At 33.5% G+C, this 58,746-nt stretch overlaps 4 protein-coding genes, 1 long non-coding RNA gene and 1 pseudogene across 9 annotated transcripts; 2 read left to right on the top strand and 4 right to left on the bottom strand.

The window, feature by feature from the left end:
- Positions 1-2,321: 2,321 nt before the first annotated feature.
- On the bottom strand, positions 2,322-5,356 carry LOC145560312 (uncharacterized). Its single transcript, XM_081621567.1, has 2 exons — positions 4,829-5,356; positions 2,322-3,032 (listed from the first exon to the last, which is right to left on the bottom strand). Exons 1-2 carry the CDS (start codon positions 5,090-5,092, stop codon positions 2,754-2,756), a joined length of 543 nt encoding a protein of 180 aa, XP_081477693.1. The 5' UTR covers positions 5,093-5,356; the 3' UTR covers positions 2,322-2,753.
- Positions 5,357-24,803: 19,447 nt separating this feature from the next.
- LOC145560311 (transcription factor MYB44 pseudogene) lies at positions 24,804-25,946 on the top strand (annotated as a pseudogene).
- A 1,773-nt stretch (positions 25,947-27,719) lies between these two features.
- LOC145560310 (uncharacterized) lies at positions 27,720-35,516 on the top strand. The gene is made up of 10 exons (XM_081621566.1): positions 27,720-28,086; positions 30,552-30,619; positions 31,318-31,343; positions 32,014-32,104; positions 32,997-33,092; positions 34,121-34,189; positions 34,360-34,418; positions 34,518-34,640; positions 34,858-34,929; positions 35,026-35,516. The coding sequence occupies exons 1-10, from the start codon at positions 27,997-27,999 to the stop codon at positions 35,088-35,090; spliced, it is 759 nt and encodes a 252-aa protein (XP_081477692.1). The 5' UTR covers positions 27,720-27,996; the 3' UTR covers positions 35,091-35,516.
- Positions 35,517-36,797: 1,281 nt separating this feature from the next.
- Positions 36,798-39,559, bottom strand: LOC145560308 (uncharacterized). Its single transcript, XM_081621565.1, has 6 exons — positions 39,424-39,559; positions 39,151-39,228; positions 38,983-39,052; positions 38,076-38,185; positions 37,558-37,672; positions 36,798-37,159 (listed from the first exon to the last, which is right to left on the bottom strand). Exons 2-6 carry the CDS (start codon positions 39,209-39,211, stop codon positions 37,075-37,077), a joined length of 441 nt encoding a protein of 146 aa, XP_081477691.1. The 5' UTR covers positions 39,212-39,228; positions 39,424-39,559; the 3' UTR covers positions 36,798-37,074.
- A 2,260-nt stretch (positions 39,560-41,819) lies between these two features.
- On the bottom strand, positions 41,820-45,795 carry LOC145558926 (uncharacterized). 5 transcript variants are annotated; one of them, XR_014092625.1, is made up of 4 exons: positions 45,545-45,795; positions 44,646-44,691; positions 44,054-44,106; positions 41,820-42,234 (listed from the first exon to the last, which is right to left on the bottom strand). It is a non-coding gene; the product is annotated as an uncharacterized LOC145558926 (long non-coding RNA). The 5 variants fall into 5 exon arrangements; XR_014092626.1 differs by lacking the exon at positions 41,820-42,234 and adding an exon at positions 43,097-43,169; XR_014092624.1 differs by lacking the exon at positions 44,054-44,106.
- A 7,911-nt stretch (positions 45,796-53,706) lies between these two features.
- On the bottom strand, positions 53,707-57,717 carry LOC145558925 (putative cinnamyl alcohol dehydrogenase). The gene is made up of 5 exons (XM_081620299.1): positions 57,400-57,717; positions 56,634-56,747; positions 55,675-55,902; positions 55,065-55,504; positions 53,707-54,143 (listed from the first exon to the last, which is right to left on the bottom strand). Exons 1-5 carry the CDS (start codon positions 57,486-57,488, stop codon positions 53,941-53,943), a joined length of 1,074 nt encoding a protein of 357 aa, XP_081476425.1. The 5' UTR covers positions 57,489-57,717; the 3' UTR covers positions 53,707-53,940.
- Positions 57,718-58,746: the final 1,029 nt, after the last annotated feature.

Below are 58,746 nucleotides of genomic sequence, written 5' to 3'. Positions count from 1 at the left end.
TAGTCACCCAACATAAACTTAATCACTTTCCCAAAAACATAATCACTTATCAATATTAAATCCTGAAATGAGTTTCAAAGCTGAATATACTCCGTATAATACTAGCTGTTGGGATAAATTACAAAAGTATAAATCAGGAGTATGTTTCCACACCCCACCAAATCGAACAACAAGTGCCATTGGGATCATCTCCATCTAAAACATATAATTGGCATTCAATTAAAAACTCAATAGCTATTGTTTAACATCAACACATATTGAAAATAAAACAACTTCCATATAATTCACAAACAAATGAACACATAAATACACTTTACTTGACATTAAATACTAAATTCTTTCAATTAAGTACAATTACTCTGTTTCACACTACTCCTTCCAATTACACTAAAGTCAAGATACCCACCCAATTTAACCATGCATTAGCAAATCAAGAGTCTTACAGCAATAATCTAAAGGTAAAAATACGAAATTTTATCATCAAACACCAAGTTCGACCCTAAATTCAGGAAGAATTCCACAATTTTTGACAAAATTTAAACCCTACTTTTTTCGATTTTAAAGACAACACAACGATTGAGGCAATTATGAATAACTTAACCAAAGAGATCAAGTACAAATTTACCTTTCAAAGTGCCGAACTCCTTTAATCAAGCTTTCCAAAAGAGCAAATCACCATTATTCATTAAGAGTGAAGTTTGAAGAACTAGTAAAGAAAATTAAAAAAAAAAAACGGAAACGTGGGGAAGGGGAAGAAGTGCACCCAGTGGCGTATCCAGGAATTCCGAATTGTGGGTTCGGAATTTTAAAAAACAAACGATGCTCATATATTAATTAAATATTCAATATATAAGTTCAAATTTTTTATTACAAATGGATGGATTAAACAGTTACAAAATAATAAATAAATAATAAAAAAAAAAAAACCCTACAAAAGCATTCTTCGAGTTTTATACTTTGAAAGCGTGCTAAAACATTACTACTTCTATAAATGATAAATCTATAATTATATTGCAAAAAATGAATATTACACGAAAAACAAAAATCCGAAGTCCCCAATAAACACAATTTTGACAATGAATTTTTTTTTCTAATAATCAATTAAAAGACCAAGTAAAAATTTTAATTCTAAGTTTCTAAATTCAATTTGTACGCAACAATATATCAAAACTAATTAAACAAATCAATAATTAATCTAATTATCACTAATTTACAAACAAATAAAGATTTAATAATTAAGAGGAGTAGAGGAATAAGGAGACTGTTGAAACTAATATGTACTAAAGGATAAAAACAATAATAATATTAGATAAGTATGAAGCAAGTAAAATAAAGAACTCATAATATTTCTTCATGCTTAATTCACCAAATACAAGAGCCAAAAAAAAAAAAAAAAAAAAGCAAAAAAAATAAGGGTGGCTGGTCTCGAACCCATGATCAAGAGGAGCCTCACTACTCTATTAGTCACTCCCTTACCAATGTGCCAGAGTTACATATTTGTTTATAATAATTAAGAGGAGTAGAGGAATAAGGAGACTGTTGAAACTAATATGTACTAAAGGATAAAAACAATAATAATATTAGATAAGTATGAAGCAAGTAAAATAAAGAACTCATAATATTTCTTCATGCTTAATTCACCAAATACAAGAGCAAAAAAAAAAAAAAAAAAAACAAAGCAAAAAAAATGAGGGTGGCTGGTCTCAAACCCATGATCAAGAGGAGCCTCACTACTCTATTAGTCACTCCCTTACCAATGTGCTAGAGTTACATATTTGTTTATTTACTTCACAAAAATTTGTTTTAACCTTATTTTTTTTCCTTTTTTTTTTTAAAAAAAAATATCAAAACTTATAATTTTTTTTCAAAAAATCTGGGGGTTCAATGAACCCCCCCTAGATCCGCCCATGAGTGCACCAAAGGGGGAAATTTTGGAAAAAGTTCATAAGAGGCGTCATTTTCACAAATTTGACGTGCCTCGTGTGAATAAAAAAAAATTAAATACCTGCTTTTTTCCTATTGGTTAACCACAAGTGACCAAGTTTTTAACGATTAAGTTTTTGCTTCCTTTTTATTTATTTTTTACCAGAATTACCCCTCTAATCACCAAACGGTGAAAAAAAATAACATAATCACCAAACGGTGAAAAAATATAAAACATAATCACCAACCTTATGCTTAACTCAGATAAAACATACGAAGTTTTAAGTAGAAGTTGATATGATTCCAAACTTTTTGATCCGTAATCCCCTGCTTCACTTTATTGTGTTAGCTGAATTTCGAAATTTCATTTCGAAGTATAGTGGGGTGGCTCAGTCATATGGGGCTAAGGCACAACAGTGCACGGCCATGAAACTTTGAATTAAGCAAGTACATAGCTATTAGTCTATTACATAGCAATTAGCAACTAAATGAGGCATACAACACAGCAATCTATAAAACATACTATTATGCCCAATAACCGTACTATGCAAATACATGTAATCGTAGTTGCTCAGTCATGAGTGTCCAAAAACATGAACTGTTGAGGGTTTGTTCAATAACCAATATAACCGTACTTGGCTCAACCATGCAACTATCAATTTTTAATTTCCAATTGAATGATCTATTGAATGATCTCAGAGTTAGCAAAGCGCTGTAATTCAGGACAAATGGAGATCTCTACTTTGCTTCAGCCAATCACAATTTGAGCAATTTTGTGTTATATGGCAATTGGAGAAAAATCACTGCCGGAGAAAGTCTTCCGGAAGTGCTCAATCATCTCCTGTCTTCTCATCATTATCAGTATCCCCGCTATCATCGGAAACATCCACTTTCTGATGCTCGCCTCCAGCTGTATTGGGTTTGCTTCTCTTCTCCTTCTTTCTCTGCTTCTTTTTCTGGCGTTTTGCACGCTTTTTAGCTGCTTGTTCTTCAGCAGCTTTCAGTCTTTGTTCTCTTCTATATTCGAATTCTGCAACCTCTCTCCTTCTTTGATAGTCAACTTCCATTCTGACAAGCCTGTCTTGCTCTTTCCGCCTCATTTGCCGGTACTGCAATACAAATTTAGCATTCAAACCAGGATAACAAGAATCTGTCTTTGGGTCACAAAAAATAGGAAGGGGGAATAAACACAAGAACATAAGCGCACCTTACCTGAAATAGGCCATTGGTCAACCCATATAGATTATATATATTCAAATACACACACACACAGAGGTAAGATAAACAGGCAGAAATGTAGGAGTCGAGAATGTCAGGTGCACAACTATGCATAATTGCCATCAATTAGGTTCAACATGTTTGACCAGTTTTTTAAGGAGCTAGTAAAAGGTAATAATGAAAACTAACTTGAGCCTTGAGGTACTGTGTCTAAGATAAAGAAAATTATGTACTTCACTTGTAAGGTCCACCCTGATACCCTCATCCAGATTTTGCATTTTATTCAAATAATGCATGCCAACACAATCACAATCTTAGTTTCAGTTGTTTTGTCTTAAAACAAACAGCTAGTAATAACTCATTTCTCAATGGCTCTCCAGCAAATGCATTTTACACACCAGAGGAGCTATAGGATGGGCACGTCAAAGAAGAGAATAAAGTAACCATGGCAGTATGGCAATGCCCAAACTCAACCTCATGCTTATACAGTAACCATGACAGTAAAACTTGTAGAAGGTTGTTAATAAAACTTATAGAAAGTTGTTCATAAAACTTGTAGAAGGTTGTTCAAAGGCACCCACGGGTTCCCAGCTAAACATGACAAATTGACAAGTATACTAAAGCAAGAGAATATATGGTTCCACCATTCAGCAGCAGTCAAGGTTATTAAATTCAAGTCGAGAGTTGCAGTGAAAAGTTTGAAAACAAAAACTTTGATACCTTTAAACCTAAATGACTTATATAAGTGACAAATGAAGCTACAAGAAGAGTGTTACACAAAGCAAACAGAAGATGCATTTGTCATCAAACCAGCAAAAGAAGATTCCTCCTTTTCTCCCACCCTAGATTTTCCTATTTGCTAAAACCTTTCAGTGGATAAAGGTTGCAATTATATAAGAAGCATTGCTTATGTATTGAATTATAGTTTTCATTGACAAACTAAATGCACCCATTTCCGGTAATTCAGCCATATGCCCTACCTATTACTTCCATCTACAACATCAAGCAATAAAAAAAAACAAGATGATGAACTTGAGCTGTATCATAAACTTCCTCATCACACAAATCATCCACGTCGACCATGTGTCTCCGTTTCCTTATCACTCATGCTCCCAACTGAACCATTTCCATAAACCAAAGTATCCACTCCAACTTCCAACTAATAATTCATAACACAGAAAACCGCCCCTTTGCTCAATTTGTTTTGTGATTATAACCTCCTAAGAAATTTCAACAATTGGTCATGATCATTTCACTTACTCTAATTTTTGCAGGAGTCAAGCTCGATTTCAAAAATAAATTACAACCCGAAATACATTACACACATAACTTCTTACACAACCAACTAGCAATAACCACAGAAAAACTCATTAAACAAATAGGCAAAATCATCCTTAAATCGCATCACTTGCAAGATTCCACTGTATACCACAAGCATCAAAATTTCCCCTTTTCGCTTGTTAAACAGTAATCCCTAATTTCGACTCAAAAAGATATCATCTTCAACCACTATATTTACTCCCCCAAGTTCTCATAATCTATTGTTCTTGCAAATTAAACTGCATTTAGCTACCAAATCACAACTGAATAAATAAAATTAACAACTAAAATTTCCTAAAAACAACATAAAGAGTTATTTAAATAAATGAATGAAAATTAAGGGCTTAGGGTTTTAGAGAAAGGAAACCTGATGAAAATCGCCGGAGCCAGAACCAGCAGAACTACCAGAAGTATTACTAACACGAACAGGAACATTCTCAAGAATACGACGTAGTTTAATCTCAATATCTTCCTCTTCTTCTTTGAAAGGAGCGCGAGTGTACTCTACGATCGCGTTGCTTGTCGATGGCGGCGGTCTAGGTGGCAAAGCGGACATTGTTGTCGGCTTATCTTCTACTGCAACTATCTGTAAGTCGCCTTCTAACACCGACCTCGATTGACCCGATGACATTGTTTTGATTCGAAAAATTGAATGAAATTGGATGGTTTTGTAAGAAATTGAATGGTATTACGAGAAGATTTTGTGATTAATTGATGATTTTTGAATGATTTGGGGGTAAAATTGGGGGTAAGTTGTGAATTGAAAACCCTAGAAATTTGATAGGAAATTGCGGCTTCCCGGGGAGGAGACGAGTACGGATTATTGACGGAAAGAAAGACTAAAGAGTATAGAACAGACAAAAAATGAGAATCGATTGATCAATGGTTAAAAACGGAGTATGTAAAATAGGATGGGTATGTAAAATGTATCCTTCTTCTGTTCCTTTATTTTTGCCCGTTCTTATTTATTGGATTGGATTTTATTTTAAAAAATTTAACCATGCATTATCGTTTATTTACAAGAGATTACATACTATGTAGTAGAGATTATATACTATGTAATTGAGTGGGATTTTGTTAGGTTCCTCACATCTTATATTTTATTTATAAGACGCGTTTTGGAGACCATGTAAAGTCAAATGGGGCATAAATGTTTTTTTAGATTTTAAACTTATATAAGAATCAATGGTTAAAAACAGACAAATATGAATTTAACCTTTGAATTTGTCTAATTTAATATAGTGATGTATCCATGTATAGTCTCCAAAATATTTGATATGAAGTAATAGATAAGACTTAAAAACAAAAAAATAAAAAATAAATAAGACTTTAATTTATTAGGAATATTTCTTTTCAATGTTGTAAAAAAGTCTAGACAATGTTTTTATACAGATACGCTAATGTAACGGAAGTAGTATCTAATTAAGATTGTGTCCTTTTCAAGAAGAAAGGGGCTCATTTGATGAAAGAGATGGAAGGGGGCTCATTTGATGAAAGAGATGAAGAAAATCCCTCAAATGAGTCTCATGAGATTTAATCCCTAAACCTCGGAGATATAATGTGGGAATAATATCACTACTCCATCACCTCAACCTCAACCTCAATTACATTACTAAAATTGATTTGTACTAATAAAGCAGATAGTAAGCTAAGATTATAACATACTAGTGTATCAACACAAAAACTTTACACCAGTAACTACTTGTCTCATCCTTGTGTTTCATTTTCATTTGATATATCCCCCATTTCCTCGTCTTTTGACGTTAGTTTCTTCTACTTTTCTCCCACATACAATCTTTGATTTATTAAAATCCAAACTTTTCTTTTTCCAACATTGTCAATAATGCCAATATTATATTATTATGATTCCTTTCACCGGCCTGTTTCCTTTTTGTGATCAATTACACCATTTATTTCCATTTGAGAAACTACTAAGAAAAAGAAAGTAGGTCCATATAAACTCTTGCCAAAAGTCAACTCTGATTTATCCATTTATCTGATGGTAGCTGCTAAGCTACGGCTTTATAACATTACAAGACTATGAGTTTGTAACTTCTAGTCTTTTTTATATCTAAACAACTTTTAAATTTATAAACACTTTGATTACAATGATGATGACCATTGATGAAGACCAAAAGAATGAGGGTTTGCAAGTCTTGCGAGACTTCCTTAAGCAACACCCGTGGTCGGTATCAGACCCCGGTGTATCATCAATGAAATTCGAACGCCCGCCTCGGGAGTACCTCTCCTCGCCTCTTCTTCAAGGAAAATTCCAACTACAAGAACACGAGACTTCAACATTAATCAAACATGGATTTGAAGTAGAAGATCAACAACAAAATCGCGATCAAGGTAACTTTGATGTCTTCCTAGGTACTAATAGTGTTATGCATACACTCAAAACTATAAGGTCAAGAACTCTAGGAAACAAAAACTTTCTTAAGTGGGTGTTTACTTTGCTAAATGTGGTTGTTGAGCTATGTCAAGCAATATTTTCCCAAGAGGAAAATGAAAGAAAAATGAGTCACAACATTTACCTTAAATTAAGCATCATTACTTCCTCTATATGCTTAATGATGGCGATTTTCGAGACGTTTTATGAAGTAAAAAGAGTTGGAGTAGTATGGCAAAAGAGAGGTTATTGTTGTTGGTTTTACTATCCAGGAAATGAAGGGAGATTATTTGGCAGATTTTCTCTTTACTTCGGTCTCATTAGTTCAATGATCCAACTTGTCATAAACCTAGTAGAAAAACTTGCTAAAAAAGACATTGTAAAATTTGACTACATAGAATTGTTGCTAGCAATTTGTTATTTGGTTGCAGCAATCATTGGTACTCCAGAGAAAACGCCTTCGGCGATATCGATTAGGTGTAATGTTCATGGATTAAGTGTTGTTGAAGCTACAAATGTTGAAGGCCATGAAAACAGGGTATACCAATGTCCTCTGTGTTACACGGATGAGTATGTGGTGCTTTGAATTTGAATTGTTTATATTCCTATGATTCACTGTTAGGCATTGCAATTTTATTTTCTTTCTCGAATTTTAGAAGACTATCTAGGAAAAATTACAAAAATTCCTAATGCTAAATTATTTTTCTATGTTTCTTGTATCATCAAAGTTTATATTTTTTTTATCCTTTGTAAAAAAAAAAAAGTTCATATTTTACTCTATTGACTTGTTTATTAGTAATCTAACTTGTTTGATCATATAGTGATTAATCTTAATTAGTTCTAAACTTCTAATGATAAATATGTTAAAAGTTTTAAATAAGTGATTATTTTACGAGTATTAATTTTACCAAGGGTACCTTACTACTTTTTCCGTTCTTTTTTACTTGACCCACTTTGACTTTTGCATTATTCAATACCTCATCTTTTGGGAATAATATTTAAGAAAAAACATGCATATTCATGTGGGTTTTTTTGAATTCGTCTAAACGGATACTATCATAATATATAATTTTTACTTATAGAAAAATAAAGTTATGGATCATTAAAAATTTTATAACCAATCGGTTGTTGGTGTAGTGGTGATTGAGACTACACTTGGTAGGAAAGACTCGTGTTCGATCCCCCGCAACAACAATTGGGAGGGGACTGGAACCTAACCATCCAGAACTGATCCCCGAATCCGGATTAGCCCAAAGGGTGAAGCGGGTGGAACACCAAAAAATAAAAAATAAAAAAAAAAATTGGCAATCATGATAAAAGAAGCAAGTCAAATAAAAACGGACCAAGTATGTAATTGTCAACGTTGCAGCTCGAATGAACGATCATTTGTCAGTTGTCATCCATCAGTGTAGGACATTACTCCTATGATGATACGCGTAATATAGAAGACTAAATAGCATAACAACAATTTACTCGAAATAGTGAACGTCCAAGAATTTGCCTTTTGATCATCAGAGCTACTAGTGTGACACTGTGACTTAATTTCATGTGGTTTAGTCATTGGTGTGAAGATTTAAGGAAATTAGGACTTTATTTGACACATCAATTGTCTTGTAAGTATGCAAGTACTAGAGAGTTACGGAGTACCTTGTATAATCATGACAATAAGAGTTATGACTTGTGAGACAGTGGCCAAAGCATATTAGCTACGGAATACAACACGTGTAAAAATAAAGGCGTGCTTCATATTTGTAAGTTTTGCAAGTATGTGGAGAGATCTAATATACTTTAATTGATATATATGTCAATATACAATTTTGATCAATAATAATTTAATGATTATAAAACAAATTTAAGTTGGTCCAATAATACAAATCACACTTCAATAATGATATTAGTTTCATGATAATCAATTGGTTTTAAGGATGGATCTAAGTTTAATCTAACACTAATAATAATAGGTTTTTTGGTCAGAAATTACCTAACGAAACCCAAATTGTGAGATTTTGTGATAAACTACCTAATAAAAAAAATATTGTAAGAAACTATCTAATAAAAGATAAAATGTTATAAAATATTATCCACCATTGATCTAATTTTTCGACTTTTTTTTTTATTATTATATTAACGGAGACGTTGACTCGCCTTAAAACACCCTAAAATAAAAGTCGGTGTACGTGACTAACGCCAATACCAACAACTATAACAGCAGGTAACTCCAGTTAAGTAACGATGATTAAAATTACTATACGTAGTACACGGTCGGGTGACTCGGGTGTATGTGGCTAGAGAGACAAGTCAGTTTGTTGCATTTACAATCACAAATTCACAAGTTACTAAATACACGGAAAGACAACGCTAGTCTATTTATATGAGCATATGTTTACTTTTTGTTGTTCATTTCCAGTGAATTTCATGGAAACCAACTGGAAGGTGCTTAGCTGTTGCATTTACAATCACAAATTCACAAGTTACTAAATACACGGAAAGACAACGCTAGTCTATTTATATGAGCATATGTTTACTTTTTGTTGTTCATTTCCAGTGAATTTCATGGAAACCAACTGGAAGGTGCTTAGCTGCTGATTTCTACTCACAAATCAGTTTACACAGTTAGAAGTAGAGCTCATTATAAGTATAATAGGTAACGGTGTATAGTATAACTTGTTCAACGCTACTCAATTACTCCATAATCAAGTTAGTTAAAATCTTCCCTGCTCCTCATTCTCATTGAAATTCCCAATGGCCGAACTCGGAACCACCCTTGCTGATAAGCTCATGGAAGTCGCCAGATTTGCGACCATCAAAGAATTCGGTTGCAAATCTCAACTCGAAGACCTCATCAAAACTGTCTCCGCCATCAAGAATGTGCTCTTTGATGTTGACTCCAAGCAGGAACGACTCTCCCACGAATCACGTGGCTATATCGAGGATCTCAAGGCTGCTCTTCATGATACTTGTGTTATTTTTAATGAGTTCTTGAGATCGCAGAAGCTGTTGGATGCCAACAAGGGTGTTACTATCCAGGAAAAGATACGCCGCTTTTTTAAGTCGGATTATGTGCGTCTGGCTTATAGAAGGTTGCGTGTGGTAACGAAGATTAAGAAGAAATTGGATGCTAACCTTCACAAATTTGAGCTTAGTGTAGTAGACTGTAATCATATTTGTAGCATAAGGGAGGAAACTAGTTCCGACGTGGATGCGGAGGAAAATCAACAATATCACGATCAAGCTAATCTTCACGTCTCCCTAAGTACTACGAGTAGTACTAGTACTAATAGTTTGGTGCATATACTCAAAACTATAAGATCGAGAACTCTCGGAAACAGAGATTTTCTTAAGTGGGTGTTTGTTGTGCTTAATGTGGTTGTTGAGTTATGTCAAGCTACATTTTCCCAAGTGAAAAATCAAGGAAAAATGGGTCCAAATATATACTTTAAATTAAGCATCATTACTTCCTCTATATGCTTAATGATGGCAATTTTGGAGGCGTTTCAGGAAGTAAAGGGAGCTGGGATTGTATGGCAAAAGAGAGGTTATTGTTGCTGGTTTTACTATCCAGGCAATGATGGGAGATTATTTGGCAGATTTTCTCTTTACTTCGGTCTCATTAGTTCAATGATCCAACTTATCATCATTTTACAAGAAAAACTTACCAAAAAAGATATTGTAAAATTTGACTACATACCATTGTTGCTAGCCATTTGTTATTTGGTTGCAGCAATTATTGGTACTCAAGAGAAAGCTCCGTCGGCGATATCGATTAGGTGTAATGTCCATGGGTCTAGTGTTGTTGAAGGTACAATTGTTGAAGGTCATGCAAGCAGAGTATTCCAATGTCCTCATTGTCAAAGAGAAAGGGAAGAGGATAGGGTGCTTAATAGATGTTGATTTTTTTATATTGTGAGGTGTGTCGTAACATTATGTGACAAATTCAAGCAAGGTGTAATTTTAGTATTGAAAGTTTTTTTACTCTTGTAAGAGATTATAGTCTAAATAATGCGAATTCATTTATGAATAATATACTCCATAGTAGTTAATGAATCTATCCAGCAATCTTACTTGCTTGTACACATCACGGTTAATTTTCGAAATGCGGCAAGCCAGCAAGTAGTCTCAAATTGAATAAGAGAAGGAAAAACAATTCGGCCCAACATAATTTTGGGCCTAAGATTTTTGCTCAAATTTGAAGTCTGCCAAATGATCATAACTAATACGAAGTAGATTTTAAGGGGTATTGCCCAACTCACATAGAGCATGTTTAGTTAATACATAGTATATTTTTTAGGTTGGAAACGGATTCGGTTAAATCATTACTATTATTCAATGTTTGGTAAATAGATTTGGTAATAATTACCTTTACTTAGAGCAAGTTTAGCCGGTGACATCATCATTTTGTGTCTTAAGATTTATACTTAAGACTTTTCTCATTTTTCTTCAAAAATCTCAAGCAAGTCTCAAGTTGAGTCTTGAAATTTCAAGAGTCAACTTAAGACTTGAAATTGGGACCCACTTCACCCACTTCATTTTTATTTTTATTATCCCTTTTTTTTTTTACACTTTTCTACATATAATATGTCAAATATTTAAGTCTTAGGTCTAAAGTGATAAATTTGTGTAAGTCTTAGTGAGTCTTAACAAAAATTTGATGACGTCATTTTCAATGAGGACCACCAAAAATGATGTCACATCCAAGTCTTAAGACTTGAGGCTAAACTTGCTCTTAAGGGTAAGGGATTCCACCATTTGCTACCACTCCAAACGCCCCCATAGTCTATTCTTGTGTATTTTAAAATGTGGCGTGATCCATGAATCAGCTTGAGGTTCTTAACTAGTAAACTTAATAATGAATCATATAATGGAGGAGTATCAAGATCAAGTGCGAGTTCTAACAAAAATTTTAGCCTTAAACATTAACATTATTGAATATCAAGATCATAATAATAAGGAGATAGTTGCTCGTAATAATAATAATCTGCTAACAGACAAATAGTTCTAATTGTACACCATTACATCAAATTTTTAGTGGCAAATACAAGTTTATCTGCCAGATAAACGAATTTTTGTTAATCTGATGGTATTTTTGTAAATATATTGAAAAAACGTGGTCATTTATTCAGTACTTTTGGTGAGCTGTTCGATTACTGTTTGCAACTTGTTTTTATTGTTTAGTGAGAAATTACACATGTACCCTTCAACTAGTACATGAAAAGACACATGTGCCCTTCCATTGGTACTTAAAAAGACGATTATACCCCAGATAAAAGCTCAATTTTTAGGCTACTACGGTTTAGGTTTAGTCAATAATAATAATAAGAGTTTCATTCATTTACTCTTTTATTTTCTAAGGCCTTTGATCTGAGTAATTAACAATTTAACATAACCTAGATGGTGTTTTTTTTTTTTTTTTTTTTTTTTTTTTTTTTTTTTTGGCCACGAAATCGTTATCATCAATCTCAGCTTACATCCAAGATAAATCAAATTGTTTAATTAAGTTTCCATACTCGACAATTAACCTACACGATGATGATTCCTAGCTGCCTTAGTTGACTAATATCAATTTTAAAACTAATTCTTAATTTGGGGAACGTAATTAATTGTTATATTTTAGCAATTTTGTTTACTTTTTTAGCTGTAAAGAAGCTTAATTTAATCATTTCCGATTCTCGGGAAATTGATGTATGCATACAATCATATAATTACTTGCTAATTAGCCTGATGATGTAATGTTTATTTCTGTCTTGTTCCATTTTCAAGTATGAAAACTTACAAATAACACTTGTTCAATTCATGCGTGTATGTTTTCATGTTTTCGGAGAATAATCAATTAGTCTAAATAATATAAGAACGTGTCTTTAATATATATTTTGAATCAATTATAAATTTAGATCGTTGATTATCTCTAAGACTTGTTACAGATTCTCAATATACATCATATGAAAAAATGATGCATTATAGCAACATGGTTCTGCAAAAACTATGGGTTTAAATTTAATTATTATTTAGATTAAATATATGCTTTATAATTTGTATAGTGTTTAGTTCATAAATACCTTTTTAAGTAGCTTTTAGAGTTTTGACTTGAAAGATAAAACGTGTTATTGTGCGATTCATTGTTGTAAGTTAGCTTTTTGGCAGTTGAACTAGGGTTAAGGAAAATCTATAAGATTTAGCTTTGAGATAAAGGTAGATTTGAAGATGAATATGATAGAGAATATCCATAGAATATTGAATATTCTATGGATATTCTCTATCAGAATACTACGTAGTACATAACTCTTTATATTTGTACGTTCTATTTTCTAATCCAATGTGTAAACTCAAAACAAATAAATTATTTGAAAACTACTTTGAAAGCTAACATCAAACGCATGCAATAATAAGTAATATGATACCTAACACACAAAGAAATATCTAAAATCTATTGCAACAACTATTATTGTCGAGCATACCCCGCATAAAGATTCTCCCTTTTAAGATGAACTTTCCTATAAGTCACCTATATATCTAAACCCAACTCACAAGATAAAGCTACTAATTAAAGCGGAAAAACCTAATCTTTAAATAGTTATATAACTGCTTATCATGTTTAAATTTATTAATTAATCTGACTATTTAATTTAAATTATTAGGTTTCAATTCAATTTTATCGAACCTTAGTAACATATACCGTAACCCATTCAACTATAGCTCTCATTTTATATGGAGGTTTAAGTAGTACTATCACAAGCTAAATCCAATCTTCACAAAAAAAGACAACAAACAAACTATGAAACTATATCCAATAAAGATATTAATAGACTGCATAATATAAACACATGAACATGTTGAAAGTTTAAAACAAATCAACCCAAAGAGTATATCACAAGAAAAGATCTCCAACTTCATCATGACAAAGTTAATTAATTCGAATTACGATCCTAATAAATCCAAAAACCAGGATCATATATAATCACATAATTAAAAAGAATTATAATCCCCCCTAACTCAAATCTCAGTGCAAATCGCACTAAAGTATATATGCATGTAACTATGTGCAAAACAAAAAGGATCTCTCTTGATATGTGTTCTACATGTTCGTTGAATCATAACCTATCTCTTACACTATATCAGTATATCTTAATCTAAATTAATTAAATTAATTAACCTACTAATATTCTCATGATGATGTCATACATTCACACTGATGTTTTAAGCAATTCCTTCTGATTGGGTAAACTTTCTGCAACTAACAATATAAAATGTGTAACACATGTTACCCTCAACCTTATATTATAATATTATATCATATCATAGAATAAATATAGTTAAATAAAGTCATTGGATTCGGGCTGACAAAGGTGACAATAATGCAAAATTGTAAGGAAAAAAAAGGGTCGGATTTTTTAAATTTTTTTGTTTGTCTAGGATTTTATTTTCCCTTTTTGGAGAAAACAACTTTTGCAAGAAAAGCATGTGCTTTGCCTAGGAAAGCAAGTTTAGGTTTATTTAGCTTTCATATACTATATACTTATGGAGTATTAATTAATCAAGTTTGTTAATTGGTAGGTGGGTAATATTTAGGTCTTAATCTTGTTGTTTTTTTATTATTCTTCTTAGGCAAATCTTAGCTTGATTATTAATATTTATTGTGATAAATTCCTCAATTGTTGATAAACTAGCTTTGTGTTCCTCAATTTTATGATTTCTATGCTTAGTAAGTTACTAGGAGAATATTTTAGGTTTGTGTTTATACTCTATGTTCACACTAAAATGATTTATAGAATTATTAACGACTATTATCTATAATGCAATGGAGCGAGTTTGATCCTATGATCCTTGGCTTTGATATTTCATTAAAAATAAAAAATAATTCTTTATGCATTACTTACTACTCTGTACGTAGTATATGAGGGAGCGAGTATATTAATCACGGATTATAATGTAGTCTATGCTCATTCATCTATTTTGTGTTATTATTCATCATTTACCAACTTTCTCATTCACTTTTTTTTTTTTTTTTTTTTTTTTTTTTTGTGCTATGCTAGCTCATGTATATAAACTTAGAAATAATGTAGTAAGGGCTTTTATTTTGGAATTTGTTTATATAATAATAGTCTGATTCTTTTTAAGTACACAAGTCGATTATAAATGCCAACTTATATATATGTAATACTCCATTTAACTCTAATTAGGTATACACTTCAACGTGAATTAGCTGGTTAGAACAAATATGTACTCCATAGTACTATTTACCAAAACCTAAAGTACTTTTATTAGAGTATAATATGCCATACAAATATACAATCAACTATAGTAGTAATTAAATAAGTTAAGCTAAGAATTTTGACTTAACTGATCAGAAATAAATATGAATAAAGTTGTCCTGGACTTCCTTTAGATCTAAGGAATAAAAGTTCCTGATGAAATTGAAATAAACTCTGGCAAGATCAGAAGGAAGATAGTGGTGTTGTTCCCACTCGAGCAAACACCTAATATCTCACAACATGATGAATATATGATCTAGTAATTAATCCTATAATACGAAATATGGATGAACATTATTCCTAACTGGTAAAGCATATACTTTATGATAAAATAAATATGAAATATAGTGTAATAGTATGGAAACAAAAACGAGTGCAATGTTGGTCCATGGCACGTGATAGAAGATGGTTGTTCAGGTGCCAAAGACAATTAGGTCAATTACTACGACCACTTGGAAAAAATAAAGAGCTTATACTAATATACTACTTCCCAAATGCCAACTATCAATTACGTGTCTATGTCCAATATGACTTTATGTTAAAGATAAATAAATATAAAGTAAAATACAAATTTAGAGTACTTCAAGGATGTGTTCTATTCGGATTTTCTTTAAAAAAAAAAAAATAGGGTTAATTATGTTTAATTAGGGTAGATATGTCCAATCAAATATACAAATGATATAAATATTAGGGGCAATTTTAGGTCTAATTTGTTTATTAAGTTAAGTTTAAATAAATTCAGCTAAAATATTTCAAAAAAAATAAATAAATAAAATAATCAACTGAAAAGACAACACACACTAGCTAAATCTTTAATTTTCTTATGGGATGGTCGGAATATTACTAGTTTAAATTTTTTGTTCTTTTCAACACAAATTTGTTTAACTGCATTAGATCTCAAAGATAAATTTGAAAAAATTATAATGAGTCAAAATATATCCAATCCGATCTTCGAATTTTGAATTATCAAATTATCATATTCATTCACTTATGTAACTATTTTTTATAAGAATTATGAAATTATCGAACAACCCTTACAATAAAATTTTAACAATCATCCAAGATCCAACGGAAGCAACAAAGTAGATAAAACTTTCATTTTCATTTTCCAAAAAAAGAAACTTTAATTTGGTATTCGGTTTAGAACCGTTTTTCACTTTCATAACCTCCAAAAGACCAAAATACATACGCATTAAATAATAAGAGTATCTCTTTAATTTTGCGTACGCATGAATTTCAACGATTGGTGCCTCCCATTCATAATGCAAATATGGGTTTAACTAACTCGTTAGGTATTAGTTGGCGGTATCATTTTGACCATTTATCAACTATATAGTCATTTCATGTATCATAATTCATAAAAATTCTAAACCATCAACAAATTAAAACCACCTTTTGAAAATATCGTTCTAGCTACTTTGATGATGACATACTTTATATATGGAGGTTTAGTTTCTTTTTTTTCTTGTATTCTGTTAATTATTACGCAGTACTAGCTTAGTTAGGTATATATTTCCATCTCAAACTACGTAACTTTCGTATTTAAGTTTTTTGAAGCCATTGAATATAAAATTGATTGGTCAATTTTTTTAACAAATTAATGATGCTAGATTTTTTGTTATAACTTTACTTAATTGATTAGGTATTTACAAGACTACAAATCCTCATCAATAAACTTAAGAGTTTGAAGGTTATACTCTCTATTGTTTAATTTGTCCTTCAAATACTACTCTGTAATATGTTACATCTTCTATTTTAACGGTTGGTTTTACTAGTACTATGTCAATGCATATTATTGTTACTTGTTAGGATTGTTATATACACTTAGGTACGGCATATTTTGTCCTTCATCAAATAACTTCTTTATTACTCCGTAGTATGTTCTATCTTCTATATTAACTACTCTCTTCGTCCCTTAATTATTAGATTCCTACTTATCTCTATTATCTGAGGAATATATGCTAGAAGTAGACGGAGGGAGTATTGTTTTTATTACTCTGTATATTTGTCAAGTATTTAAATTCATCGATATCTTGCTATTTGGCCAAAGGTTGTTAATTATATACACTTATGTGCACAGTGTATTTTTTTTTTCTTGATTTGATTATTAAATTAAAGGATGGTTATTATTGCTCAATTGATTATTAAATTAACAAAAAAATTATCCTTTGTGCATCTTGTATCTGGGTGCATATAAAAAATTTCATTATTTAGCCAAATACAAAATTTGCTTTTGTGGTTTAATTTTAGTTTGGTGTACATGTCCGTTGTTTACTGTTCAATTCTACCAAAAATATTTGTTATCATGTCCAAATACTAAAATAATTTGGCAACTCGATTATTCCTTTAGATATCTTGGAAGAAAGATTACATGCATGGTAGGTATTTAACTATTCATAACACCTTAAACTAATTTCTATACAAAATCCAAAAGCAACAGATATTAAATAACCGAATGAGTAACGTATAAGTATAATAAGAATTAAGAATTAAGAATTTGAGGTAGAGTTATAAAGTTATTCTTGTATACTAAATATTAGTGTATGAAAACAAATTATCTTGGACGACCTAATTTGGACGACTTTTTATATGTTATGACTTATGAGCTGACTTTTATAAATTATAATATCCGTGTACATAATTAATTTGATGAGAATGCATGGATAGGGATGACATGTAATGGAATTAGATTTAATTTTATTCTATTTGATATGAGCACGTATACTTACGGTATCAATAATTTGGTTTTCTATCATAATCATTAGACCTTTAGACATGACTTCAACCTACCATTCGTTAATATACATACATATCATCTCATAACCTGATAACAATTAGTGGTTTTGCAATAGTCATACCAACCCTCGCTGCCCTCTCGACCACACGTACCGAAATTTCTATCCATCACCATAACGTCAAAGGGCAATGATATATATAATCGAAATTCAATATCTATCCTTAGAGTTGATTATTTATCCCTCTTTTAACATTAATCGTCAACTAAGCTATTATTATCTATATGAAGTCCATAAAATTTGTAACAAGTTGTGAGTCAATTAATAAACTGCTAAATTTATAATACTCTATCTGTCTCAATAAGATTCCTATGGGACCAGAAGTAAGTTATACTAAAACGCGCCCCAACAACATCGACAACAAAAATCTCTGCCGAAGCGGTTTATATATATGCATGCATGCCGTGAAGAAACAGCAAGGACTCCAGTAACCAAGTTATAAATATCTGGTAGTTTATCCCACATAACGGATATAATTAAAATTAAGCAAGCAAGTAGTAGAAAACTTTACCTTAAATTAACCTACTTATAATGCTTGCCTTTTCAATTAACAAAAAATAATGCAATGGCTGTCAAATCGCACAATAAATTAAATTGCAAGAGCAAATCTTTGTGTCTCAATCATAAATATAAAAAAAAATTCTCCCACGACTAAAAAGTTGTACTTGAAATTGGATCTACCTTGAGTTACATATTTAGATATTCTCTATAACAATATTTTATAGACCATAGCACGGCTGCTCCCGCTACTTTGGTGTAAGTTGAATTATATTATTAATAATACTCTCTTCGTACCTAAATAATTAATATTAATCTGTATAATGTAACAGTCGTGTAAAAATCGGGAGAGATTATATATATTTTTTTTTAGTATTAATATTAATTATTAATAAAAGAAACAAGAGTATATCTTGTAAGTTTGTTGGGCGCTGAAAAATTAAAATACATTCGAATGCTAGTGCAGGTGCTAGACAAAGACAATGTAGCAATCGAGAGATGCTTATCTTCTTTGAGAAAATGCTCTCTAACCGTTTAACAATAACAAATAATAAATAATAAATAATTTTATAGTATTATAAATTATTGTATTCCATATTTGTTGTTCAGATGTAAAAGTAAACTATTGAAAGGGAAGGATCAAGGAAAATCCCTTAAAGTTAAGGACTCTCTTTTCTTGTCTATTTGTGTATAATTTAACAATGTTTAAATGACCTTGATTCTAACCAATCCTGCAAAGTTGTAGTACTAATCTAATCTAATTTTATAATTAATTATTACTTTAGCTTTTAGTACTTGTTTTGTGCATTGTAACCTGTTAACATTGCTGATTTGTTGAAGTTGTTTATTTTATTTTATCCCACTTTTGCTAATTTTATGGTTTTTTTTATTATTATTGTTAATAAAGATAATGACAAATTATCATGATCCGAAAGTCAAATGGTTTCTATAGTTAATAGTTTAGGTTTGGAACTATATTGTATATATGTGTTTGCCTTGAAATCTAATGTCATGGCCTAGTGGCAAATTGCAAGGTTTTTACCTATGATATTATTGATATTATTGTCAGATAATATAAACTCCTTGATTAGAGTGATTTCCATTGATCAATATTTATAGGGTTACAATGAGAAACCTAATCATATTAGGTAACTATAAGATATGTACAGATATCAAAGATAATCTTATACAAAATATATCCTAAACCTAGGATGAGAATATTCTATGGATATTCTCTATCACACCCCCGCAGTCAGAGCGGGAGAAAATCGGATGCTCAGACTGGATCTGAATCACGCATCGAACGGTAAGGATAGTATAGTAACCCATGATCAAAAGAGAAGTAGTAGACGTGTGCTAGTGATGACGATGAGAAGCAACAACCACGACCTACGTATAGTAGAGATATGCGCTTTTAGGCCGAAGGAGAAGAGTCACGCATATACTTGGGCCAAGTTGCATAGCAAGAATTAATACTTCACAAAGATTATTCCAAGTGCTGCAACAATAAAAGGAGCTAACTTGATAGCAAAAGAGATGTGCAAAAGTTGACCTTATTGTGATATACCACCACCAAAACAAAATCTATGTGATTATGTGTAAAAAAAAAACCAATAAGGCAATGTAAGAATCATTGTTGGTCATGGGGAGGTGGAAATAGAGTGCGGCACATGGAGTAGGTTGGTAGATGTGGTTACTGCCAGTAGTGGGAGGCGGTAGTGTATGCGATTGCCAACAACAACGATGGAGGAGGCTTTCGCGATTGATACGTAGGAGGCGCAAGGTTACATAAAGATTCTATAAAAAAAAACTTTGAGAAAAGAAAAAATATCTATATGTGTGTTTGCGGAAGCATAAAAAACTTTGTATATCCCGCCGGTGGGTTTAATTTTCTAACCCACCGGCAGGGTGAGAATTTTTGTATATGATCCCAAGATCTAACCTAAGCTGTGATACCATGTTAGTGGACCAACTCAACCAAAACCTTAAACTGATGGTTGAGGCCCAGAAATATGTTATATACTCTATCAATTATGATATGTCACAAAGTTAAATCTCTGATCTCCAATGATAAGTTGTAACACTATTTTAATTTTGCCTCGTAAGAAAATTGATTTTTGTAAAATTTATATAGTCATACTACATTTCTTGCTACAATGCACGAGACGTGCAAGTGTGCAACATTATATGACACTCCCGTACGTTGCAGTAGGGGTGAACATGGTTTGGTTTGGTGCGGTTTGAATCCAAACCAAACCAAACCGCAAAATACGGTTTGGTAAATTTTTCAAACCAAACCAAACCATATTAGTATTGAAACCAAACCAAATCAAACCGTAATAATACGGTTTGGTGCGGTTTGGTTTGCGGTTTATGATGAGATAATATTTTTTTTTCCAAAAATTGTCAAATAATACTTCACTAATTTATAATAATGTTTAAATAAGTAGCCCTAACGGATTAAATTGTACTACAAAGTTACAATAAAAATATCAAGTGCTAACACATAATAAAAATAATACATAACAGTAAAAGATATTCATATGAGTTCTACATTATAGTCATTAATTATAGAGTATTGACGGTATAGTTTTTATCTATTTTTCATGGTTTTTTTATTTATTCTTTAATTTTTTTTTATATAATATAAAAAAAAATTATTGAAAATTTATATAAATATTAAAATACGGTTTATTGGTTTACGGTTTGGTTTGGTTTATAATTTTTGCAAAACCAAACCAAACCATAAACCATATTTACAAAAAAATCGAGACCAAACCGTAATTTTATAAACCGTAAACCAAACCAAACCGCTAAAATACGGTTTAGTCTGGTTTGGTTACGGTCCAGACCAAACTGTGTACAGCCCTACGTTGCAGTCCAACTAAGTCAAAATGTGGCAAATTGTGTAGATGTATGCTCATTTTATTCATTAGTTCCACGAGACGTGCAACATTATATGGCACTCCACAGTCCACATTATTTGTATGGTTTCGGTATTATGCATGGGTGTGGATGGATCGATTGTGGTCATGCATTATTCATTTATTCATATGGAGGAGATAGACCTTTGATTTGTAACGAATGTAAATATGAAGTGTAATGTGTATGCTTTGATTTCTATCCTAGAGTTCGAGAATTTACTGAATTAATTCCACACGAGAAGTATGCTTGCCTCGATTTGAAAGTTGGTAATGATATTAACTTTTTGACAACAAATCAAGTATTTGTTTGATTATTTGCCAACTTCATTACGAGCAAAAGTACTATCCACGCCTTTCTTCAAGTCAAGATTAAATGTGTTTGATTATTAATATGTTATTCATAATTGATTCATCCCAAATGCTCTAGAATCTCAAAAGAAGGTAATCGTAATAAATTATTACGAGTACCTTCTTTTTAAACATAGTATGAGTAACTTTAAGAAATTACATAGGTATAAATTTTGTCTGATTGGACATATAAAATTCACAAATAGCATATTTAATTTCATCCTTTCTAAAAAATCTCTATTTCTTTCAATTAAATTTTTTTGAATCAATCTCTTATATATTTTTCACAACTTACTTAACGACTCAACTAAAATTGTCAACATTTGAAACAATCAGTACAGTCTCCAACTAATCACCTATACGTTTACCTTGATTTGAAAGGTAATGATTTTAATTTTTTGTTTGAGTTTGGGAACAATTGTGATTGATTAATCAAAGTTACCTTCTATTGAGATTCTAAAGCATTTGGGATAAATCAATTATTTGAGCCAACAATATTTCATTAAACATAATAACTTTTTTTTGAAGGGAAACGTTAGCAGGATTTAATATTCCAAATCAAGTTCCGTCAAGGCTAAAGTACCTTGCGGGATAGAGTCAATACAATAACTTTATTAAAAGATACTTACAAAATCCATTTTAAACACATACAAACAGCAAGTAACATACTCCTTTCTAACAAATCTCTATTTAATTTTTTTCAAATCAATCTCTTATTCTCTTATATACTCGATGATTCTTTACACCCAACGCAACGACTCAATTAAAATGATCTGTCCCAAAAACAACTAATCACCAATAAGTCACACACCACGCATCAATCAAAATTCAAATCGAAACCCAAAGCCAATTATCTATGTGTGATGTGGTGTATTTATTAGCAATAAATTAGCCTAAAACAAAAAATAATAAGATTGATAGATAAAATGGGTGACTGGTAGGGAAAAATTGAAAAAGAGGGGGAAACCGAAAAAGGAAAGGACGGTGACCGACTGGCGTCAGTGAAGCAATAGGCCGTTAGAGTGTTGTCCAACTTTACGCAGGTTAAACAGGCTGGACTTACAACTCAGCTAAATCGTTTCCGTTTCCTGGTCCCACGCAAACCCCTCTACTTTTGTCGTTTTGTCCACCTCAGCATAAGATTCTCAACTTCCGTTTTTTTAAAATGACACTTCACTCCCTCCAGTGCCTTACAGCCTGTCTCTCAGTCAAAACCCCAACCTCCCTTGTGTTGGAGTATAATCTTATCTGCTCCTTTTTCTCTCGCACATCTCCCCTAACTTCCATAACTACTACGGCTACTATTCAATCAAATTTTTATTTTGTACGGTTCCAAAATTCTAACATTAATTCTGTTAAATAAGATAAATCGTTAATAATTTTAGATTATTTTTGTAACAAGAATTTTAGATTTTTTTTTTTTTTTGAGGAAAGAATTTTAGATCTAGAACGTATATACTTGGACAAAACATTAATTTATTAGAAGAAACAATATATTATTTATAACTGTTTCTCAAAAAAAAAAAAAAAAAAAAAAACTTGTATATATACAAATATATCGGATTGAATTAAACAATTTCTATCATGATCAACTAAACACATAGATAGTGTGTTTCATAAAAAAAAAAAAAAAAAAAAATGCTTTGACTAGCTAGTTCATTAGACCGTTGAGTTTATTTGTTTAAGAGTACGAGTAAATAATCATTTCACTGGTTCTCAAATACGGAGTAACATCTTTTTATATTTTTGTCTTTGACAGTCCGTTAAATTGTTTCATGCACAAAATAAGTTATCTTTTAGGTGATGATATTGTATGGGTAGTTTGTAATATTAACTACTTCGTGGTTTATGAATAAAATTATGTCTAACCTTAGCCGTGGGTTAGAGTTAATATTCTCGTGAATTACTTTTAGTTGTTAACCGAGTGTCATCTAAAATCATAATATTTAAGTAGGGATGCATTGATTTGTTTGTTTGTTTGTTTTTTTTTTTTTTTATAAATGCATTGATTAAAATTAATGCAATGTTAATTAGGTGATTTTTTTTAAAAAAAAACAATGGAATGGATATTCTAAGCAAATATTAAAAGAATGAAGATTTGATTATTTGTATATCCAAAGCCACATCATATACACATACACCATAGTACCATGGTTTGTTTTTAAAAGTATTTATCTCGTATTTATCCGTATACCAAATTTACATATATTTCATAACAAAACTCGCATAGCCTAAATGTACATCTCAAAACCATCAACCTTTTTAAATTAGACCAAAATATTCTCGTTTAAATTATATTTAGATTCTTTGAATAGTTATACAGATTAAAACTTTCTAAGTCATCATAACTATTTTCAGCAATAATTACAAAATACGTAATCTTTACATACATTGTGCGTAGTTTTATTATTTTCTGCTTGAATTCAAAGAATTATTTAGTACTTCCTCCGTTCTATTAATATTGCAACAATGGACTTTTTGCACTATTCATCACTCTTGTTTGACCATATAATATGAGTTATACGTTAAGCAAAATATAGTCAAGTGATATCTTGTTGGATTCGTCTCATAAAATACTTTCACAATATCAACTTATTATAATTTTTACTCTTACATAATTATAGATATTTAGCATATAAAATGTGTATTGGGATGCGTAATTTCCTCCTTATTGCAATATTAACAGAACGGAGAAAGTATATCGTAATTTTCATGTAACATAAAAATAGTCATTTAAGATTTTATCATATTCGTAATTTAGAAAAGCAAATAATATAATTAATCTCTTTTTACATGACAAGATTTTTTTTTCGAATAGCTTTTACATGACAAGATTGGTTCAATTTAATTTATTTTTTTAAAAAAAAAATCATGAATGGCAATATAATGAAATAAATTTGTAACTAAAAAAATAAGAAAGTTATTGGAGGCGATATTTTAGTTAGTTAAATCCAGTAAATTTCCAAGCAGTTACGTGGGGACGCGTGGCCCCCACTCCAGCTGTATCCCAATTAACCGCTTACCGGATAATACCCGTAACCTCCTCATCCTCCTCCTTCACATTTTTTACCTCTTCTCCCTTTTTCCCTTCCTTTATATTCTCCTCATTCTCTCTCCCCCCCACTCTCTCTCCAGAGACCACCAAATCTCAGAGGCCTCCACCTCTTCTCCCTCCCTCCCTCCCTCCCTCTTTTCCTCCTCCATTTTCTCTCTCAAAAATTAGGGTTACACTTTCATGGATAACCACCTTCAAACCTCCTCTTCAATGGCGGCGGATCGTATCAAAGGCCCTTGGAGTCCTGAAGAGGACCAACTCCTACGAAAGCTTGTTGAGAAGCACGGCGCTAGGAATTGGTCTGTTATTAGCAAGTCGATTTCTGGAAGGTCCGGGAAATCTTGTCGTCTCCGGTGGTGTAATCAGCTCTCGCCGGAGGTTGAGCACCGGGCGTTTTCCGCGGAGGAGGACGATATAATCGTCCGTGCGCACGCTAAGTTTGGTAATAAGTGGGCCACTATTTCGAGGCTGCTTAACGGTCGCACCGACAACGCTATAAAGAATCACTGGAATAGCACCTTGAAGCGGAAGTTTTCGTCGATCGTCGCCGGAGATGAGGTTTATCGGCCGGAAAAACGGCCGGAGATTTCTCACTCTTCTCCTCCGTTGAGTCCGTCGGAATCTGACGTCAGCGATTCCGGCGTTGGTTTTAGGTCGGTGGTTGCGGAGGAGAAGGAGAAGGTTGAGAATGATCCGTTGACTGCGTTGACTCTTTCGCTTCCTGGAGTGGAAGAGCAACATCAACCTCAGCAGCAGCAACAACCGACGAGTCGGATTGAGGCGACGACTCAGGAGGTGAATCAGAAGAACGAATCGGTGAAGGAAACGATGTCGTTTGGGCCTGAGTTGATGAATGTGATGCAGGAGATGATAAGGAAGGAGGTGAGGAATTATATGGCGGAGGCTGAGAAGAGTGGGGTGTATTTTGATGGAGATATTGCTCGAAACGCCGTCGTTGAGCGATTTTACAATGGACATTTCCATTGAATTCAAGGACATGAGTGAAACAAATGATAGATGATATGATGAAGGAAGAAATTATCTCCCAAAAAAAAAAAGACATTCATTTATTTTAAATCTTTTAAAATTTCGGTAGTTTCAAATCACAAATTGTATGTACAGAAATGAGGAGTAGAAAATTCAGTGAATTTAGGTTTTTAAAATGGATATGAAAAGCACATTTTTGGTAGAAATTGGTTATTGAATTTTATTTAGGTTTTTTTTTTTCAAATTATGTTTTTGGCCTTGATAAAATCTAGATTGGACTTGTTGCATTACTAGTTCAAATCATACAAGCATTTGCATCATTTTCCGTTGGACAGGAGTTAGATTTCAGTTTAGTTATCAAGCCTATTTCATATATGTAGCCAGATTGATTAAAATCAAACACAAAACACTATTAGGGCATGTTATCATGAAAATTAAGAGCGAGCTGAATTGAATTTCAATGTTTGAGAACAGACCTTTAGTGAAGTAGGCCAAATATAAAATCAAAATGTCGATCTTATCACATTATAAGTTCAAATTATAATCCGTATAGTTTTTAGATAGATGGTTGGGAGTTAAATTAGTTTGATTATCATAACATTGTATAATATGTTTGTATAAACACAGAGTAATCTAAAAATTAATTAAAAATTTAAATGTGCAAAAATGTCACATGGGTACGGAGGTTGTACGGTTTCCGCTGGTACAATCACTGGGACAGTTTTGATCTTTTTGAATAATGGGTTGGCCGGTGGGGAAGGAGGGGTATTATGGTCAATTTGATTAGGTGTGATGGGATGTTAATATTAGCTGGACAAACAAATTCTGGTTTGTCTTAATTTCATGGGCTGTAACTGTAACTTTTGTAACTGATTTTTAGGTCCAATGGGCTCTTTATTGTTAGTCCAACCGTTTCTTCTTATAAAGTGTTGACCGTTCTATTCTTGCTCTAATCAACTTGATAAGCTTTGAAAAAATACTCCAAAAACCTAACTTGAAAGGAGGAAGTTGGAAGGTTTTGTTTATTATGCTTGTAGACCATGTCAACTGAATCTAACTTATTTATTTTCAAATTTTGAATATCAACAATTGATAATTTAGTATTTGTGCATTACAATTTCAAATGTTGAAAGGTTGTTAATCAAAGCTAGATTATGAACACGTTCGTAAATGAGTAAGGATATCTATCAAAGTATTACGGATCTTTGTTTTGACCAAAGAAATCCATAAATGGATTAGGTAAATAAAACCATTCAGTTTAATGTCACGACTAACATGTGAGTAGATAGTGAGATACATGCACAAATAATGTTACAAGTTTATATTTACATTTATTACTTATGCCATAATTTATTTGTTTTTCATAACCAAATAATTTTGACTGTAAATTTAGAAACTTTAGACTTGTTGACCCATTTTTGGGTACAAACATTTATATATACCTTTTGTTCTTTTTGCTTCCGACCTCTTTGTTTTACTAACAAGCACGATGACCAAAATTTTTATTTTATTTTATTTGGTGTTTAGTAAGCTACAAGGGCGGATGTGAGAATGGATCTCAGAACCTCCTGAAATTGGGAGGGAAGCTTTAACCACTTGAACCGTCCTTCACTCTCGACCAAATCTTAAGTAACCTTAACTGAATATTCATGCATGAGCTATTAAAAACTCTAACCTTAAATTTCTATTAATCAATAGGAAAGAGATAGTCCTAAAAGATTTTATTAGATTAGTTTAAAATTTTTTAATGGTAATGCTTATAAAAAACATTTAGTATATTTTCTAATTTGGTTTTAATTTAGAAATGCATGAGAAAAATACAAAATCACACGCCATTTAGTTTAATTATTGTTTTAAACAAATGAAAATAAGATTTAATCTCACAGCCTCAAGTTTGTACATTATAGTACATACGTAATAACTTAACATTTCAAAATATATCACCTTGGGGTACCGCTCCGGACTAAAAACTAATGAAACAATTAAACAAAGAATTAGACAAAATTTGGTGATAATCAAATCTTCTGGAGTCTGGCTGTATAGTTTTTCGCAAACCCAAAAAATAAAACAAGAGTATCATCATCTACCTATCAATGGAGTACAGAAACAAAAGAGGAGAGAGAAAGTCATCCATGGAAGAAGACGCTTGATGAAGCTTTTCTTCTTCTCTCACCTCCTTTGCGACTAGCCTACTTCAACTGATCCCCACCTCATCACACTCTTTATTGTACTTCTTAGAGAGAGAAAGTGAACACGCTGAAGAAGAGATCCTCAGATCGAAACTTCGAAGATGTTGCCGACGACGTCAAAAGGGCGTTTGCCGTCCACTTCTCGGCAACCTAATCCCGTTTTCCCTCATTATCTCCGACGAATTATCAAGGTAATTTTTTTCTATTAATCCCTTTTTTTTTTTGCTGTAATTGTTCAATTGCTTTGTAATTACGCTTGTTGATTCATCTTTTGGATCTGGGTTTCTCTTCGTTTCATAGTTAATTTCGAATATGCAATTTGATCATTTGTGGGTTGTTTTAATTTTTTATTTATTTTGCTGTTGATCTGATTTTCAGTAATTTACATTGAATATGCTGATTATCTGGGTAATTTAGCTTTTAATTTCTGTAATTAGAAGGCTATGTTTGAATTCTTCTCTTTGGATCTGATGGAATTGGGATAAACTGCCTATTTTAGTAGGAAGTGTATCAGGCAATGCGGCCCACTTGATAGTATATTATTGATGTTTATGGCAGTATTTGCTATAAAAATACAATATGACATTGTTTTCTTACTTGCACTTTTGAAATGGCGTCACTGCGCCTCGTTGTGTGATGATCCAAAATATTGTATTCACTTTGATATGAGTTGTGTAAACCAATTGCATTATACTGCATCGTCTTTGAGTTGCAAGGATCTGATAGGATTATTACTACTCTTGCTTGCTGGTTCTGGGTCGTAGCTTAGTCGCTGTGAGAGGTCTAGTGAGGCTTTGGAAACGGGACAGGAGTTGAGTTATGTGGATGATTGACAAGTCGATAGTATACATTGTGTTTTGAGTGTGTGGAGAGGATTGGAATCTGGAGTACCTTTCATCTTGACAAGGACTAATATTCCAACGATTTTTATTTGAATGCCTTTAAGTTTTGTATACCGGAAACAAGATGAGACGATCAGTCATATAGGTGCACATTGATGAACTTTGGGTTGTGGCCTTTCCAAAATTCACGGTGGTTTAATTTGGATTGGAAAGGAGGCTACTGTGAGGATAAAGACTGATGCTTGGTCATCTTGATATAACCCATGGTTTTTAAGTTCACAGATCTGCAACAATAGCTGCTGTATCAGACAATTTTGTCAATTTGTGGAACTAATTTTACCTGAGTTACAAGGACCCTTTTATGTATTGGTCAATACAAAGCCACAAAGCCAATTTGGGCTGTACGCCCTGTTCAAAAGAAAAAAAAAAAAGATGCAATATGACCATTGCCTGAAGTATGCTATTGAGATGCAGTATTGTAACTGCAACCGAGAACTTTGTGATAGATATGAGAATTACCTGGGGTAATATTAATGTCATGAAACCGAAAGATAGAAGGGTGGTAATTTTACATGAGTTTGGTACAACATCGATGTCCCATTGCAGAGCTTGCCAGGGGTGTTTTTTTTTTTGGAGATCATGATGCTAGTAAATTTGGATGGAGAGCTCTTACATAATTCAACTGTTTACTAACTTATTTATTAGGTTGATGATTGAATATTAACATATTGAGGTGCTACCATGTCACTAGCTCAATCAGGATCATGACTTTTTTTTTGAAGGGCTGTAAATGCAAATTCTAGGGATCAGAGGAGACAGGAGGAAGGGGGTGCTTGAGGTGAATGTGGCTTACGCTGGTGATATTGATGGTTTATTTCGACTTTTGTTTTACTTAATGGTTTGAAAGACTAATAATTAAGAGAGATTTGCTTCAAGCATTGCTCTTGAACCTTAGATGAAGCGTGGAACATTATTTGCTGGTGGAAATCAGTGCAATCATCTAAGAAGTTTTTCGTAGAAATAGATGCAACTATGCAAGGAATCATAGCTGAGCAAAGTGAAAGAATTGAATGTGTTCTTGGGGTAAAAGTTGAATCAGACCACTGCAATGAATAATCTTTTTGTAGCTGTTGCCTAGGATGTGTAAATTATGAGATTCCTCATTCCTTAACAAAATGCTTTGACTGGCTCTTGCAGATGCGCTGTTTTATATCTCTGACCAATACTTTTGCTGATGAGGGGGGGGACTGGGTGAGGGGCGAGACTGGTTTTTTGTTAGTTTGAGCTAGATTTAGATTTGACTATTAGCAAAATTCATTGGAATTCATATGATTCCTGCTTTCATCATTCTTGAAGAATCAAATCTGATTTATTAAGGTCAGTTCGAGATCCTAGGGTGCTCTGTTGTTTGTTGGTTGATCTTTTGGTAGGAGGGAAGCTGTGTTCCTCACTTCCTTGTCCTCCAAGGAGGAAAGATTGTTGAACATGTCGCTCGACAGTTTTTATTTTATTTTATTTTATTTTTATATAAACGAATAGAAGGGTTCGCTAACATTGTTGTCCAGTATCTTTAATTGACGCACTAAACCGCCGTGCTTTATTATTGCTTGATGATGCTTTCCTGACAATAAGTATGGTTCAAATTCCCACATTGGCCCATTGTATCTTTGTTGAATTTTACTTTCCATAAAGTTCTGTGGATTTTACTCTGCCGGAATCTTGCTTGCACATATTTCTCTTCTATACGCTGGGCAAGGGAGTTCAGAAAGTATAAGCTCATCGTATGTTTTTTTTACTTTGCTGATTGCTTGCAGTGGCAACAAATGGATGTTGAATACACCTTCTGGCAAATGCTTTATCTGTGTACCTCACCAAAAGTAGTGTAAGTAATTGTTACCATTTGCCTGAACTCTACTTTTACTATTGGTGGAATCATCTTTTGCATTGATGATGTGGGATTTTTCTGAAATTGTGTGAGGAGAGGAACTGGCCTAGCCTCTTTTTTATTTTATTAATCTAGTATTAACATTTTCACTTCTTATTACGAGGCCTATGATTGTAGCCAGAGGTCTACTCTTTTGGCTGTATAAGAAGGCGTTTATATTGATGCCCTTTGGTTCACCTGTTATTACTGGCTTGTGCGTCAATGCGTGTCTTTTGTAAATTTAGGGAGTGTATAGAATTTGTGGTTGTAGGATGTTAGCTGTGTGGCGAGTAAGGGCACCTTTATACCGTATCTATTGACGTATTATGTCAATCATCTTTTGAAGGATTACATGTTTTATTAAACTAAGAATATTTTATAATCCACTTTTCTACTCTCTTTTTTTTTGGGGGTGCAGAATAATGGCTTGATTGCCTACACTTAGTCAGTTTTACCTACCATCATCTTGCAACCTCATCAAAATATTATTAACTCTATGATGAACCAAGTTTGCGTTCATACTCTCTCTCTTATTTTGAACTAAGAAAATGCATAATAATGTACTGTTATTAGGGTCTGACAGATCACATATGTATTATGACAATTGTCTAACCGTGTGTTTTTTCTTTGGCATATCATATGGTTCAATTATGCAGCTATCAACACACAAAGTACCACAAACGTAAGTTTTTATTCTTCCCCTTTGCCATGTTCTCAGGTTTTTAAGAACGCAACAAAATTAGCTGTGTTGAGTTTAGAATGGTTCTACTGATTTTGAGTTCTGATGTTGTAAGATTGTCATGTGAATGTTTTCCTTGGTCTAGTTTGTAACTGTATAGCTTTCAAATTGATGATAGGGGCTATATATTTACACATGCCCTTTTTGGATGATTGGTCCCCATGAATGTTGCCTGAGCGACACATAGCATGTCTTGTATGGGATGGGACATTTGTTGTTCGATCTCATATCATTTGCAATATCATAGCTTAGTTGAAGAATTTGAATCTTTAATATCTTGGGCTAATATGTCCTATGTCCTGTTAAGTACGGGAAGAAACTATTTGATCAACCGAAATTTACTGTGCTTGCTGCAAAAACTACTCATTTACCCTTTACATTTGCCAGTCCCAGCTTAACCTGCTGTCATCCTGTTCTGTGTATAACACAATCTTGTGAGTTGAGGATGATCTTGTCACTTTTTTAGTCAATATCATCTTGAAATTTAAATTCTGTTTTGTATCTGAGTGGCAATTAAACTTCTGGAATGTAATGTTGATTGCTCCAAAGGCTTTTTTTTTTTTTTTTTTTTTTTTTTTTTTTAACTGATTGTCTGCATTTCTTGTTTTTTCAGAAACCAAAAACCAATGGGCTCGTGATGATCCTGCTTTTGTTGTTATTTGCAGCCTTCTCTTAGTAGTTTCAACTTTGGCCTATTGTGCTGCGTAAGTCTCAAATACTCTTAACTTCTATTTTTCTCTTGCCATTTAATTGTTTTATGCCACACGATTGTAGCCTTCTTATGAAAATTATGGGTGATTATGCGATTTAAAACATTAATTAGTTGGCAAGTGAATTTAAGCTTTCAAGAGCATAATATATGCACTATCTTAATGTGCTCTTCTTAATTAAGAATTTTAGAAAATATTGATGTTAGTTACTTTGTCATGTGTGCTTCCAAAGAATACTTGCTCGGAGTATTTACTCTCCTAACAGTAGTACTTCGATCATGAAAATATCAAGAAAATATTATTTTCCAAGCTTTGAAAGCCGAGCATTCTTTTGATGGTTGATACATAAACGATGATTATCTTTTCTGCCAAACATATGCTAGTTTATAATTTCCTTGGTCTAATAGTTTGGGTCTTTTTCTGACAATCATCAGGGTAATCTAGAAAAATTTCCCCCATTTCTTTTCCCCCAAATGCTTACAGTAGTTACTAGTTACAAGGTGTACTTTAAAAATCGATCTTATATCTTTGGTCAGTTCACTGATCTAACTGACTCACTCAATAATACTGTTTCAGATAATTGTTGAAGGAGTTATGGAACCATTGCTTGTAAATTTTGAAAAGACACATCAATGTTCCATTTAAAGCATGTGCACTGTCTCTTTGTTTTTTTGAACCTATATTGCATTTTGCCCCAATCACCTGTACCCCAACCCCATTATTTTCTGTCTAACAAAACCAAAATTATGGTTCTGTCAACTCTTGACCTTCAAGATATGATCATTATGGGAACAAAAATATATGACCTTTCCTTAAGGTCTTTGCTATTGCTGGTATTGTCCAGTGCAAATTTTCTGACATTGCCTTTTATTGGTATGGAATGCAGGTATGATCATAGCACAGGACATGCTGTTTACGTAGTTCTTTCAGTTTTGCTTTTTCATTTCATCATAACTGGAGCAGTGTTGGCAACCTGTTGTTGGTAAATCCACTCCCTTACCCCAATCCCCCTTCATTCCAAAAAAAAAAGAAGTCCCTTCATGCTTTATATCCTTGTGGAAATTTGCCGCTTTTCTTCCTATGCTAGTATGCTGTTGCTTCTCACTTGAATTATTGAATAGGATGTTGTCGCTTGCTCAACTAAATGATTCCGAGCTCTTGTATACTAAGCTATCATGATAAACCTGTGTGCATTAGATAGTATTTTTTTTATGATGAATGAATCATTGAAGTGCTTGGCTGTGTCTCAGTGGTGGGAAAAATATATGGAATCCTGTGTATTGGTTGACGTGTATTGGTTGACTTCCTGTATTTTAGCTTGGTAATTAGGGTATGCACTCAATGAGCATTATTACCTAGACGCTGATTCCTTATTCTTTTTCTTGGATGAGCATATGATCCTTGGCCAAATTTATGTATGATGTCTGTGGGTTTTAAGTGGTAGACTCTCTTTAGTAGGTCTGTTCTCTAAATGACATCTACAAGTTTCTGTTTTGATGAATGACGAGTATTTTATTTTATTTTATTTATTTATTGGGTTATATAGTGTACATGTTTTGACTGAAAATATGTATATAGTTCCTATCTAAACCAGAAAAACATTTTTGAACTAGATGCTGAATACTATTGTTATTGTTGGGTCTATGGTAATTTTGTGAGCCAATGGTTACATGTTTTATAGCCAATGAGCCAGTAATTTTGAAATCTTAAGTAATACAAAGATGCAATTTCGTTTAGTACATGGCCTGCTAATTGCTAAGGTCCTTGTTGAATAGGTAAACTTTATCTATTGTAATTTCTGTCTGGGATGAGTGGGGATCCTTACACTATGCTATGACCCTGGGACAAATATTGATACTTGATCAAGGAGAACATATGATGAGTGTGGCTTAATAATGTGAAAGACATATTCTTTGATGATTCATTATGTCACTTTGTGTTTGTGATATGCTGGGTCTTTTAATCATGTCTTGTGAATATATTGATGCTGATTTTGCCTTGAATATACAGGTTTCTTACAAATAATTACCTTAGAGAAGAGGCTCCGAATAGTTATGTGGTTGAACAGCGGGTAGAATGGTGAGTTTGGCTTCTGGATGTCTACTTGAGCAAATTATTATATCAATCAGAATGGCCTTCGTTCTTGTGTACGCTGGGTATCACGAGGGGTTCCTCTCTGTTTACTTTTGATATTGCATTCTAAAAGCTTGTGATTGCGTTTGACTTGACTGTGTGATTTGGTATGCTAGGCTGTATGCATTTGATGTGCACTGCAATTCTTTCTTCCCGATGTTTGTTTTACTATACGGTAAGTTTCTGTCCTTTCAGGTATTTGCATAAACTTTGTTTTCAGTAACTGGAGACATTTATACAGGCTTACTACTTATATGGAATTTTTTGATTGCAGTGATACATTACTTTTTGTCACCGCTGCTTCTTGCACATGGATTCATACCTGTTCTGTTATCAAATTTGCTCTTCATGGCTGCTGTGTCATACTACCATTATCTCAACTTTCTAGGTTATGATGGTAAGACTTACATTTTTGGTCTGGAAATTTTTATTTGGTTGGAAGGACAAGATGGGTTTAAAACTGTTTCTTCAAATCCATCATGGCTCAGAATGACTATATTTATCCATATGCGAATAATTCCACAAGCTAATGGCAAATATTGTCATTTTAGAGTAGATATAGAGCTTATTTCAAGATTTTGTTTCTTTTTGACTAATCCTTTGTCGTAATGCAGTGTTACCCTTCCTGGAGAGGACAACCTTTTTCCTCTATCCTATCGGCGTTGTTCTAATCCTTTCTCCAATTTGTAAGTATGAGATATTGTTCCTTTATTAGTCGTAAAATTAGCTTTATTAATTACTGTCATGATTTTGTCTGACTCTTATTCTATTTTGTCATGCAGTTATTCTTAGTGGCTTTAATCCCTCGAGATATATAATGAACATGTACTTCAGTATGCGACTATGATTCTGAGGTTGAAGCTTGTGATGTAAGCACATACAGTGACCCAGAAACGGTAGATGACAGTAGGCAAACAGGAGGTGCTATGAATGTCCCTTGAAGTATGCAGATTTTCCTGATGGTCATTTGTGGGAGCTTTTGAATTTTTTTACCCTATACGGCCTATTCCCCCCTCCCCCCTTCCTATTTCTACAGATTTTTTACCTTTAATTTTTTGGGGCAATGGGAAATAGGATGCCGAGGAAGGGAATTGGTGGATCTTGTCAACAAAATGCTAAATGTAATGGTTCCGCTTATTCTTTTAACCTGTCCGCTCCAGTAGTTCCTTTGTTGAAAGAATTCCGCACTTTTACTAATGTAAACTTGGAAATGTGAAGGCCATTAGAGCTTTACAAGCAGTACATGCAAATAGAAAATGTCTTTGTTTCTTCTTTGTATGGGTGTATGGACGTATGGTAGTGTTTTTGTACATTTGAACCGAAATACAGGTTGCTTGTTTGTTAAATATGAATACACAAGTTTGTTCTTTTACTGGTCAAAATGTAGGATAAGGGTGTTGCTGTAATACACGACTATCTGAGTTTATTGCCACAGTGCTAATTTAAAGTATCAATCAAGAACCTTAGACATAAAATAACTTATTTACGTAAAATTTCAGGCTAATGAAACCATGTTCTCGGAATAAAAGCAAGAGAACAATTTTCTGTTTGTTGGGAGTTTTACTGATGCTACGCTTCCCTCTAAGACACCTGAATTTTCCGACTTGTGACATTGAACTAATGCAAGTTTCCATGAAAAATTCCTAAGATCTACGGTGTAAGGATCTGAGGACTTTTTAGTTGCAACCACCAGAAGAGTCTGTTTGGAGGTGGAATATATTATCTCACTAACCTACCATAACTCCAACTTTAACATTGCAAAGAAGTGGGAGAGTCGAGAATCCAGGAGGATTAAAGCATCTCCAAAACCTGCAGAGTTTATAGATGGCATGTGATAACTTGAAAAGTCTGTCCAGAGGGGGGGGGGGGGGGGGGGGAGTGTGGAGCAGACCAACCTGCATAAACTCTCAATTATGCAGGCTAACAATTCGGACTTGGAAGTGCATGAGGGCAAGAAGGAAAGGGATGCGAGGGAAATTTCTTCAGTTCCTCTCTTCCTGTACTATCTGTCTATTTGCTAGCCTGGAATGAGTTTCAATGGGATTCCAGTAAATGACTGCTCTTCAGTCCTTATCCCTATCATGACGCTATGGCTTAACAATTCTCCCGGAATGGCTCCCTAGCTTCACATATTTGCAGTTGCTTGTGATATCCTGCTGCTCTATGTTGAACTCACTGCCAGACACAATGTGCCAGCTCACTTTCCTATCATGATGCTATGGCTTAACAATTCTCCCGGAATGGCTCCCTAGCTGAAGAACTGCTTTGTCCTGACGAGAAAATGTACCCAAGGCAGGAAGGACTAGCCAAATTTAGTCATATCCCTAATTTTCATGTTTGTTGCACACTTGCACAGCCAAATCCTCTGAATCTCTCTGTCCAGGACTAATCCAGGCCTTCCCTCTTAAACTGCCCTGCTGTTCTCAGATTACTAGTGTTACATTTTATTTACAAGATGACCTCTGCAATGCCGTTTTATTTCATTTAGCAACTAAGATGAAGGTGCTCTTTTCTTTTTTAAGAATATATGTTTTAAAAAAAAACCACAATTGTAAATTAAATTTAATGTATTTGGTTCCTTGCAAGAAGAGTTAGGGACAAAATGAAAAAGGGAAATGGAACGGGGAAAAGGGAAAGAGGAAGGTAAGACAAAAAGAATGGCTTCCCTTAACAAAGTAAAAAATGCTTTACACTCTGTAAAGAACTACTTGTAGTTTTCACATTTGGGAAACCTGTTTCCCATTCTTCCCAAACCAAATACAAGAAAATGGGAAATAATAAACCCTCTTAAAAGATGCTGGCATTTCTGTACTCATCCTAACAATTTGAAGTCAAAAGCTCTTTCGACTTAGCTGAGTTGCAAACTGATCAGCAGTTGTCACAGCACACGATGCAGATCCTATTGAACCTTCATATCTGTGTAACATGATGAAAATTGAAGTTACATATGAGGAACATAAGGATTGCTATGCACAAACACACTTGAAAGTGCAGTGTGCATTCAAAATATGATCATCTACTTGACAGTATACTAGGAACAAACTGTCATTAAATGTGAGGAACAAAAGAATTGCTATGCACAAACTCACTTGAAAGTGCGATTTGCATTCCATGTATGATGATCTACTTGGCAGTATTCTAGGAACAAAGTGTTGTTAATTGTGAGGAACAAAAGAACTGCTATGTACAAACTCACATGAATGTGCAATTTGCATTCTAAGTAAGATTATGATCTAATTGGAAGTATTCTAGGAACACATTGTCTCCATAGTATGCAATAGGTATGAAAAGATAAATGGAATATTTATACTTACAGGGCTACCAAGAGAAATGCTGCTGTCTGCATCACCACGACACCTTCACCTGAGGGCTTTGCTGTGTTCATGCACCTTGCATGAAACCAGTTCTCATGAATTGAAGTTACCAAGTCTACAACAAAAAGTGTCAGGGGTTAAGAAGGAAAGGCCAAAACAGTAGTGTACTGGAAGCCGGTAACATTTAACAAAGGATTGCACTTCCACGACCTGATTTTGAAAGTCTTAACTTAATCCTTATTAACTTAAGAATAGTGACAGCTGGGTACTGAACCTCATTTTCACAACCTATAATATGCAACATATTTTCATTGATTTAAGGAGAAGATTACTCAATACATAATATTGTTTTTGAGGAAGTAGAACTTTTCATCATTGCTACAAAATTAAAGCTGCAATTCTGCAAATATTCATATAAAACAGCTGAAGCATACTATGTAGAAATAGATTAATAAAAACACTTCCGAACAATAGAAATAAATTTGTAGTCATAAGTTGAGCAAATGAGCACAACTCACATTCATTTGGTCCAAGGAGGAAGGTCTCAGTCTGCAAGTTGTTGCGTTTTACAAAGTTTACAAACTGACTTAGTTCAATAGGATCTGCTCTATATCCTTCTTGCTCTGCACTGCAAATGCCAAATCAACCATCAGCAAGCTAGATGGCTTTCAAAGTACAGCAATCAGAAGAAAAAAAATAAAATAAAAAAATCTTAAGTGTAAATTAATCTCCTTTATTGAGCTACTAGATAAACAGCACCATACAATTCAGATTTTGCACAGCTTAACAATGTTGGATGCAACAAAAAGGATGGCTGGCTGTTATGTGCCAGTGTAAAACTGCCAAAGCCATAATCTCTGATCAACACATTTTTTTTTTTTTTTTTTTTTTTTTTTTTTTTTTGTTGGTTTAAATTGAAGTATCAACGATCAAGTCTTCCCACTCTATTGGAGGAGTATTGAATATGGAATATCCAACAGGGATGCTTGAGATTAAAAAAACAGTCCAAGCCAAATAACATAGCCCTTAAAACAAAGAATCTTTTATATGATCAAGTTAGGCAAAACAAAACTGTTTCCTTTTCAAATGATCCCAATGATACAAGAAACAACATAGTTACATAGTGATCATTTATATCAAGACAATTAAGAGATCAATGGGCAAATTAACTAACTATAACTTTGCCTCCATACTACGCTACTTATACTCGGGTACTCGTATCAGTCATGTCCCATGGGTATATGTCCAAGTGCTCGACTTGGCCACTTTGTGAAAATACTTCATGATTTTGGCCAAAATTAAGTGTTAAAGTATCATGTTGGGGATTCAACTACTTCTAATTGAGGTGAAGTGAAAGTTTAATGCTTTCAACTATAAGATTCAAAACAAATGCAAAAATCAATGCAAAATAATAAAATGTCATACATGGTTGATAAGAGGCGTGAGGGTCCTGTAGGATCATAGTTTACAAGTAATGCAGCCTTTAAAGGTTGCCCTACAAATTGAAAAGCAGAATCAACAAATTGTTCATGAATATTAATAAGAATTTAAATCAAAAACCAAATTCAAACCCAGAAAATCAATATTTCTAACCTGAACCTACATTATCAGGTGCCCATTTATCCCACAATCTATGAACAGCAGTCCAATCCATTCATAATCAAGTAGAAACTGCAAGAAGTAAAATTTCAAAATCACCCAATTAAAAGAAATCCAAAACCCATCATCTTAAACATTCAAATTTATGAAAAATTACAATTGAATTCTTAATTTGACAATAAAGCTATAAATGATTTTTGGGTAGGTCAAAAACTCAAAATTATGAAATTTCACAAATTTAGTGAGAGAAAAGAGAAGGGAACTTACAGAAGTGAAGTAGAAATCCAAAGCTAACACCGTTGATTATGTTTCCGGACAAAAGTCGGTGCCGGAGAGTGGGAGTTTCAAGCAAGAAGAGAAAGAGTGAAAGAGGGAATATAGGAGTAAAGTGCTTCACGGCTTTGGGCTAACAAACCCGGTTGTGCATGGGTCGGGTATTCGAACCAATGTTTAGCAATCAAATTGGATATAAAATGTGTTGTAGATAACTAAATTTCAAAATCTACACCAAAAATTCAAAATTCAATTTTGGATGGAACTAGTCGTTGCCCGTGGATGTGTTCGGTTGTTGTGATATTCGTGGTTGTGTTCGGGTTTTGTAATAGCAAGGATGCATGAATTTATAAGTACTGAAAAGGAGTAGTGATAAAGTTTCTATGGGGAAATATTTATGGAAAAACAATTGTTATAAGTGAAGTTATCTAGAATTTGATAATTTAAAGATTCTTAAAAAAAATATACTATTGTTTTAGACATTATTGTAGAACGCAAAATAGTTTCCTATTGAGGAGTACCTAAATATTTTTCGAATAGCTTCGTCTTAGAATGATTGTGATAATAAGGATTAGTTATAAGGAAATGCACCACTAAGGGATAAAGTTATGTAAAATGGATTAAATGTAAAATATACAAAAGTATTGTATATTTGTTTGTTAGACTATTTAAAGTAGAAAATTTTCGAGTGGTTCTTCTATTGAAAATTTTAGTAATTAGAGTTTGTAATCGATATGGAATGTATAAAATGAATGAGAAATATCATATGTTTATATATTAAATTTTATTTATTGGTTATTTATCTATAAATCATTTTATGTACGATTTCAACGATTGTAGTTCTTAGGCTCGCATGTAAACGGTAATAGCATCTTAGTGTTCTTAGGCTCGCATGTAAACGGTAATAGCATCTTAGTGTTATATATCGTATTACCAATCGAAATTAGGCTCGCATGTAAACGGTAATAGCATCTTAGTGTTATATATCGTATTACCAATCGAAATTAGGCTCGCATGTAAACGGTAATAGCATCTTTAGTTTTGCAAGCCCACTTAACTTGGTGATGCATGCATTAACTCAACCAAGAATAGGTTTCATGCGACTCTCAATGCCATGAAGACATTCTACTTAACCATGTTCCTCTTTTCATATCTTTGAAGCTATGAATATATACTTCTGATTAACTAAATATATCCAAAAATACTTTCCTACCTTGTATTTAAACATGACAGCATGACAGAATGAAGAATGATGCATCCATGTAATAAATGTATAATCAATTTGATTCTCTTCAAGTGCAAGCCTCGCCTTTTGGCTATCCACACAGAAGGGGTGATGATATAACTACATTGTATCATCAATATCAACTCCAAGGATGTAATGTAGGTAGCATCTCAAAACTTATTCGGTCAATCAGACAATAACAAACTTCCTGTTCAATAACAAACGGACAATCCACCGCCCAAATAAGAAACAATACACAGCTAAAGGGTTTTAAGCTTAGGACTTGGAGTTCTGAATAGTTCATAAAGTCTGACATTACATTGAACATTTTAGGCTATATACAACTATACTACATTGAGTATAAGATTCAAGCAAATAATATAGGCTATATACAACTATACTACATCGAGTATAAGATACAAGCAAATGGTTTTGCCATCACATCGAACGTTTTAGAGCTTTATCTTACTTTCACCACGACCTCGTCCATACAATAATAATAGCACAGCAATCTCAGGCAGATACTAAACATAATCCATTAATTAGAGATATTTTTTAAACCTTCCAAGTCAGCCAACCATGTTAATTGTGTGAAAAAATATAGAATGTTGAGTTTCATTGGTATGTCAATTTTAATCCATGAAGATCACATTGACTGAAAAACTGGCATAATCTCCTTTTAATTAGTGAAGATCCTATACCAAATCAAATAGAAAACTTTTAGCAATATGATATTCTACTTCTATCAAACTAATTACAAAAAACTAACTTATTCACTTCTGCCAATAAAAAGGCATGCCTTTCTATAACTAAGTTCCTCCAATGATATTAGCATCAAGCTTTAAACACAAAAACACCTAGTAAAGCTGAATTAAATTCAGAATCAATATTAAATAAATAAATAAATAAAAACCCAGAAAATCCAACTGCATAAAAACCCAGAAATGAACAAAAATTTAATCAGTTTAACATTCAAATAAAAGGAAAAATCTAAACAAAGAGATGAACATTGAACCAATTAGAACAAGAGAGAGAAAGCAAAAAGAACTATACTTGGACGTCGGATCGGGAAATCAACAAATTACCTTTCAAGTTACTTCAATGGAGAGGAAAGTTATTTTGCTTTAGTGGGGGGTTAGAGAAAGCTCTGAAGTATATAAAAAAAAAACCAAATATAAACTTCCCTGGCCATTTTTACAAGTAGATTCAACATAAGAACACAACATTAAGAAAATTTGAAACCGAATATAACAACAACAGTGCAAAATAAACCCTAACTTAAACATTACCAAAAATTATTGACTTCTTCATCCATATGTAAATAACCACTCAAAACTTTCACTAATTCACTTACCAATCCACTAAAAACACTTCAAACTTCACAAAAAAATTGCAGAGACACCATGAAAAATACGTCTTGATTTACCTCCGAATATTAGAACATCTCCAGATTCTAATTTAATCTTATCAGCCTTTTCAGCATATGCCTGATCACCATATAAAAATTCTGCAGAGTCACCAATGGAGAAAGACACAATAGGTATTCCTTTCCCAAGACTCTCCCGACTCTAATCCTTGTCCTGAAACAAGCAGATGAATGTATCAATCAAGGCAATGAGGTCCTAGAGCTTCACTTTGCTTGACATTATAGACTATAGAATCGTATAATTGTAGAACAAAAAAGCCAAGTTAATTTCCAGATAGGCAACTTACTCTTAACCTATTAAGGTGTTAGTTCCTTAACTTATTAAGCTGACAGACACTTTAGCCCTGTAGTATAGAGGCTATAGAGCATAAAGCAAGTCAGCAAACACCAGTTTTCTAATTTTATTCTACGTTTTGGGAGATTAGGTGGTCATTACTTATTAGAGACTATGAGTAAAGAAGCTGGAGTTTTTTTTTTTTACCAAACTTCAAAAGATGTTCTTTATTGTGTGATACAATGCCCATTAACTTCAATTTTGGAGATCATTTACTTGTTTCTAAGAATTAACAAGATCCCATTTGACAGCAAACGAACAAGCAAGCAAACAAAAAAGGTCATAGCAACAGTAAGACAATTTCTAATAGGTATTATAGAAGAGTTGTCCAGATGTTTCTTCAACATGAAAGTGTTAGTTGTCACACTGGAAGCTAAGCCATGTAATTTCAATACAAGAAAAATCAGATAAAACTTTCGAATTACGAGCCTGATGTAAACCGAGCTGTCCAGTTTGTGTATAATAATTTACAACTAGGAGAAGAATGTCTTCTACATTATTTGCCTCAGACTGTTTAGCTATAAGAGAGTGAGAGTCATTGATGGCTCTTTCAACTAACATTAGAAATTCATGTGGAAGTGACGGTGGTTTTGCTTGATCAATTGGCCGATTTTTTACATATTTGCTGGCATCAGGATCCCAAAACTGACCAAAACACATCATGCTCAAATGCCACTTCCCTCCTCACGAAAACAAGGCTCATAGAAACCTACAGGGCCCATTCCATGGTCACGACATTTCTTTAAAATGTTTGCCTACACGATACAGGATTTACCCATGTTAATATATTTAATTCCTTGTATTAAGTTAAAGTTTAAAAATGATGCGGAGCAAATTCTGCATCAGAAGTTCCTCTCCTCCTCCATAAGAAAGGAATATTAAGTAGTGTGTTTGTAACACAACAAAAAGAAGTAAATTGACCTCATTTTAAATTAGAAGAGTAACAACTTATTATTTTTTGATGACAAGGAAGAGTAAAATTTTAACCTAAGGAATAGTGACGATTTTATTAAAGCCAATGGTACAATACTACTCTACTGATCATTTAAACGGTTCTGATCTTATTGGCCACCATTAGGCTTGTCACATAAACATGATTTTACATTCTTATAAATGATCAGGTTAGCAGCATTAGGTGGCATGATATATTTACCTTCTAATGAAAAACAGAATTTCCAAATTTCAAAATATGGAGTGTTTCATCTCATCTAATGTGACAACAAAAACAAAGGAAGCTAAAAAAATAGTGGCACCTGTTCGGAGGTTGAAAAGTAGCCCTTTAGTAGAACCATTCCAGATCTCAATCAATCAAATTAAAATTCCATCAATTTCACAAAACAAAAACAAACATCAACAACAACACACAAATCACAACACAGATAAGAAAATCATTACAGATATCCTAACATAAGAAATAGCTTTAGAATGCTTAAACCACCCCAAATATTTGAACTAATTAAATTAATTCGGAAAAGCTCCAATTTTAAAATGACCATAATTGAATCGAGAAAACCCCTAAATTTATGAACGGAACTAAAATATGGAAAAGCCTGAAATTTCATCAGATTGAATTGAAAAGTTCCCAATGTACAGACGAACTAAATAGAGGAAACCATGAGAATGAACAATGAAGAGATACCTTAGTAGCAAGTTGCTATGTAAGAGCCATTTGATATCAAATTCAATCGAAAACTGCAGTAAAGCCCACAAATGAACCACCACATAAACTACATTAGTTTCGTCTTGCATTTTTATAAGGGTTATAGATTGAATCAAAACCACCCCATAATTCTGAAATAATTTTTCACCCTCCATTTCTGCATATATAGAAATTAAAGCACCGCTCATAATCAAGGTACAAGAAATACAACGAAAAAAAGGGAAATGAACACAACCTTAAAGGAAGAAACAATGAAGCCCACCCAATCTTCATCAAACAATTACTCATACATCACTCTTACAAAAGAACACAAAATAAATAAATTTCAAACCGAATTTAACAATAATGGTACAATCGTTCAAATGTACCACTTCATATTTGACAAAAAAAAAGTAGCCTAACATCAACTGAGCTTGTTTCTCAATCAATCAAATTAAAATTCCATCAATTCCACAAAACACAAACAAACATGAACAATAACACACAAATCACAACACAGATCATAAATAAATCATTACATTCTAGAAATTAAAAACAAATCGACCATGCAATAATGTCTGAGTTTCTTCACCTCAAACTCGAATCCACCAAACCTTGCTCCGTCTTACTCCTTCCGCCTATTTTAGAAAAAAAAAAAAAAAAAACAGAGAAACTGGAGGATGAGAAAAAAAAAAAAAAAAAAAAAAGACATTCATATTAAAGGTTAGATGAAAATTGAACCAATTTGAACAAGAAAGAGAAAGGGGAGATAGAATTGTACCTGGAGATCAACAATTCTGTTACAAATCAGACAATAATGCTACTAACAATATAAAAAATCAACCCAAAAAACATAAATCAATCAAATTCAACCCAAAAAAAAACCACCACACAATCGAAGAAGCACTAAAATTCAACCCAAAAAATGAAAATAAATAGAACAAATAAACCCTTAAAATATCGAAAAACAATAGAATAAATAAACCCAAAAAATCGAAAACAAATCGATCAAATAAACTCCTATTAAAAACGAAACGATTTCGCACAAATACACCCACAAAGATTCAACCAAAAACATTCGAAAACAACAGGAACATATTAATCTGCAGTTTGGTAATAAGAGTTTTGGAATGAGGGTCCCAAACCTGAATTAAAGTTTTTCATACCAAAACAATTAAAATAAAAAGGTTGTTTAATTTTATACACACAATACTTGGGATTGTATGTTAAATGATTTGTTACTAGTATTATCGACAGTTCTAGCTATATATTGATATATGGTTCATCACAAATGCTTCATAATTTTAAACATTTAATTTAACATTAATATGATAATCTATTAATTGTTATAATTATATACTTTGAATTCTAACATAATTATCGGCAATGACGAAATACCCATGTAATTGATTTCCATTGTTTGTATTGATTCTGAACAAAGTTTGGGTCTTAAAATTTGATTGTGGAGGAGGAAGGGGAGAGAGAAAGTACCTGCTCGGAGGAGGTCTATGTTGTATGGAAAGGAGTCGCAAATGGCAGCGACATTGATTATTGGTTTCGCTGCTGCTGTTGCCGCCTCCATTCTTATAAGAGGAAAAATCTAATCGAATAGATGAACAAAAGAAATAAACAAAAAATAAATCATAAATTCTTTTGTTTTGTACCTCAGAAACTGCTCCAATGGAGGAGATAGAGAGTGGGAGCGCCGAGAGGAGAAGGAGAGAGAAAGATAGTGAGATGAGAAGGAGGAAGAAGCCTTAAGAGTTAAGAGAGAGAAGACAGCTGGCGACAGCCAGGCCACCAAAGAAACAAAACAATAAAGGGCAAAATCGACAATTCAATGAATTCAAGGACATCTCTGTAACAACACCAGCGGGTACTATTCATAAGCTACAGTTAAAACTTTTGCATTTTTATAAGGTTTAAGGATAAGATATGGAGTATGCAAATTAAAGTAAAAAGTGTTACTCCGTTTTAATTTAAGAGTTTTAGATGGATTCCTGCATTGTTTACATACATTACTTTACCATCATTGTTTTAGATTGATTTCTGCATTGTTTACATACATTATTTTACCATCATTGGTTAAATTAGGACACTTAATAAAATCAAAGGAAATACTTGTATATGACATAAAAACAAATGGATACCCAATTGCTCATGTCTTTTGACAAAGTAAAAAGTGTTTTGGTATGCTAGCTAGTAGATGAAATGGTAATAAATGCTTTAATTTTGAGGGAATCCCACTTGATCTATGAGATTAACAAAACATGTCAATCTATTGCTTAGTCACTACTTAGTCATCAATTTAGACATTAATATTCCATTGAAGTTTCAACCTTTATCCATCGACACTAGCCACCTTCCCCGAACTCCACCTTCCTTCTACTGACACCACCAATTACACCATTGGCGACACCATATGCATCGCTTATTCCTCCCACCAGGACAACACCATGTGCAACATTTCCACCGACACCATCTTCTTCATATCTTCCTTTTATTGATAATATCACGGTAGCTTAAACCGCCAAAATAAATGAAATCCCAATGTTAAAAGGGTAAAATTAAGGGCAAGATTAACCTTAAAGTAGGGGAGTGCTATCATCCTCCATTAACGCTGCCTTTGGAGCTTTTGCCAAAAAAATTCAAAATTCGCCACTTATTAAAAAAAAGGGACTTGGTACATTGCTCACTATCGACGCCTTCTTGTTGGTGGTTGCCATTAGAGCTGTCAATTCGGGTAAACGGGTCGGGTAAAAGTGGGTCGAGTCAACTCGGGTCGGATCAATTCAGATTAATTCCATAACCTATACGGGTCGGGTTTGGGTTGGGTCATGCTTGAGTCAGGTCACGTTGGGTCATATTTCTTATCGGTTTTCGGTCGGGTTTAGGTCGGGTTAATAACAGGCCGAGTTACATTTGGGTCGGGTGAACAATAGGTCGGGTTTAATTCAAGTTTTCACGGGTTAAAACGGTTATTAGGGTAATTCCCGGGTTCGAGTCGGTTTCGGTTCAAGTCAATAATTTGCAGGTTAGAATCAGGTCGGGTTTGAGTCGGGTTCGGTTCAAGTCAATAATTTGCGAATTATAATCAGGTCGGGTCATTTTCAATTCGGGTCATTCTCGGGTTCGACTCAAGTCAATAAATTGCGTGTTATAATCAGGTTGGGTCATTCCAAGTCGGGTCATTCTTGGATTCAAGCTAAGTCGTCTTATGTCAAGTCAATGATTTGCAGGTTACAATCAGGTCTAGTCATTTCCAAGTCATGACATTTCGGGTTCAACTAACTATAAATAGATAATTATAATTTTTTATCAAGCTAATTATTCCTTTGACTATAATATATATGGCAATATACTAGGGAACTATAGTCTACAATTTAGGAAGATAATAATTATCTCTTTTGACCATACAACAAATATATACTATAGTTAACCCTTAAATTTGAGAATGATGCTCCTTTCTTTTGCTAGCATGGACCGACTTGGTCTCCCAAGAAAAAATGCATTGATCAACAATAATAAGGTGATCTAAATTGCATTTAAGGTTATTTGAAATTGGGTCAGGAACAATTTGGTTTGAATTTAGGTCGGGTCAATAACAAGTCGCCTTAATTTTGAGTCGGGTTAGTAACAAATCGGGTAGAATTTTTGGGTTGGGTAAGTAATAGGTATGGTAAAATTCGGGTCGGGTAATTAACAAGTCGGTTTGAATTTGGGTCAGGTCAATAACAAGTCTGGTTAATTTCGGGTCGGGTTTGTAATAGGTTGGGTTATATTCGGGTCGAGTTAGGAACGGGTCAGGTTGAATTCAGATCAAGTTAGTAACAAGTCGGGTTAAATTTGGGTTTTAACGAGTTAAAACAGGTTTGGGTCAATTTCGGTTCAAGTCGGGTTCGGTGCAAGTAAATTAAATTGGTCGTGTAAACCGGTAAACCGGTGCAAGTTGTAAACCGGTAAATTGGTCGTTTAAAATCAAATTGAATGGTTCCACACACCCAATTGGACTCCTGCAGGGTATTAGGGACCATGGTAAACATTTCGGCAATTTTTATTTTCGGGCAAAAAAAAGTAAAAAATTTCCAAAATTAAAGGCTAATATCCACGATTTTTGAGAAATTTTGAGGTTTTGGGGTTCGGTGTCGAAAAGCCTTGAAACTCTATGGGATACATCACGGGGTCATATAATGTCGTTTGGAACCATATATGATCATTATTTGTTGTCATAAATGTTCGTAGTAGGCTTGAATTAATGAAATCGGTGCAAGTTGTAAACCGGTAAATTGGTCGTTTAAAGACAAATTGGATGGTGCCATCAACCTAGTTGGACTCCTAGAGGGAATTAGGGACCATAGTAAACATTTTGGAAATTTTTATTTCCGGGCAGAAAAAAGTAAAAAAATTCCTAAATTGAAGGCTAATATTCACGCTTTTTGAGAAATTTCAAAGGTTTCGGCGCCAGGTGTCGAAAAGAAATGAGATTTTATTAGATACATCTCGAGGTCATATAATGACGTTTGAAGCTATAAATGACCATTAGATGTTGTCATAAATGTTTGTGGTAGACTTGAGTTAATGAAATAAGTGCAAGTTGTAAAGCGGTAAATTAGCCGTTTAAATTCAAATTAGATGGTTCCACCCACCCAATTGGATTACCTGAGGGTGTTATGGACCATGGTAAACATTTTGACAATTTTTATTTTCAGGCGAAAAAAAGTAAAAAAATTCCAAAATTGAGATTTTAGGGGATACATCTCGGTGTCATATAATACTGTTTTAAACCATAAATGATCATCATATGTTGTCATAAATGTTTGTGGTAGGCTTGAGTTAATGAAATCGGTGTAAGTTGTAAACTGGCAAATTCGCCATTTTAACGCAAATTGGATGGTTCCACCCACCTAATTGGACTCCCGCATTGTGATCGGGACCATGGTAAACATTTCAGAAATTTTTATTTACAGGCGAAAAAAAGTCAAAAAATTCCAAAATTTAAGGCTAATATACATGCTTTTTGAGAAATTTTGGAGGTTTCGAGACCCGATATCGAAAATCCTTAAGATTTTATGGGATACATCTCGGGGCCATATAATGCCGTTTGGAACCATATATGATCATTATATGTTGTCATAAATGTTCGTGGTAGAGTTGAGTTAATGAAATCGGTGAAAGTTGTAAACCAGTAAATTGGCCGTTTAAAGGCAAATTGGATGGTTCCACTCAGCTTATTAAACTCCCGGAGGATATTAGGGATCATGGTAAAAATTTTGGCAATTTTTATTTCCGAGCAAAAAAAGTCAAAAAATTCCAAAATTGAAGACTAATATCCACGCATTTTGAGAAATTTTGAAGGTTTCCGGGCTCGGTGTCGAAAAGTCTTGAAATTTTAGAGAATACATCTTGGTGTCATATAATGTCGTTTGGAACCATATATGATTATTATATGTTATCATAAATGTTCGTGGTAGAATTGAGTTAATGAAATCGGTGCAAGGTTTAAATCAGTAAATTTGTCGTTTGAAGGCAAATTGGATGGTTCTAGCCACTCAATGGGACTCCCAGAGGGTATTTGGGACCATGGTAAATACTTCGTCAATTTTTATTTACGGGCGAAAAAAAGTAAAAAAAATCCAAAATTGAAGGTTAATATCCACGTTTTTTGAGAAATTTTGGAGGTTTTGAGGCCTATTGTCGAAAAACCTTAAGATTTTAAAGGATACATCTCAAAGTCATATAATGCCGTTTGGAACCATATATGATCATTATATGTTGTCATAAATGTTCGTAATAGGCTTGAATTGATGAAATCGGTGCAAGTTGTAAATAGGTAAATTGGTCGTTTAAAGGCAAATTGGATGGTTCCACTTACCCAATTGGACTCCAGGAGGGTATTATGGACCATGGTAAACATTTCGGCAATTTTTATTTCCGGGCGGAAAAAGTAAAAAAAAATTAAAAAATTGAAGGTTAATATCCATGCTTTTTTAGAAATTTTGAAGGTTTCGGGGCCCGGTGTCGAAAAGAAATGAGATTATAGGGGATACATCTCCGGGTCATATAATGTCGTTCGCAATCATAAATGATCATTATATGTTGTCATAAATTTTCGTGGTAGGCTTGAGTTAATGAAATCAGTGCAAGTTTTAAACCTGTAAATTGGTCGTTTAAAGGCAAATTGGATGGTTCCACCCACCCAATTGGAATCTCGGAGGGTATTAGTAGGGATGTCAATGGGGCGGGGCGGGGCGGGGCGGATGTTGGCCTTCCCATCCCCATCCCCACCTAATATTTTCATCCCCATCCCCATCCCCGCGGCGTGTCCAATTTTCATCCCCATCCCCGCCCCACCGGGTACAACTCCAAAACCATCCCCGCCCCACCCCCCACTTAGATATCCATCCCCACCTAATCCCCACCAAAGACCCGCCTAATCCCCACCCAAGATCCACCTAATATTCGTACCTCAAATACACAATCTTACATAATTAATACGAATTATAAAATAAAACATTCTATACACATTTTTGTGTTATAATATAAGTGTCGTACAAAGTATTATAATTAATATTTTATTTCATGTAATTATTTTATAAATAGAATAAAAGTATGTAATTTTGCTTTAAAAGATATATAGATGTGGGTATGAGGTGGGGATGGGGCGGGTACGAAGTGGGGCGGGTAGGGCGGGGCGGGGATGGGGCGGGTAAAACTTAAAATCCACCCCCGCCCCATCACCCATGGCGGGTATGGTTTTTATCCCCATCCCCGCCCCACCACCCGCCAAACCGAGACCCATCCCCACCCCATTGGGGCAGGGATGGGGCGGGTCTCCTACTTGACCCGCCCCACTGACATCCCTAGGTATTAGGGACCATAATAAACATTTCGACAATTTTATTTAATGACAAAAAAGTTAAAAAATTCAAAAATTGAATGCTAATATCCACGTTTTTTGAGAAATTTTGGAGGTTTCGGAGCCAGGTGTCGAAAAGGCTTGAGATTTTAGGAGATACATCTCGAGGTCATATAATTCTGTTTGGAAACATATATGAAAATTATATGTTGTCATAAATGTTCGTGGTAGGCTTGAATTAATGAAATCATTGCACGTTGTAAATCGGTATTTGGCCGTTTAAAGGCAAATTGGATGGTACCACCCACCTAATTGGACCCCCAGAGAGGGTATTAGAAACCATGGTAAGCATTTTGGAAATTTTTTATATTCGGGCGAAATAAAGTCAAAAAATTCCAAAATTGAAGGCTAATATCCACGTTTTTTGAGAAATTTAAGAGATTTCGGGGCCCGATGTCGAAAAGGTTTGAGATTTTAGGGGATACATCTCGGAGTCATATAATGTCGTTTGGATCTATATATGATCATTATATGTTGTCAAAAATGTTCGTGGTAAGGTTGAGTTAATGAAATCGGTGCAAGTTGTAAACCGGTAAATTGGTCGTTTAAAGGCGAATTGGATGGTTCCACCCAGCCAATTGGACTTCAGGAGGGTATTAGGGACCATGGTAAACATTTCGGCAATTTTTATTTTCGGGTGAAAAAAGTAAAAAAATTCCAAAATTGAAGGCTAATATCCACGTTTTTTGAGAAAATTTGGAGATTTCGGGTAAGTTGGGTTTGAGTCGGTAAGAATGGGTCGGGTAAATTCGAATTAATTCCATAACCTATGCGGGTCGGGTTTTGTTGGGTCATGTTTGAGTCGGGTCACGTTGGGTCATACTTCTTATCGGGTTGGGTTGGGTTAATAACTGGTCGGGTTACATTCGTGTCGGGTGAACAATATGTCGGGTTTTTGTGGGTTAAAACGGGTTAGGATAATTCTCGGGTTCGTGTCGGGTTCGGTTCAAATCAATAATTTGCGGGATAGAATCAGGTCGGGTCATTCTCGGGTTTAAGTTGCATTGGGTTCGGTTCAAGTCAATAATTTGCGGTTTATAATCAGGTCGGGTCATATTCAAGTAGGGTCATTCTCAGGTTCTGTTCAAGTCAATAATTTGCGGATTATAATCAGGTTGGGTCATTTCCAATTCGGGTCATTCTCGGATTCAAGTCGGGTTATGTCAAGTCAATAATTTGCAGGTTATAATCAGGTCAAGTCATTTCCAAGTCAGGTCATATTCGGGTTCAACTAACTATAAATAGATAATTATCATTTTTATCAAGCTAATTATATTCTTTGACTATAATATATATGGCAATATACTAGGGAAATATAGTTTATAATTTAGGAAGATAATAATTATCTCCTTTGACCATATGCAACAAATGTATACTATATTTAACTCTTAAATTTGAGAATGATGCTCCTTTCTTTTGTTGGCATGGACTGACTTGGTCTCCCAAGACAAAATGCTTTGATCAACAATAATAAGTTGGTCTAAATTGCACTTAAGGTTATTTGAAATCAGCCAGGAACAATTTGGGTTGAATTTAGGTCGGGTCAATAACAAGTCGTCTTGATTTCGAGTCAGGTTAGTAACAGATCGGGTTGAATTTTTGGATCGGGTTAGTAATAGGTCTGGTAAAATTCGGGTCGGGTTAATAACAAGTCGGGTTGATCTCGGGTCAGGTTTGTAACAGGTTGGGTTAAATTCGGGTCGGGTTGAATTCAGGTCAGGTTAGTAACAAGTCAGGTTAAATTCGGGTTTTGACGGGTTTGGGTCAATTTCGGTTCAAGTCGGATTCAGTTCAAGCCATTAATTTATGGGTTACATTCGGGTCGGGTCATCTCCAAGCCAGTTCATGTTTTGTTTCGGGTCACACATACTCGGGTCAACTCGGGTTTAGGTTTGGTTTCAGGTCGGGTCAGGTCGGGTTAGGGTCACCATTTTTTTCGGGCTCAGATGGGTCGGTTAATAATGAGGTTTGAGTCGGTATTTCAAGTGGGTCAACTTTTGACAGCTCTAGTTGCCATAATGGCAAATCTAGAAAAAATATTTAATAAATTTGTATGCGGTCATTTGATAACAAAAATAATTCGATACGTTTTTTTTTTTTAAATACTAAAAGCCCTTGCATCCGCCAATGGGTTGCCAACAACAAGGGCCTTGCTTTAGGGCGTGTTCGGCGCTAGATTTTGAGTAGCTTTTAGGTAGCTTTAGTGGTTTGACCAAGTCAAATAACTATTTGACAAAATATACGAGTGTTTGACAAATTAGTGGTTAAAGTAGCCTTTAGTGGTGGAGGTAGCTTTTATGAAAAGTTAGAAAGATTAACTTTTGAAATTAGAGGTAGCTTTTGAGGTAGATGTTGAAAATTTAATCTATAGTTTTAAAAATAAAATGTTGATTTTTATATGTAACAGCTAGTCAACCGCTACTTTACCGAACCCTCATATCTAAATTATTTATTTTCACAGCTAACACCAACATACACAGTTCACAGCTATCTCCACAGCTACAGCTACCTTCACATCTATATTTTGCCGAACATACCCAGCGGTGGATGTGGTCGATGCGTTATGGATGTGGCTTGGTGTATAATGTTTATGGTGGTGGTTTGGCCGGTTGAGAAGCAAATGTATAGTTTTGGTGATTTGGCATACTACATTACTAGTTACTATTCTGTGGTAACAAATTTAAATTAAATTCCATTAACAGAAAAAAAAAAATTTTAAAAAAAAAATCAGTTTACAAACACCACATTTTAGCGCTGTATTACTTCACAAAATAGAATACAATAAAGTTCATAAAAGAAGAAAAAGAAAATAAACAAGTAAAAAATCATCAATTACAGGCAGAATACAGCTCAATATTATTTCTTCATGCATTTTTCCATACAAAAGAAAAACTACACAATATTTCAGAGGAGTATTCTCTCAATATCGAACAGAATAAGTCAATTCATGGAGCAAAAGTAAATTCATTAATTAACCATCAAGCTTGCTTCCGGCAACATCAACAACGAACCGGTATCGAACATCGTTCTTCTCAAGCCTTTCCATAGCTTGATTAACGTAATCCATCTTAACAATCTCAATTTGAGAAGTCACACCTTTTTCATTGCAAAATTGTAGCATTTCCTCTGTTTCTTTCATGCTTCCTATAAAGCTTCCTGTGATGGACTTCCTCCCTAAAACATAGTGTACAAAAATCACATTACTCATTTGTCACCATACTATATTATCCACGTTACTTAAAATGAAACATAGTGTACAAAATTCAAATTTGTCAATTAAAATCGCATTAGTCATTTGTCACATTATATTAGAAGTTTTAGTCATTAATATTTCACCCAATAGTTGTTATCTTGACATAGGTCTAACTTTGAACAATACTTTGTATCTATTTGGATTATGAGATTATATTAGTTTCAATGTGATACGACAACATGTAACTGATTTTATGTTAGCCGTAATTGTTGAAATAGTCTTGCTTAATGTATGCCAATTGAAATATAATGACTTGACATGACACCATATCTTATTTAGATCATATAATAAGTCAACGGCAAAAATATTTTGTAAATCTAGTAAAAGTGTGGGGAAATGATGTTTGTAATTGTCCTAGACGAATTTGAGGTTTAGTTATATTTTGATGGAATTAATAATAACACTAAAGAAGAAATGTTGGTTTCAGAGGTACGAAGTATTATTTATATAATTAAGGACCCTCAACATTAATTTATACTTCATCCGTTTTCTTTTAGTTGCAACACTTCCCTAAAAAGGAAATGTCACAATACTTGCAACACACTATAAAAGGAAAGTTATCTTAGGGAAAAACTATACTATTTCCCTTATTTAAAGCACATGTCCCACTAAATTACACTCCTAACAACCACCCATCCCATTTTAAAGTGTATTATATCATGTGAACCCCACATTTCTTAAATACCGTGAAAAAGTGTGTGTTGCATCTAAAAGAAAACGGAGGAAGTATATATAAACATCATGAACCTCAAGACTATATAATTAAAAGTTATATATATATATATATATATATATATATATATATATATAAATGTTATGAAAGAAAAGGGTTCGAGACTTACCAAGCATGACCATCGGGGTGAGAAAAGAAAGAGGAGTATTAATAACACCATTCAAAATCAACTTGCCATTCAACTTCAAGAGAGGAAGGTAAGGCTCAAGTGGGTGAAACACAGGAATAGTGTCAATAATATAGTCAAGTGAGTCAGTCAATTCTTGCATTTTCTCAGCATTTGAGCTAACCACATAATTATCAGCACCCAAATCATCCAATGCTTCCTTTCTTTTCTTATCAGATGAGCTTATCACTGTCACATTATGGCCCATTGCTTTGGCTATTTTTACTCCCATGTGGCCCACACCTCCTAGGCCCAATATCCCCCCTCTTAGCCCACTCTTGTTTAGCCCAAAATGTTTTAGTGGGCTGAATATTGTTACTCCTGCACATAATAGTGGGGCTGCTTGCACTGGTTCCATCCCTTCTGGTATTTTCACCACAAATCTGCCAAGATATATAACATATTTCAATGTTAAATTTACTGTGTGTCTGTGTTATTATTGCGATACTTGTCCAAAATTAGTTGTCACGTGATATTTCAATTTAAAAGTTAGGAGAGTACAATGAAAGTCCAATCGACTATGGAGTTTCAAGTTTAAATTAGTATTACGTACTTCTGATCTACAACCATGTTAGTAGCGAAGCCACCTTGCGTGGGGTTGCCATCGGTGTAGACATCATTGTAAGACCAAATCTTCTTGTTGCAATATTGCTCTTCTTCCGACTTGCAAGGGTGGCAGTTCCTACAACATCCGACGATCACCCCGATTCCGACGCAATCACCTACTTTGAACTTGCTCACGTTTGACCCTACCTCCACCACTTCACCCACCACCTCATGTCTGCATGGTGTAAAACAGTTAATTAAAATATAAATAATACTAAAATCATTGACACGTTATAAAAAAAAAAAAAAAAAAAAAAAGTGCTTGTTTATACTGAGGATTTATACTAAGGACACGTTGATAGTGTAATTTAAATCGGTTTTATAACCAATTATTACATCCGAACTAATTAGGAGTCAAAAGTGGGAGTGCTAATAAGTCACTTTTCTAATTATATCAATCTACAAAATTCAGATAAACTTTTAAGATTTGTAAGACTTTATGTACACAAAACACCATATATTTTCAAAGTTATGGGTGATGAATGGGTCCAAGATAGAATTTTTTTAGAGTAACATGTCCCTCAAATTCCTATATTAGGTGCGGAGCATGTCATTTCAAGTTTGGCAAAACCAAACGCTTTTGATTAAGGATGACCAACTTTTAAATTATGTAATTATCTCTCAGGCAAGATCCTAAAACTTATAATTAAGTTAATAACCATGATGGGTGTTTATGCTCTATATATCAAAATAAATCTACATTGTTTTGTTCTAATACTTTGTATTTTATAATATGGTATTTATATTATGTCATGTCATGGCATAGTCTCCTTTTACGTGAAGCAATTTCATGAGGATTGAAACAACGTGACAATGAATTCATAATAGAGGAACTAATGGTACAAAGTACAATCATCAAAACATACGACGAAAAACAGATTTAAGTTAAGGGGATCGAATACAAACCCAGGAACCATGGGATAACGAGACATGCCAAGATCATTTTTGGCTTGATGAAGATCAGTGTGACATATTCCACAGGATACTACTTTTATGTATACGTCTTCTTCTCCTGTATTCCTGTTTTACACATTAACCATTTTTGTTATATCACTTTGCCAAAATATAATTTGTCCATGCATATTTGAAAATTATATATGAAGTATATACTTGGATTAATTATTGAAAATATGAAAATTAAAGGATAAAAAAAATTAGGAAGTATAAGTTATGGCACTAAAGGATCTATGTGGGTGCCTGGTTGGCACGGGCCCAACCAAAAATACTTAATTTTTTTAATATTGGTTTAAAATTATGTTATATTGATTGATAATATAAATATCTATTGTCTAAGTTATTATTCACTAAGTGCCCCTTCAATCTTAGTATTCTACATTCACCATTATAGTACATGCAAAATCATTAAGTTATTTATGGTCCACAAAACCATTACTCAATAAGATACGTAAACTAGTTCTTTGCTTAATACATTTGATGTTTAGGCACGAAAAATCAACCATGTATTCTGAAAAAGACTATCAAATCCACAAACAATTCAGTTTTGATCAATAAATCGAGTCTAATCAACAAATTTATTTCAGTTCAGTTCAGTTCAACAAACAAAGCGATATCCAATTCAAATTTAAATAACCCTTTTAGCGTGTCAACTTATCATAAGCCGGGATCATATAGATAACAAAACAAATGCTTGAGGGTGGTCGAGATCGAGTACCTTAGAGGGAAGGAGTATGGCGAGAGAATACCCGAGGAGTCTCTAGCAGCATATCCTTTGATCACCCTTTCTGATTCTTGTTTACCCATCTTATGTTACCTTTTTTTTTGTTTTTCCTTCAAATATTTAGAGTGAAATTTGAAGAAAACTATGAGTTCTTATTTGTAGTTGTTGATATATTATTGGTGGGAGTAGAAAGGAGCTTAGAAGTGGGAATATATACTGGAGAAAAGGGAAGATAAGTTATGAAATTATTATATATAGACAGGCGCAACAAAAGAATAAAAATATGTTTAAAAATACGATTTTGTTTTTAAAAGGTTGGTGAAGGTAGCAAAAGAGCAAGAAACGAGGGCAAAATCAGCAATAATTGTTTAAATAGGCCAAAGCGCACTCACGGCAAATTTAAAAGGTTGTACGTTAAAGAAGGTGGTTTTGTGGTAGGTAATTCCATTGAGGTTGCTGCGTCACTTAGTCGTCATTGTCAAGAAACCTAGCCATGATTGAGCGTAACAAGTCATTCCGGATAAAATTATACTTCCTCTGTTTTATTTATACTTCACTTTTCACGCTTGCTGATGCATAATTTCAATTGTTAATATCCTTAATTATTAATATGTAAAAATTATAAACATTTGATGTTAAAATAGTATAAATCGAGACATATCTAATCAAATTTCACGTGACTATATATACTTGCTTAAGTATAAATTATTAAAGCTAATTAAAGTGAAAAACTTTTATTGTGTAAAAGTCAAACTGTCATAACTATAAAAAAATAGAGGAAGTATAAAGTACTCTGTAATAGTTTATATAAAAAGACACAATCATTGATACTAGTTTGACATTCTTGATTTTTTTTTATAAAACAAAAATTAATACTCCTTACTTAGTACTCCATAATATCTGACAACTTTAGATAAATAGTACTCCCTCCGTCGCTTAATTAGAATCCTGTTTCTAGCATTTGTTCCTCACATAATAGAGAGAAGTAGAAATCTAATTAAGGGAGTATAAAGTAACACAATGGTCACTAGAGTCTAGTGAAAATCTCGGCACTATAATGTGTTATAAGAAGGATTGTAGGAGGAAGTTGATTCAAACTGAAGATAAGTTTAGAGTATTTCTTAATCTGGTTTATTTACCTAATTGGGCAAGCACATATTTTCATTACCTCTATCTATTGCAAACAAATTAGGAGAATTTCATGTTTATTTACATGCATGGGAGATTTTCTAGTTAATTACTTCAATAGCTACCTACCTCTAGTAGAATGGTCTAATCATGAATGGTTCTTCTTCTTCTTCATGATTAACTTCACCAAAACATGAAAAAGTCAATTTCGAA

Source organism: Chenopodium album, chromosome 9 (assembly GCF_948465745.1).
Source record: "Chenopodium album chromosome 9, dcCheAlbu1.1, whole genome shotgun sequence".
Lineage (NCBI taxonomy): Eukaryota > Viridiplantae > Streptophyta > Magnoliopsida > Caryophyllales > Amaranthaceae > Chenopodium > Chenopodium album.
This window is presented reverse-complemented; position numbering and strand designations above follow the sequence as displayed.

Excerpts from the sequence above, each read along its gene's own strand:
- LOC145560312 (XM_081621567.1), bottom strand. The coding sequence starts at position 5,092 with ATGTCATCGGGTCAATCGAGGTCGGTGTTAGAAGGCGACTTACAGATA. Across the intron at positions 3,033-4,828 it reads GCTCCGGCGATTTTCATCAG|TACCGGCAAATGAGGCGGAA; the intron begins GTTTCCTTTCTC and ends TTTGTATTGCAG.
- LOC145560310 (XM_081621566.1), top strand. The coding sequence starts at position 27,997 with ATGTTGCCGACGACGTCAAAAGGGCGTTTGCCGTCCACTTCTCGGCAA. Across the intron at positions 31,344-32,013 it reads ACACACAAAGTACCACAAAC|AAACCAAAAACCAATGGGCT; the intron begins GTAAGTTTTTAT and ends TTGTTTTTTCAG. Across the intron at positions 34,930-35,025 it reads TCTAATCCTTTCTCCAATTT|TTATTCTTAGTGGCTTTAAT; the intron begins GTAAGTATGAGA and ends TTTGTCATGCAG.
- LOC145560308 (XM_081621565.1), bottom strand. The coding sequence starts at position 39,211 with ATGGATTGGACTGCTGTTCATAGATTGTGGGATAAATGGGCACCTGAT. Across the intron at positions 38,186-38,982 it reads TCACGCCTCTTATCAACCAT|TGCAGAGCAAGAAGGATATA; the intron begins GTATGACATTTT and ends TGGCATTTGCAG. Across the intron at positions 37,673-38,075 it reads CCTCCTTGGACCAAATGAAT|ACTTGGTAACTTCAATTCAT; the intron begins GTGAGTTGTGCT and ends TTTTTGTTGTAG.
- LOC145558925 (XM_081620299.1), bottom strand. The coding sequence starts at position 57,488 with ATGGGTAAACAAGAATCAGAAAGGGTGATCAAAGGATATGCTGCTAGA. Across the intron at positions 56,748-57,399 it reads CCATACTCCTTCCCTCTAAG|GAATACAGGAGAAGAAGACG; the intron begins GTACTCGATCTC and ends TGTGTAAAACAG. Across the intron at positions 55,903-56,633 it reads CGTTATCCCATGGTTCCTGG|ACATGAGGTGGTGGGTGAAG; the intron begins GTTTGTATTCGA and ends TACACCATGCAG.